This window comes from Miscanthus floridulus, chromosome 10, assembly GCF_019320115.1.
Source record: "Miscanthus floridulus cultivar M001 chromosome 10, ASM1932011v1, whole genome shotgun sequence".
Taxonomy (NCBI): Eukaryota; Viridiplantae; Streptophyta; class Magnoliopsida; order Poales; family Poaceae; genus Miscanthus; species Miscanthus floridulus.
The window spans coordinates 128926733-128998821 of NC_089589.1; the positions used below are offsets into that span (position 1 = coordinate 128926733).

Sequence of the window (72089 nt, forward strand, 5' to 3'; positions counted from 1 at the left end):
ACCAAACAAGACTAGACATGACTCACGAACTAACAACGTTGTAATCTTAAACAAGGCACCTAACACCTATGGGGCGGTGTCAATCATGGTGAACGACCGACGCTTCTTCTTGTAGATCGGTGGCTGCCCAAGTTGAGCGCGTAGTTCATCAACTTGCTTTTGGAGATGTCTCTCGGCCCTCTGTGATGCACGCAGCTCTCCCTTGACTTCTTCATCCACCCCCTGCATGGCATGGACATGCTGCACTGTTGCTTCCAGAGTTGGGTCACTCTCTGGTGGTGCCAGGACCTGCCAATTACCCTCATGATCATTGTGAGGAAGGAACCTGAAACGATCCTCCCTCATGGCCTCAAAACGACGACCATGGTAGTAGATGTAGGCGTCCTGCGCTGCATCTTCCATGCCATCCAATGCATGGGCCCTTCTGGCAGTGGCACGGTGGACAGTCTCCACCTCATGTCCATTCTTTATGTCATTCCAAGCAGTGACAACCAGCTCTACCTTCCAAAAGGTTGCCTCCAAAGGATGCTGGTACTCTGCACAATGGTAGCTGATGGAGGCGTGCAGATCAGGGTAGTAGTCATCCAGCACATGAGTAAGGAGGGTGTGGTAGTAGGCTGTCTCTGGGGCTGGCTTGAAGTAGTACTTGCACTTCCAGCCTATCTCCTCATCCACCATAGGGACAGCTGGGGATGGCACAGGTGTAGGTGAAGTAGCTGATGACTCCGCTGGGGTAGCTACAGTAGGATAGACAGGTGCAGGTGTCGGGGTAGCTATCTCCTCATCGTCGGAGATGATCACAATCTCCTTCTCCGCCTGTGGAGCACGGGGGGTGAACAAGGCACGGTAGCCTGTAGTGCTGAGGCGGGCGGTCTTCGGGTTATGAGACATCTATAGATTTAAAGTGAGATAGAATTAGAATCAACAATTTTATATAATAGATTAAGGTATGTAAAGCATAAATGTTTTAATGAAATAACAAGAATAAGACAGTAAGCATGAAACCAGAGGAGCAAAGATGCTAAAACGACCATTTTTAACTAGGCTTGCGTCCTACAGTCAACATGGCTCCGATACCAATTTGTCACACCCAATTTTAAGGATAAAATTGAATGCACTAAACTCATGTGTGCCCAGGGATCAGTCACACACACAAGTTGACAAATTATAAAAAGTATCTTTACAGTGTATCTTACATCACGATTAATAATATCACATAGTCTTACACAACACAGCGGAAGATAAAATGATAACTCTCTCATGGAACTCCATCACAAGGAAGGTCAACTGGTTGACCACAAGCCTAATAATCCTCAGGAAACTCCTCATACCCGTTGTCATCTGTTACCCATCCTGGATTTTTATCCAAATATAGAAAGTAAACAAGCGTAAGTACTTTCCGTACTTAACAAGATAACATGGGGTTATGAAGCTCAAAAAGGATGACACAGGTTTACTGCAGTTAGCACTTTTAGTAAGTCAAGATTTTATTATCAAGTTTAATCAAGTTATGCTTAAGCTCCCATTTATACCCACATAATCAGATATCAGAATCATTTGCATCATATTATCATCGTATACCATCATAAATGAACCACAATGAGTAACCAATTATTATGTGAGTTTTCCGGGCCACTCGTGACCGTGAGCATGGCTGTTATAACAGTTTGTAACCCTCTACAGAGGTGGTGCACATTCACCGCGAGTCGTGATTTCCATATGCTCGGGTTAATTACTCCCATGTCACTGCCAATGTGAGCGGGCAGGGTACACTATGAAGCCATTTCATAGGTTTCTCTAACAAGTTAGGGCCGCTAGATTTCCTCGATAGGCAGATGTAGGAACCCCCCTTTCCTATGGCACATATCCATCACGGCTATAGACATAGGAACAGAGGCAGCCCTATACCCAACGTGGCAAGTCCCTCGTGCGTCATAAAGGTAACCTCTAACAAGCTAGAAAATGTCCTATTATTGAGCTAAAGTCAGAGCCATATGACTCTCATGGTTGCACTGTCAGTCCCAGCTTTTGCCGACATATAAGTCCTTATGGAGGGCCGGGAGCAACATGATCAAAAGTCATTTGCACCTTCGCCCTATGGATCAGTTGTTATAAATTATGTTATACTTTTAGTTCCATAGAACCATTAACCATTGTATAGATCATGTTCAGTTAGAGCACTAGCAATATACCCATATGCAATTAACCCATAGGAGTCAAGGAAACATGTCATCAATGACTAGAATGTCCATATGGTTATCAAAGTTAGACACATGCACATGAGTAAATGATTAAAGTGAATAGGACATCAAGGTAGGCCCATGCTATACTTGCCTTGGTTCACAAACTCCTGCCGGTCCTGCTGGTCATCGAAGAACTCTTGATCTCCAACGTTCTCCTCACCGTCTGAACACGACCAACACGGCAACACACAACATTCCAGGAACATTCATGCAAAGCAAACAAATCCTATGGTTAGAACAGTACACCAGCAATATAGAAAACAAGATAAAATGTTTATGAAAAGAATCTACGTCTCGCTACGATCACGTCAACGCGAAGTTCACGAAATTCTGAGCTCAAATGCGAAAGTTATGAATTAAATGGGGTTTCCTATAGCACTTTATTTAATTAAACCTAACCATGAAATTTAAAAGTTACAAACTTGATTAACAGTGGTACTAACACGTAGATTATGAAATTATGAAGCTAACGCAATTTGAACGGGTCAATTCGGAGCTAAAACAAAGTTTTTATGAGCAAAACAAATCTAGTGGCATTTGTGTAAATACTGAAAACATATTTTGGACTAAAACAGTATACTTTACGTTTTCAAAACGAGAAAGCGTACTCTAGAAACTGCGCTAGGGACGGCGGGTTCAATTTGTCCGAACCCGAGGGACTCTTTAGCAAATTTACACGCGAAAGGGTATCTTCTAATCATGGCCGCAGATCTGGAGATGGACGGCTGTGGTGACTTGGAGGAAAGTTGGCTGGCCAGAACAGTGCATCCGCGGCGGCACAGCCATTGCCAGCGGCAAGAAGGTCACCGGCGCGCACGGTTAGGGGCCTACGGGCCACGGTTCGAAGAACCGAGGACACCGGGAGAGAGAGAGGGAGCAGGGGAACTCGACAAGGCCGATACGGTGGCCGGAGGGGAGTGCCGAGACGGCGGTCACCATGGCCGGCGATGAGAGCACACGGCCGCACACGAAATAGGCTCTAGAAGCCATGAAATGAGAAATAAATTGCACGGGGAGAGAGAGGGGAGAACGGCGAAGCTCACTGCGGTGACAAACGGGGTCGAAAACGGCTCGGGGACGGCAGTTCGCGCGGAGGGGCGGACGACGGATCCCGACGAGCGCTGCGGCAGTTGTTGTGGCTTCCTCAGCTTGAGCAAATGCGAAAAAGGAGCGGGGATAGGCAGTAGGGGGAGCAAGGAAGGGCTCGGAACCCTTTTGTAGAGGTCGGGGCGCGGGGGGGCGCTCCCACGATGCAAGGTGGGCGAGGCGGTGGTTTCACCTTGACCGAGCGCGTGGCGTGCGGAGGTGGGGGACGGCGCTGACTGGTGGACCCGGGCCGTCAGCGGGGAGAAGGAAGGGGGAGGCGCGGCAACGGTTGCGCCCGAGCTGGGCCAAGGGAGCGGCGGTGTTTGCTGGGTCGGTGCCTTGCGGGCGGGCGGTGCTGGGCCAGCTGGGCTGGGTTGGCACGGAGGAAAAGAAGGGGCCTACGGGGAAATGGCCAGCAGGCCAGAAATGACGAAGGGAGTGGAGGGAAAAGAAGAAATCCTTTTTCTTTTTATTTTTAGAGTTTTTCAAAAGTATTTTTCAAATGGATTTGAATTCTTGCTTTCAAATTTGGTCAAACCAATCATCCCAAGAATGAATATGCAGCAGCATGTATGCATCAAGAGGTTACTAACCTTATAATTGATTTTAATTCCATAAAACTATTATTTCCCTAGGTTCAATGCTCACAAAAATTGATTAAATAAATCAATTTGGCTATTTTAGAAAATGAAAATTTTTCAGGGTGTGACACCGCACCATGGCGGCTGGCGCGTCAGCCTTGCCGCGCATGGCAGCTGGCGCGTTAGCCTAGCCGCGCCGTGGATGGTGGCCTAGCAAACCCATGCTGGGCGCTGGCCAGACTCCCTTCTGAGCGCATCAACAATAGCAAGATTTTGATGCATATAATTTAGGGGGTTTCAAAAGATCGCAATGGTTATTAGTGATTGGTACGGTCTTCTAGATAATGTTTAGACTAGATGGGCACCACACTAAGACCCAAAAGTAATACCCGAATGTGTGACAATGACAAAAATAAAAGCATTATACATCGAGAACGTAACAAATACATGCAAATTGCAGCATTTTAATACCATTTTTTGTGGCAAAAGTTTTATGAGATAACATAATATCCGTTACAAAAATTAAACAGTATTTGTTACATGGGTACAATACATAAATAGTTCAAATGAAACACAATGCAGCATCGAGAAAGTTCTACTACAATACAAATGCCAAATCTAAAGCATTGAACTAGCACACCTATACCAATCCTCTACCACACCTCTACCAATCCTCAGTCTGAAACATACTGAGTAAGCAACTCGTTGTTCGAGTACTATTCCTCTACTACTACCTCATTGCTGTGGCTAGGCTCACCTGTATTGCCCTGATCTGCTTGTCGCCTATAGTAAGCTGCCTCCGCTTCACCTGCGGCCTCTGTGGCCTAAGTCAAGAATGCGTCCTCCATCTGGCTCATGTGGCTAGGCTCACCTACATTGTGTTGATCTGTCCATCGCCTGTAGTAAGCGGACTCCGCTTCATCTGCGGCCTCTGCAGCCTGAGAGAAGAATGCGTCATCATCCTCCTTCGCCAGCAAGCCCACCTCTGCTAGAGCGATGAGCTCGCTCAGTCTGCCAGTGTCGTCCTCAGCCTCCTCCCCCTACAAGCCCATCTTAGCTAGAGCAATGAGATCGCTCAACCTGGCAGTGTCGTCCTCATCCTCGTCCCCCTCATCAGACAACACAATCAGAGATTGAACGGTGCGACCAGCTCGCGTTCTGTGCTCATGTAACTTCTTTTCCTCAAATCTTGCATGGGCCACCTCTGTGGCATGGTCCTCGCTACATCCAATCCCTTCATGTATGAAATGCAACAAGTTAGCAACGCGATTATATTACATTTAAAAGCAGGCAATGAAAATAACAAGGCTTTCAATGACTCACTGGCACACAATGCGACAACATGGTTGTTCAAGACCAGCATCTATACTCTTTCCTCCTCCCTTGGCTCCTTCCTTGTCCTATCCTCTTCTAATGCCTTCTATCTCTCCAACCCCTATTTGTCAAGCCTAACATAGATTGGGTTATGAATACCACGCTATCTAGCAAACTCACGCATCTTCTTTTTGTGATGTTTAACGAATAGGTTGGCATAGTTAGGTCCATATCCCGTCTTCTGTGCAATTACTTGCCTCCCCTTCAATTCATCCAAGAACTTAGCTTGACCATCATAATATTCCAACCTGCATTTCTTAGTGCTCTGTTCAAACAAAAAATTATATCATATATGTCTTAGCAAAAGAAACAAAATACGATTTCAAGTTTATCACAAAAATAACCAACCTCATCATAGTCAACCATATGGCCATAATAATGGCCTATTCCAAGCTCCGAAGGGACTAGACCATAGTTGGATTTAACACCACATTCGCACATGAGTGGAGGTGCTTTGTAAATTAACCTTTCTTTTTTCTTTTCCTTTGCCTTTGGTGGCTCTGGCCATTGATTTTTAAGACCGTAGAGCCACTCATTGAAATGACACTTCGCAAATCCATAATGCTACAAGAGAATACATTAGTACATGCACACATATAGAGATAAACATTTAAACAGATACACTTTCCACTTACTTCGTGCTTGTTCGGACACACAAACTCCAACGTATTCTCAGGGTTTATCACAGCTCGATCTCCGTATTCGCACAGAGGAGGTTCCTCGAGTCGTCTAACTGTAGCTAGGTGCTTCTCCTTAGCCGTCATTGGCGGGGGGTTTAGGGGGCGTGGAACCCACCGCTCGAAGTGCTCACATGGATGTCTCCCTCTACACCAATCGTCGAAAAGGAGGTACCTAGGGTCAAACTTGTCTGCACCGTTGATTCACTGAAAGAAAAAGGACCTCTCATGGGCCTACACAACAAGATTCCAACAAAATATTAGTAGCTTACTTACACAAATGAAGAAATAAAGATAGTGAAAATAATTACTTACATTAAAACGACTGCATGTGTAGAAGCAACGCGCCGCTGTGTCTAGATGTCTCGATTGAAACACGTCGGCCGGGAAACCACAGTCACAGTTAGGGATAGGGAGGTCAGGAGGGACAGGGGCATCTTTGCTAGATGCGTCAGGGTATAATTCTCTAGGATGACCCCATTTTCACCAAAACTCCTCCCGATACATGTCTCGCATCTAACAAAACGGTTGTAATTTAACAAACAAAAATCAAAACATCACAAATTAATATCAATGAGAACCATTTGCATTACAACAAATAAAATATAACCTACACTTTGGTGCAAACTCTATCTTAGATGTAAACATGCAAACTGTATAAAAACTATACTTTGGTCACTAAAAAATAAAATTTGGTACATCAACAGTGTGTCCATATATTTATTCACATATAAAAGTTGAGATGCAAACTCAAACAAGCAAAATTCATATAAAAATTGACCTTAGAATACATGGTAATCATAATTCTAACTAACCAATTAACCTTAATAATGGCAATCCTAATCCTAATCCTTTAATCCAACGTTCTAACGAACTCATATTTTCCTCCATACCCTAACTACTCATTCAAATCCTTCGATCCACCGTGGAGTCGGAGGAGGAGCTTCATTACCTTGACAAGGCCGAGAAGGAGCTCCGGGGAAGGTAGGGAGGGGGCCGGCAAGGGAGGAAAAGTCGGCGGCCGGCCGTGGGGGAGCGGGAGGCAATGGCGCGGCGGCGGGGGCTGGGCGGCGTGGAGGCGGCTGCTATGCGGAGGCTGGGCGGTGCGGAGTGAAATAGAGAGGGGACTGGGATGCGGGCCTCTATTTCACTCTGTCGCGCCCTGACGGGTGGCGCGCCATAGCTACGCCCTGATCGGTGGCGCAGCAAGGCTTGCCACGTTAGCGACCAGTGGGCCGGGACGTTGCCACGTACGCACCCCTACCGCGCCATCATGCATGGCGCAGCGGCGTTGTTTCACCGTGCCCTGGAAATAGGCGTGGTCAAAAGTGTTACTTTTGAAAAAAAACAAACAGTGTTAGAATTAAAATCAGTTTAAAAAAGTGTTAAAAATAAAAAAATTCTGTTTGAGAGAGCTCGAGCAGCTCGACATCTACTTTAGCCAACCACTTTCATATCCATATAGATCCACTATGGAGCATAATATCCATAGATCTGACCAAATCCATTGATTTTGTTGACCTCATCAAGGGGTGCTCTGAAAAATGAAAGTTCATGGAGTTAGAAGAAATTATCCACCACTGCTACCGATTACATAAAACATATTGGTTCGTCTATTTTTCTTTACTCAAAATATGGGTTCGTCTATTTTTCTTTACTCCTTTTCCCATCGCCTTGCTCAGGGTGTTGTCCTGCAGCGCCATCATTTGGGGTTGACGAGCTCCTCGGCATGGTCGCATGTAACGAGAGAAGAGCTGAGCGGCTACGTGCGCCGTCGCCACACACGTCCGGTCCACCACTGCGAGCGTCCGCTTCGCCGCCGCCGGTGTCCACACCGACCCGCTGCACACTCCGCCGCCAGCAGGTGCTCTATCCATGTGGGAGCCGCCCTGCCCGTGAACTCCGGCCGCACAGGAGCCAGCCCACCGCCAGCTACACGTGCCGCTTGTGGCCGCCTGGTCCTCCGACTGTAGGATGGGGAGGAAAGAGATGAAGAGCCGACGCACGGGAAAGGTGGCAGTGAGACAGAGGGGATGTGTTAGAAACAAGGAGCTGACCAGAGAGGGTGAATAGTCATTCTAAAAAGTAATAGCTACGACTAAGTGAAATAAATGCAAAATTACACTAACCGGTCTAGCCTCGACTAGACTCCTCTGTCTATCACAAACACCTTTTTAGGGGTCTAAGGTACAAAAAAATAATACAAGTTATGTCTAAGGTGCCAAGTTAGAGAGAGTTCACCTAAACAAGTCTAGTAGGTAATGTCACACAAACTTTTTTTAATTAAAAATACTTTATGTTATTTTTCATAATATCTTATGTGGTAATCCAGAAGAATATTAGGGGTCTGCTTGAGGTTCCTTTTACATAATGGTAGTGATGATTGATTTTGATCAAGATTCAGAGGTTAATTACTTTAGACTATTTTATAATGGAGAGGTGCACAACTTAAAAAAAAAAGACATAATAGATCTGATGACTACCATCTTACTATTACTAATTGGAGCTCCACGTTAATTCTTACCAGATGTGCTACAAAAAAAGATAAATCATAAAAATTCTCACAATAATTAGAAAGATCTAGCCATCAATTTGATCACCGCTATTTTAGTAGCCATTAGATCTATTGAAAAGGAAAACATAAGTTATATTGTCATCCCATCCTATATCACGTGTTATTAGCCAAGCCCAGTCCGCCGTCGCCGTCGCAGCCGCCGGCCATAGTCACGCAGCTTCAATCAATGAGGAATCGACCTTTCAATCCTGTACTATGCTACGTCAGGCTTCCCTCAATCACGTCGATCATGTGCTAGAAAAAAAGATAAATCATAGAAATTCTCACAATAATTAGAAAGATCTAGACATCAATTTGATCACCGCTAATTTAGTAGCCATAAAATTGTTATATTCTTTAGATCGTCTAGGTGTAGATCCAGTGGGTGAGTTCTTTTCTATTTGGGATAATTAGTGACTTAGAGATTCAGAGGGAGTAGGAGACAGAGAGAGAAAGGGAAATGTAGGAACATCTGACCGTCGGAGGGGTTGGAGGAGCTCCCTGTCTTCGGCTAGTTCGCCGGTGATGATCTGCGCTAGGGCAGCGACGGGCGATGAAGTAGCGATGGAGACCGGCGGTGGTGGTAAAGGCAGTGGCGCTTCCTGCCGCTGGCAGTGCCACCCTCTGGATCGGATTAGGGTTAGGACCGTGGGGCTGTGGCGGCGGTGAACCTCGTTCCCAGAGCCGTTTGCCCCACCTCCTCTTTATAGGCACTGTGCGACGGGAGCCCACTAGCCACTAGATGGCTGGACGTCCCCGATCAGGACGCGGTCAAGGAGTCCGTCTCGACCGTTGGGTCAAGACGGATGAGATCAATTCTAACAAAAATCCCTCAGTCACGTCGATCTTGCCTGGGCTTCCCTCCCAATCATGCCTTGCCGTTTCTTGGAAGCCCCTGTGATCGGCCTTAGAAGGGAGCCTGTGGAAGTGCTTCGACGCGTGCACCAGGGTGCTGCTGGCGTTCCCGCTCTGTGTTCCCGGCACAGCCTTCTACAGATGCATGCAGGTAAACTAATAATCATCTATTATCTGTTACTCTGTTAGATAGATCACTATCTGCCTGGCCTTTGATAAGTGACAATTTTCGAGTTGTTTGATTCATCTCTTCAGGGACGCAAGAGGGTCATGAAGATGCTGAAGGAGCAGCTCGGTGCGTGCAGGAACGGCCTAGAGCGCAAGGCAGTAGATTTTATCGATCTTGTGATCCACGAGCTGGACAAGCCAGACTCTGAACTGAACGAGAACATCGCGCTGGATTTGCTGTTTCTGATGCTCTTTGCTAGCCATGAGACCACGTTTATTGGACTGACCGCGATTCTCAAGTTTCTGACAGATGACCCCAAAGCATTGCAGGAACTAACGGTAAGAAAATTGTTGGGGAGACCACAAATTGAAACTGTTGTCGTCGCATTGATTTTTTCCGTTTTGTGTGCTGTTTTCAGGAAGAGCATGAAAATATCCAGAAAAGAAGGGTAGATTCAGACTCAGAAATCACCTGGGAACAATACAAAAATCTATGAAATTTACATCTCATGTATGGACACAACTGTCAGAGATCGATGTTATTACAATGTATGTGCTCTGTTTAATAGTCACTGTGTCATCATTTAAGCTATAGCTATCGTCTTACATACCTAGGTCCAGAAACTCCATACCATCACATTCTAGCTGGATTGTGTAATCATTAACTTAAAAAAATATCTATTTTCACTTTTCGATTTCCTAATCGATCTCCTATTTGAGCTTGGACATACAGGTTTCATATATAAACCAGTAACCGAGATAGAAGATGTGGCAAGCCGGGTTCTGATGTTTTGGACGAACTGCTGGTGCTAGGCATCCCTGCAGCTAAACCCGGCGTCCTTTGTCAAAGCATGGGTCGAGGTACAGGCATGCTGCTCTTGCTGCACACGTGAGCTTTGGCGAACGGCGAGATCTCTGTCTACATTGTTGGCATGTCACTACTGACCAGCAGGTATGCATCCGTGCCAATCAGTTTTGGTCATACACATATGCTAATTAAAGTAAAGAACAAATACATCCCATGTTTATACATAAATCATCCCATGTTTATTATTAATAAGATTGAAGGAGGGAAATAGATGATAATATGAGACGACCTATATATCTGAAAAAAGATGCGTCAGAAGGAACAGAAAGAACACTAATCTCCATATATTGCTATATTTTGTTTGCACGTAGGAGTAGAGTTTATTATATAAAAACAGATTCTGTAATACTTTCCAACCGATGAGGAAATCATATTTAAATTGCATTGCCAATATGTTATTTAATTATATCCATGTACAATCCACAAATATGTTACTGAAGTATTTTATTAGTATACGAACATAAGTAAATAAATCAAGTCAAATTTACAAAAAATAGTATATAACCATATAAAATATTTGCATTGACCAAAAGTTGAGGGCGCCTCTACGTTAATTCTCACCAGATGTATTAGAAAACGATAAATTTTAGAAATCCTCACAATAATTAGAAACATGTAGCCTTTCATTTGGTAGACTCCAATTATCATCGTCAACAACAAACATTGGATCTATTTGTTTTATAAAAAAATATCCACACCTACCATTTTGAAGAATGCACAAAGTAACTCTCTAATTTTGCTTCTAAACTATCCACATCTGTCATTATGAAAAATGATTTAAAAATAATCAACTAAATTTGTATCTAAATTACCCACTTCCCCCATTATGAAACATAATTCAAAATAACTCCCTCACTTTGCATCTCAACTATACACCTCTGTCATCACAAACGATAATATAAAATAACCATCTAATATTTTATTTGTAAAATTATCCACATGTGGCATTAGGAAAGATAATGCAAAGTAAATCAGACGTTTGCATCCAAACTACCCATGTATGCAATTATGAATTGAAAATGTAAAATATAAATTATCACATTTAATTTGTATCTAAAATAACCCACATCAGCCATCCAACAAAAAATAAAAATACAAAAATATGTCTCAGATCTACATATAAATAATAAAATAAGTTGTCAAGAAAAATAATTTAATATCCATAAAGTATGTGGTATATACTCTAAATTACACACTTCTAGAATTGTTAAATTAAAAGTAAGCATGATTATACGTTCGACCATGTTGACCGCATGAACATATACACATTAGGATAAATAATTATTTTAATTTTAATAGTTTATCATGTGTGTAAAAATGTCTATAAAAAAGGTGTGTAGAAATATTCCCTTAACAAACCACATAGCAAAGCCACTATTAATTAACTTTAAGTTACATTAATATTAATACTCTTTGATATATAATAAATTCCATAAGTTGTTAGTCTCATTAGCTTTAAATTTTTTGGCTAAAACATAATGTCTTATGAATATTGGTAATTTAGTTTTAAGCATTCTGTATTTTATAAAACAATGCTACTACAAACAAAATTATGTCATAGTGCCATGGAGCAAGGTGAAACAACTGTTTATACAATAAGAACCGAGAGAGTAACCTAGGACCTATAATCTTTTACAGTAAAAAAAGATGAAAATTGTTAATAAAGTATAAACTAAGCACTAGAAATTCAACTTAACATACGGATAAAAAGAATTGCAATACATAGACTAAAAGTTGAATTTAAGATATAGGTTCATGATGGAACACAAAGGTATGGAATAATAACACATATAACATAATCTTAGGTTTCCACTAAATAATAAAATTTGTAAATTGTAAATAGAGGTGTCCAATGAAGCTTCTATGTTAATCCTTACGAGGACCGCTACAAAACAGATAATATCGAGAAATTCTCACAAAAAATTAGAAGCATCCGGCTACGCATTGTGTAGTAATAACGATAGGATCTATGCTATTTTCTAAATAGTTACCCATGTCTATGAATAGGTAAATCAATGTAAGGTAACCCAGGAATCTTTATTTAAAATAACCACTTATGCCATTAGATACATAATATATGCAACCCCTTAAATTTACATCTAAATTACCACTTCTGACATTATTAAATCTACATAAAAATTATCAATATATTCTATTGCAAAAAATATCTAAATAAAGCATATATATGTTCAACATTCTGCACATCTATAAATGGCAATATAATACAATTTTATTAATGTACGTGCACGTCAAATACTTATGCATACGTGAGAGATAAATATATATGTTAGGTTTCAGCAATCATGGAAAAAGATTTCCTACACTATGATACTAATAAATTATTTTGAATTATTAATAACCATGACATATAATTTATATAAATTATTATTTACATATATATACACTTTAACTAAAACATTTCACATATATTTATTAATAGTATAACCATTACTACATAAATAACTCTTTGGCAATAAAATTCAAATGTTGTGACAAGTGGGGAGGATAGTGTAGACTACAAGTAGCTATATCTTCCTATTCTTTGAGATTTCTTTGGTGCAAATAGTCATTATTAGGCTTAAACATTAATATCCTCTTGATGTTAGCACAACTATCCATCCTAGATCTCGCATCAAGCTCTAAACTGATCTTAAGCAATGTGTGGTGTAGGTTTAAAGTGACTATTTAGGCTATATATCATTGTACTTAAGAGTGTAGTCTACGACCTAAAATCCTTATGTAGCAGTCAATAAGGCTAATAATTGAAAAATCAAAACTTAGATTCATGATATCTGGTGTGCCTATGGTGTTAGAAAAGGAACAATGAGAAAAAAGTATAATTTAATATAAGTACTATTTATCATCCAGAGACATTAAACAATAGCTAATTCCTATATCTCTTATCTCTTTTAAGATTCTAGCCCGTGCGAGAGCACGGGTTGATGGACAAGTTGTCAATAATGACTCTAGATGACCAAATAGATGGCTGTATAAATAATTTAAAAAACACACAATTGTATTATTTTATTTGACAACATTAATCCACTAGTTAATACATAAACTAAGTGATGGGTACTGCCGATGATATCTTATTAATATACATTAATAACTAAGTGGCCTCACGTGATATTTTATTAATTAACCAATTAAACCTCGCTACATCTTTACCGTGGATCGATTTTCTCTGTATGACAGAAGTTGTTACTGAAGTTTTTTTTTCTCCTGAATAATTAGATTTAACTAGTCCATCAACCCGTGCTCTCGCACGGGTTAGAAGATTACGAGACACTAACTAATAAAAATTACCTATATTAATTTTTTTTCTCTTCGCTAATGTTCTAAAATAATAGCCATAATAGGTACTCTATAGTCTATATTCAGTTTTGATAATCTATCAATTATTGATTTTTATGTTTTTTCATCCACATCCATCAGTTTTTTTCTTTATATAGCACCTCTGTTTATCTCCAATATACATTTAGTTCAAACATTTATTTAAACTATGATGGCTTTATCTGCATTTATGTTTTGACGGCATGATCCTAAACATTGATTCTTTTTCCAAAATATCCATCGACTATTATTGACAATAGTGATTATAGTATACCAATATGATGGCAAAATATTTTAGTTTTTTCTAAGAATTTTGGGATCTATCTTTTTTATTTCTATCCGTTTCATGAGTAATAATTTCTAGGATTAATTTTTTTTAGCACCATATTGTTTAGTTGAAACATAAACTTAAAGTATATAGACTGTTATCACCTTTTTTCGAGATAACAACTTGCAAAATTAATTATCATGACTATTAATATTACTTAAAGTGAAGTGTAAGTATCATTACTATATGATTTGCTAAGGATTTTTTCCACGCTTGATAAGCTTATAAATAAATATTTATCCAAATGTATACATATTCCTTGTCTACACAGTGGAACACATATAGCTTTGTGCATAGTTCAACTCAGTATTGGCCGAAGTCTGTATTTCCAATAGCTTTGTGCATATATTGTACTTATGGATGTTGAATTATTTCGTAATTGCATATATTACCATTTATATGTAGATTTGAGAGATTTTTGTTAAATTTTTTTTGTAACGGTTGAGATAGATAATTTAGATAGAAATCATATAGGTATATATTACATGACATTATCTTTCATAATGCCAGGTACTGTTAATTTGAAAATGCAAACTTAGGGGTCAATGCATTATCTTTCGTAATGATAGAGGTGGATAATTTATAAAAAGAAATATTATGGGATCAGTTAGTTATCTTTTACAATTGTGGAGGTTTGAGTTTTTTCATATAGGCTTTATTGATAACTCCATGGATCATGGTCCCCTAATTTTTCAGCATCATTAACATGTAAACTCAAAGTAATCTAATGAAGTTATAATTAAAGTGAAAAAAGAAAAATTATAAGTCATGGTCAATAATGTAACACCCTAAAAATTGCAATATTTTAAAATAGGAGAAAATAATTTAATTATGCATTTTGTGAGTATTTAAATTTAGAAAAAATAATAACTTTGTTAAAAATAAAATCAAATATAGGTCTACATACATGTATGTGCATACATGCTGCTGCATATATATTTTGTGATGCTTTGGTTTGAGTGAAATTTGCAAAAGAATTGAATTTGAGTTTAAATTGGTTTTGAAAATGTGTTAAGAAAAATAGGAAAAAGGATTTTATTTCCTTCTTCTTCCTTTCCTGGATTTCGGCCCGGGCAGCCCAGCTCCCGCTCGGCCCTCTCTTTCAGCTAGCCCAGCTCGGTTAGGCTCCTCACGTGGCCCGCTTTCCCACGCGGCCTGCTCTCTCTTCCGCAGCGGCCCAGGAAGCCGTGCTACCCGCGCTCCCTCTCCCATCTCCCCTGTCGCTGACGACCCGGGCCCGCGTGTCAGCCATGCCGACGTCTCCTTCCTCCAACTCGTGTCCGAGCAGGACACCACGCCACCGAGTCCGCCTCCGCCACGACCGCGTCTTGGCGTGGTGCCCACGCTGCTCCGACCTCATAAATAACGCCCATGCCGTGTCGCTCTCCTACCTAATCTTAGAGCCAGCACCGCCCTCGCTTTTGCTCCAGGCCGACGCCAAACCCTAGAAGCTCGAGTCACCGCCGTCGCCGTTCGCCTCACCGAGTGACTCGCCGCCACAGTCCTGCCCTCGCCAACGAAAACTCCCTTGGTGAGTTCGCCTTGATCTCCTCTCTCTCCCCGTGCCCTTGTTTCGCTCAGTGGTGGTCCGTAGGACCTAAACCGCGAACACCGACGAGCTCCTCGCCGCCGCCCATGGAGGTCCGCCTCGCCCAGCCCTGTTCCGATGACCGCGCTCTCTCTCCCCCTCCCGATCTAATTCCATCCGTCCGATCTGGATCGGACAATCCCAAATAGAACTTACCCTTTCGCCTGTCGTTTTTGCAAAAAGGCCATTATAATTATTTGGATCTCAACCCGCCATCCCCGCATTTATTCTAAAGAGCCCCTGCCTTTTCTTTAAATCGTATCCATAGTCCTTAGGCAGATTTAAAATCAGATTTTAATTCGAAAATTAAGTTTCACCTATTTACAGTTTTGTTACTAGTTTTCTATAGGACATAACTTTCACGTTTTAGCTCCGTTTTGACCCGTTCAACTTGCGTTAGGTTCGTAATTCCATAATCTACATGTTCATACTACTGTTAGATATGTTTTCAACTTTTAAAATTTGAGGTTAGATTTAATCTATTATTTTATTAAAGGAAATCTTGTTTAATTCATAACTTCTTCGTTTTAGCTTCGAAATTTGTGATCTTCGCGTCTGTGTGATCGTAGCGAGACGTAGATTCGTTTTACAAACTTTTTATCTGAATTTTATGCTAATTGGTGTACTGTTCTAATCTATAGCTTTTGTTTGCTATGCATGATTGCTTTTGGATGCTTGTATGTTGCTGTGGTTATCGAGGATAGACGATGAGTAATTCGTGGGTGACCAAGAGTACTACTTTGATGAGCAGGATCAGCAGGAGCACTTCATTGAAGGCAAGTATAGCATGGGATCATCATGGTTTCCTATTCACCTTAATACATTTAATTCATGATTGCATGTGTCACCTTGATTAGGATTTCCTAGAATTGGACTTATACCTTGTCTCCAATGGGCTATGCATTGGGTAGCTTTGCTAGTGCTCAACTAAACCATGATCTTGTAACTTAACTAATGGTATATGCAATAAACATTAAAACATGACTTCTTAGCAACTTGGAAATAGGGGCTGGGGTATTTAGCTACTTTCTAAATGCTTCAGATTCCTCTCCCTAAGAACTTATCTTTAAGTGATCATCTGGGACTTACAGTTTAGCTATGAGGGCTACATGGCTCTGGCTTTAGCTCAGTATGAGGACCGTTTCTAGCTTGTTAGAGGTTACCTTTATTGGCGTAAGAATGGCTTGAGGAATCGGGTATAGTGCGGCCTCTGTCTCCTTGAGTATAGGCTACGTGTCATTGTGCCATCGGAAAAGAGGGCTCTACATCTGTTTGCCGAGTGAATCTAATGGCCCTAACTTTTAGACAAACCTTTGAAAGGCTTTATAGTGAACCCTGCCTACTCACCTTAGAAGTGTTTTGGGAGTTATAAACCCGGGCATATGGGTATCATGACTCACAGTGAAAGTGAACAACCTCTGCAGAGTGTAAAATTGGTATATCAGCCGTGCTCACGGTCACGAGTGGTCTTAGAACATTTACGGAATAGATGATCACTAAGAATTATCCGTTTATGCTATTCATTATTCAAGTTTACTTTGATCATGTGTTTTACTTTGGAATTGAAACAACTTGTTGCTACTCTCATGCTAAAATTGTGACAATTAAAAGTTGAAAGTTGTTAAACCTGTGTCAAGCCTTTTGAGCCTCATGAACTCCATGTTACACTTGTTGAGTACGACACGTACTTACGCTTGTTTATTTTCATTATTTAGATAAAAATCCTAGATGGGTAACAGATGGCTATGACGACTTTCCTGAGGATTACTAGACTTGTGGTCAACCAGTTGACGTCCCTGTGATATGGAGCTTCCGCGAGAGATTTTTCTTTATACTTCCGCTACATTTATGTGAAGACTCTGTCTTATTATTCGTGATATAATAAACACTTGTGATGATACTATTTATAATTTCTTGGCTTATGTGTGTGACTGATCTCTAGGTGCACATAAGATTATGCATCCCATTTTATCTTTAAAATCGGGTGTGACAAATAAGGATTATGTCATACGCCCAATGGAGGCCCCCCAACCTAGAGCTAACGGGCCAAGAGGGGCCCAAGGAGGGGCGCCGGGTGCCTCCACCAGTGCGACCTAGGGGCCGCGCGCACTCAGGGGGAGGGCGCTGTCGCTCCCACCGTCGTTACCCAAGTTACCATATTGAGTCTATTAGAATTTGGATAGAGTTTGGTTAGTCATGGAATTGGCGTTTGTTAGTATGGAAGGGAGAATCCAATTCTATAAGGATCTCCCATAGGTTGCTTGGAGTCTAAGTCCTACAGGGATTATAAATACAAGGGGATGTAATCAATCAAACTAAGTAACAGACGAGCGATTGCTCCTTCCTATCTCCTCTCTCCCTCTCCTGCGCCGGCCACCTCCCCTCTCCCTGCGCTGCCCCCTCCCCCACGCCGCCCTCCAACCCTAGCCGCCACCTCCACTGCCGCTGCCAGCCCCCTCCCCCGGCATGACTCTTACAGATTATATGAAGACTTATTAGTTAAAAGTAATTCAAGACTATTGCTTTCATTTTTCACAATTCTTTACCTCGTCTAATCTCACCCAAAGTTTTACTGAACATAGCGAAATAGTACAAAATAAGTACTCGAAGAAGACAAATTAAATTGTAATTACGGGATCTAGCAAGATGGCAACACCTTTAGTCTGCAGGTGTGGCTGATGCTAGCGTTGATGTAGATGTCGTGGACGCACGTCGTGGCACTGGCGGCCAACGTTCGTTGTTTCTTTTTTTGTTACTTTTTGTGACTTATTTGTGAGTTTTTAAGGAATCTATCATCGTGGAAATATTATGGTAACACTTTTTGAGAGAATTATCTATTTGGCACTGAAACAAATCGCTCTTCCATATAAGGCCCTAAAAATTTTGAACTTCCTTATCTGGCACCAAATTAAAAAAAAATTCCGTAGATGGCACTGTCGTCCATTTCAACCATCCATCCATTAGTTAACTCCCTTAACCATGTAAATTTTTAATTAGAGGTACCAAAATGCCCATATGTTTTATCTGGTTGCACGCAGCTGTTCTGCTCGCCATGGGTGGAACTCATGCCCAGGAAATTATGGCAGCCTCTCGCGGCGGGCTTGGTGTCAGCACGCCCCATGGTGGCAGATCGAGGCGCGAGTCCAGCGGGGGACGCAGCGGTGGGGCAGGCTCGCCGGCCGGCATTGGGGGCGCGGGGGGCGGCCTCGCCCACCGGCGTTGGCGCAGGTGCCAGGCCGCGGCGGGGCAAGCTCACCCGCCAGAACTTTGGCCAGGCCACCGTGTGGCGGACGGGGCGGGGCGGCATCACTCGCTCCTCGAAATGGCATCGGCATCCCCTGCGGCAGGCGCACGACCTGTGGGTACGAAACCGGCTGGGCGGATAGATTGAGCATGGGCGGCCATGAGATCTAGGGCTACATCATGGCGGGGCGGGTCCACCATTGACCGAAGGAATTTTCAAATTGGTGTTAGACAAGGAAGTTCAAAAATTTCAGTGCTTACAGAAAGAATTTTCAAGTTGATGCTAGATAAGGAAGTTCAAAATTTTTAGTACCTCGTACGAAAGAGATTTGTTTTAATGGCAAATAGATAATTCTCACATATTTTTTTGTGCCTTTTTTTCCTTTGGTCTTTTGTTTCTTTTTTCATTTCGGACGATCTTCCGTTGTTTTTATGTTTTCTTTGTATCCGCTCGGCGTTTTTGGCTTTTTATTTTTTTTTTCTATTTTCTTATCTATACTATAAAAGACTGAAAACAAATAATAACTATAATATTAGGTTTCAAATAAATAAGTATCCTCGTCCCTAAATTGTTAACGTAAATTTGATTAGAAACAAATTTTATTTTTTTGTTAGAACTTAGATCAGGCGCTAGTCAACTATTTTTTTCGCAATCAGGTAATATAGCCCGTTTTTTATTAAGAGGAGTAAATTATACGACGCAGCTATGAGCGAATCCTCATAGCACATATTACAAACCACTAAGCTAGTGGTGAGTGACCTAAAATAAACACAGGAAAAAGAAAAATAAGGAAGAATGAGCGACTGCCCTCTGACACCCAAGACCTACAACTGAGCCTGCAATAAAACTAATCAACGCAAAGTTGCCTGCAATATAGACAAAGCCGTAGTGCCAAAGCATCCACCGAGAGAAAAGCACAGGAGCATCCCGCAGCAACGGTGGCAAAACATCCGCCAGTGAAGACCAAGCGACCACGGCGGCTAAGCATCCGCCAAGAAGTGGGCCCACATGCTCTCGGCATGCAGAGAGCATTTACCAAAGAGGGGACCAAATAGCCAATGGCAACAAAGTATCCACCAAGGATTCTGCCAATGGCCAAGTATCTACCGGGGAAGAGGCAAAGACGCCCCCTTCGGCAAAGTATCCGCATGGGGAACGGCCATCACACTCTCGGCAGCAACGCATATGCCAGAGAGAAGACCAACGACAATGGCGAAAAAGTATGCGCCAAAGAATGATAGCGGCAGAACATCCACTAAGAAAGCAAGATGACAACGGCAATGTCAATAGCTGCAGGACAGACCAAAACGAGTAGAATCGAGGCACACAAAGGCACAGCGAGGAACTTAACCAGGAGCGACAGCACGACAGGAACCATGGAAGTCGTAGGAGATTCTTCAGCGACGCTTTCAGAAAGGGGTAACATCAAAGGGTACCACCTTAGACGCCATCGCCGCTGGCCTTAGAGGCATCTAAGGCGGGGCTTACACCCATAATCCGGCGATGCCAGCGCAGAAGCATGGGGTTCAACAACGACGCCTCTAAGGAGGTAATGTGGCATCCAAGATGTCACCGTCGTCCGCCTGGCCAAAACTGGTAACCACTGCTGCTTTATCATGAGACCCGCGAGCATCCTATATGATGAGGATATGGAGGATTAAGTTTAGGAGCTAAGGGATCATGAATATAAGGAGATGTAGGGCCAGGTTAATCATAGTTGGATTATTATAATCTAGATTACAAGCAGATGACCCCGTGCTTCGCGTGGGTGAAGTTACAATCTTTTTGGCATGCAAAATCAAAGAAAGTTTGCCTTATAAATTATTTTACCATAGAGGCAGCATGTGGTATATATGCGAAAAAATGATTTGTTACCTAACAGGTGACCAAAAAAACGGGGTTGAACAGTGTTGTATAGTGTTCGGTAGCGAGCGACGTGGGATCATGAAGGAGTAGAAATGGTATACAAAAAGAAGGTATATGGTAGATACATAAGATTATGCTGTAATTCGTATTACGGATTATAATGATGAGACAGTTTGGGTCCCTAGGTTGTTGCGGTGGATTATTGTTGGTTAAAGTGACAAATACACCACATAACCTCCAAAAAACAGGTCTCCCATAGATTGTAGGATTATTGTCAATATGGTGGTATCATTATAATAATCCATCCATAATCTAGCCATCTGGATCTGAATTAGATTATTTTAGCTAATTATTATTATCACAATGGATCCAAACAAACCTTATCCTATTGTAATATTAGTGGTGTAAGGAAAATGGACCCTATGCCCATTTACTTTGGATTTTGATGTTTGATGAACAACACAACCAAATTGGACTAATAAATTTACAAGTGCTTGTTTTGTAGTTCAATATGGTGCAAGATGTGACTTGGACGAAGGTGACATGGTGATCCCATGATCAACACCATAAGCAAGACCCTAGAAGCACAAGAGAAGATCCAAGATATCAAGCAAAGTCCAAGCACAAAGATAGGAACCAAGCCGGACGCAAGATCGTGAAGAAACGAGCTTCACAGCACTGACCAGAAGCTGGCGGCATAGCGACCGGACGCTCCGATCAAGAGGCTCAGCAACAACAGGCGTCAGCAGCAGCGACCGGACGCTGAAAACTGAAAGTGACCGGATGCACCGATGGCACTGTTCATCATCCCGGCAACACAATCAACATTGACCGCACGCTGGCGTCAAATCGACTGGACGTAGGAACTGCAGCGTTCGATCGAGTACATAGAGGTTCCAGAGCGGCGAAATTGCGATCGGACGCGTCCTATGGCATGTGACCGGACGCCATCAGCGTCCGATCAGTTGATCACGCGATCTAACGGTTGGGACGACCGGACGCATCCGGTCAGGACAAAAGTAGTGTCCAGTCAGTAGCAGAAAAGTGGGTTTCGTTCCCAACGGCTATTTTCTCGGTGGAGCTTATAAATAGACCCCCAACCGGCCATTTGAGGTGAGTGGAGCTGAGGAAACATACCAAGGGTGTTGATACACCATTTTAGTGATCTCCACTTGCATAGTGATTAGTGATTCATTAGGTGATTAGCGTAGGTGCTTTGCGAAGTGCTTAGGTTGATTAGACCACCGCTGATGCGCTTGCTCTAGGTTTAGGCCTAGTGTTTAGTGAGGTTTGCATAGCTCTTATCACTCGGTGCTTGCGCGCACCATTGTTGTACATCAGAGGGGGTTGTAATCTTGCGAGATCACACCAACCGCGTTTGTGGTGTGGCCACCACCGTGTAATCGACGCGTTCCCGTTCGAAATATTCCGTTCCCGATATCCCGTAATACCGGATTCGTTTTTCCGTCCGGCCTTTCCGTTCCCGTTCCCGGCCAAAAAATACAGGAGCAGGAATGGTTAAGACATTTTCCCAACCGTTCCCGACCGTTTTCATCCCTAATGGTCATGTTCTACAAGCCGGATATGCTAGAACGGGACAGAAGTCCGATATCGGTGGCTGAACAATATGACAATTTATCTGTGATGAGACAGATGGTATTAGCACAATTGCAGAACATCCAGTTACAGTTATAGGAGAAAAGGATGATATAACGGAGGCTATGAGAGAACTGGGAAAGTTAAAGCATTCCCACATCATTAATCTCAAAGCATTTCTCAATATCAAGCTTGGAAAGTAGCCTGCACGCCATCGCAATTTCTGAGAGCCCAATGGATGAAACCCTGGGGCAGCCACGAATCTCCAGATTATTCAGCTTTGCGCATTTTGAGAGTGAAATCGGTGAACGATCTGTTATTTCTGTACAGTAGGATAGACTGATAGACTCTAGCATCAGACAACCCTGAGCAATTTGAATAATTCCATCATCACTTTTCACTAAGGCCTCCACACCTGAATCAGAAAATATAAGTTAGCTTACTGACAAAGAACCAAACAAAGAAAACAACCACGAGGCATGTCTAATAATGACCTGTACAAATTCAATGCCGCGGAGTTTTGGGCAGGACCTTCCAATGTGGGTAAGACCTTCATCAATTATCTTCAAGCAAATGACAATTTTTAGACTTCAAAGTTTGCTGCATCTGGAAAGAGCTTTCAATCCTGCACAAAAGAATATTCAAAGTCAACTTTATGTCCATTTGGCAAAGAACAATTCAGTAGCCAGTTCAGTATTAAGTAGCTTTGTCATCCAAGTCGCTGTCAGTAAGGTCCAACTCTTCCAAGTGAGAACAGTGTTTCCCGACCAGTCGGAGTGCTCCAATGGAAACGTGGCTACAAGACTCCATCCTCAGAGAGATGAGGGAAGTGCATGAACTAATTATGGCCGCTAGTGAAACATCAGTGATATTGCGACAAGTAATGTTCATCTTCAGCAGGTTCTTTAGTCTTGACACAGCAAAAGAGAGTTCTGTATCCGTCACTCCAGAGGACTTGCTCAGACTTAATAACTCCCTTAAAGACACACAAGAGGTTCCATTGGATTTTAGTCCATCGGTCATGAATTTGCAGCCTTCCAACTTCAGGGTCCGCAATTTAGGAATCTTCTGGAAGCTTCTCACCAATTTAGGAATCTTTTGGAAGCTTCTCACCATAGGAGTAACCTGACACATGAAGGATATTAATTAAGCTGCAAAGGGGCTCAAGTTATGCCAAGGTGATACAATAATACAACCAGATGATTAACTACTTACAGGACAGCAGTATGAAAGATCCGGTTCCAATAGATTGGGTATTGACTTCAGTATGGATGAAACTCCCACATCAGTGATATTCTGACACTGAGACAGATCAAGCACCTGCAACGGTTGCATGCGAATTCAGTAATAAGCGGAGCTTTGTGCTTCTATCAAACACTTTTTTTTGGTGAATTATCAAAAATACATATTTTAGCAGATAAGGCATCTACAGAGTTCCTAACAGTGTAAGATCAAATAGAAAATACTACCATAGCGTTTCAAATGAATGTGATGTGTGATTGCTCGTAACAAGCAAATCAATAAAAATGGCAAATTATCGTGAGTACCTCACCTGTATTAGTTCTGAAGACTGCCAAGAGCATCGTCATCAATTCCAATACACCCCACCAGTGTCAACTCTCCACGGAGGCGGCGTCGGCGGGAGCGCGGAAGGAGCGACGCCGCTGCTGCCATCGGCAGAGCGTTGGTGGTCGTCGCCTCCTCGTCCTCGTGGATCTTGGCCGCGGCCGGGGATGGGGCGGCCACTGGCTAGGACCCGACACCGAGGCGGCCTCCCAGGAGCAGGAGCCGCTCCTCCAGCCGGCGGCGGTTGGGTACTGGCGTGAAGGAGAAGGCCCTGGCCTAGGGCCTCAGCTTTGGCGGCGCAGGGTGGATGGTGATGGATGTGCGACGGGGATTATAGGGTAGGTCGGGTAGGACATCAACGCGAGGTCTATAGGAGCGGGCGGAAATTGCGGGTGGGTACAGAGGGTGGGTATGCTATGGCGTGGGTGAAAAAAAAAACGCCAGAAGCTTTCGATACTTCGTCAAGAACCCATAAACGTAAACATTGGTGATGTAAGACGGCAGGTGGCCCACCGGTAAATTGATATGGAGCGTTAGATTTAAAGATACTTGGTTATCTAAGGGTTTACATTAAAGGTGGGTACGAATATATGATTGTTTTTTTCTACCGTTGAAATGGACGGGCATATTTACTAGTAGTAAGATAAGATAAGATGTGGAAAGTTTTAGTATTTATCTTTTTTAGTGTATCTAGTGAGGATTAACAGGGAGACTTTATTAAGGCCTGCCTTGTGAATGCTCAAGAGTTTTTTTTTCTTTTTGGATGGAGCTCGTGCCATTGCCGGTGGGCTGGGCACTGGAGACAATACACCAGGGGGGCCGGGGGGGGGGGGGGGGGGGGGGGGGGGGGGCGCGGGGGGTTGTATGACTCCTTGTTCGACGTCCACTCTGCCTTGTGTCGTTAAAAGAGGGAGAGAGAGCGTCCGATGCACTCCCAATCTCCCATCGATCTAAGCATAATCAATAGTCCAGCAACCAGAGCCGCACGCTGAGGTTAATCGATTCCTACCCGGCATGGATGTGGCAACGGGGGCGCTGGGCAACGTCATCTCCAAGCTGTCGCAGCTGCTGCATGATGAGTACAAGATGCAGAAGGGCGTGAGGCATCAAGTAGAATCTCTGTTAGATGAGCTGAAGAGCATCTACTTCCCCCTCCGCGATGTCGCCGAGGTGCCACCCGATATGCTCAACGAGCAGGTCAAGAATTGGGCACGCGAGATCAGGGAGGCCTCCTACAACATAGAGGATCGCATCGACACCTTTCTTGTGAGCGTCGATGGCTGCCGCGAGCCCATCGAGGAGACTTGCTGCTGGTGGCTCAAACGCGCGAAGAAGAAGATGGGTGATCTACCCACCAAGCGAAGGGCCGCCATGGAAGACATAATGAAGCAACTCCAGGAAGTTAGTGAACGGTGTGCGAGGTTCACAGCTGAGGATTTTGTGTTCAGGCCACTCACATCGACATCAATTACTGTAGATCCTCGCCTCCCAGCTCTGTACAGAAACGAGCGAGAGCTCGTAGGCATTGAAGAGGCAAGGGAGGAGCTGGTTAGATTGTTAACACAAGGGGATGCGGAGGATGATAAGAAGCGGGAGCTCAAGGTAGTATCTATCCTTGGGTTAGCAGGAGTGGGCAAAACAACTCTTGCCAAAGCTGTGTACAACAGGCTTCAAGCGCAGTTCGATTGCAGCGCCTTTGTTTCAGTGTCACGGCAGCCACATTTGAAGAAAGTTTTGATGGACATCCTCCTTGAGCTTGATGAGCCAAAGTACCATACGAGCATCACCTCCAAACGAGATATGGATGAGCGTCAGCTCATGGGCCAAATCCGAGAATTCCTTCAAAGTAAGAGGTACGTGCGCATCACCGGCTCAATGCTTATACTCACCATTTGCGTCCTGTAGGATAATATAATCAAGTCGTTCACTCGTTTCTTGCTCTCCCCACGTTGATCACATCGCTGGTGGCTAGCTAGTACATTTTCCGATTCTAGAGTTTGCCATACTCTGCTTTCATCTTTCTTTTATCGAAAGAAAGTTGTGCTTCATGCCGTCTTGTTTATGTAGCTGCTCTGCACAATTTTCTGATCCATGCCTCCCTATCTGTGATGTTGATAGGTACTTGATTGTTATTGACGATATATGGCATGTGAAGGATTGGGAAATAATTGCACATGCTCTTCTACAGAATGGCAATAATAATGGGAGTCGAATAATCACTACTTCTCGTATATCTGATGTTGCTGCTCGACTGGGTCGTGGGGCCAGTTATAGACTGAAACCTCTTTCTCATGCTAACTCTGAAAAGCTTTTCTACAAAAGAATATTTGGTGGCGAAGGAATTGTTCCAGATAGTCAATATGCTGAGGTATCTGACAGAATATTGAAGAAATGCGGTGGCCTACCTCTTGCTATCGTTACAGTAGCAAGTGTATTGGCCAGTAAACCAAGGGTGGAGTGGTCTGAGGTGTACAATTCTATAGCATCGAGGCATCAAAGTAACCGATATGTAGATAACATGAGAAAGGTGTTGTCATTTAGTTTTTATGATCTACCTACTCATGTACGGGCATGCTTATTTCATCTTAGTATATTTCCAGAAAATTGCTTCATTGAAAAGGATTTCTTGATATGGAAGTGGGTGGCTGAAGGTATTGTCGATAACAAAGAAGAGTGGAGGTCCTTATTTGAGATTGGAGAGTTTTGCTTTTATGAGCTGGTAAACAGAAGCACGATAGAAATAGCAGAGGAGTGTCCTAATAATGGTTGTGTATACGGTTGCCGTGTTCATCCTGTGCTGCTTAGTCAAATACGTGCCATTTCAAGCGAAGAAAACTTTTGCACTGTATTGGAGGATGATCACCACACATCACCAGGTAACAATAATTCCCGTAGAATAGCCATGCACGGTATTAGAAATGTGGAGCACAACATAGTACCAGCTGAAGCTAACATCAGCATGGAAAAAGTGAGGTCTTTCAATGCCAGCCTGTGTTTTGTTGACGGGATGCCCCAACTTTCGAGATTTCAAGTATTACGCGTGCTAGCTCTAGAGTATTGTCCTGGTATGAATAATCAACATCGTCTGAAGCAGATAGGGAGGTTAGTTCACCTGAGGTACCTAGGGCTAGTAGGCGCTGGTGTGCTGGAGCTCCCAGAAGAAACACTAGAAGACCTGAGATTTCTGCAGACATTGGACCTGAGGGAAACTGACATTGAGCGATGGCCCGGGACCATCTCTAGGCTAGTGCAATTGATGTGCCTTTGTGTTCGCTGGACTAGGACAGTGCCGGAGGGCATGATGGGGAGCCGGAGTCGCCTGGAAGATCTGCGGTTGCACCTTGTCAGCAGCAACTCTTTGAAGTTAGCGGCAGAGCTGATCAGGATGAAAAGACTGAGGGTGCTCGTGCTTGGTTTCCAGGAAATGGATGTGGAGTTGGAGAAAGCTTTGGTGGAGTCCCTTGGCAAGCTCCCTGAGATCCAGCGTCTAGAAATAATATACTACTGCAAACCGTCCACGAGGGCTGTCACGTGGGAAGAAAGCCGCTGGGTGTCCCCTCGACATCTTCGCCAGCTGGTCCTTGGAGGCCTGTTGTTCTCTAGGCTGCCGTCGTGGATCAATCGGTCGTCTCTTCCCAAGCTCTCCCATTTGCACCTAGGAGTGGAGGTCCTGGAAGATGGGGATCTGGAAACACTTGCCAGATTTCGAAAGCTCCGCTCCCTCGTGCTGATGGCTGCTGCAAGCGACGAACAACACCATATCACTACCGTTGTTGGTTCTTCTGATGATGCATTCAATGTATTGAATTTCTTCTCGACCAACATGGCCGTGAGGTTCGAGACTGGACTTGGTGGACCTCCGATGCCAAACCTTGAGCATGTTGAGCTCCGTGTGCGGGTTGCACAGTGTGCTGACTCCTGGCTCAGTAGCCTGGCAAACCTGCCGTCACTTGACAAAGTGACGGTTCTCCTCGATTGCCAAGGCGCGTCCGCGGTGGAGACGGTGGAAGCCGAGGAGACGCTGAGACGTGTGACCGGCATCCATCCCAACCGTCTCAATCCTGAAGTCACCAAGCACAATGGAAACGACGAGGTACTATTTATTTGTACTGATTTTAACATTGGTTCCATAATTCTTACTGGATTTTACTTACTCCATTTATTTGTAGTCAACATGAGTTTTCTGTAGTTTGCCCATTCATATTAACTTATTGTGCCTCTTCGAATGGATGCTGAAGCAGCTACCACTCATTGAGCAATTCCGCTTCAAAGATCCACGATTTGAGGCTCTGCGGTCTGAGATGGAGAAAATACAGGCTGATCAACACCGACAAGATCAGCGTGATAATGACAGCGACGAAGAAATCACACTGGCCAAGGCGGCGAGTGAATAATGAGCCAATTCAATCTCTCTGCTTCATTGTTCAAGGGCTGCCTAGCTGTAGGTAATGCAGTTTTCTACATGCCCTTCCATTCTGCATAAACACGTAATATCGTATTTGATATTCGATTTGTATCCATTACTCACCAGCTAATTTCTTCAACTAGAATGTATTTATTTTTAATAGTTTCCAGATCAAATAATTTAATAGTCATTAATGTTTCTAGGGTTTATTAAGGGTTGACAAACTGTCCTAACCGATGTCAGCTCTTGTTGCATCTTTGTACATCATAATTCTATATTCTGGTTTTCACTTTTCATCCTATTAGTTATTACAATTATTTTGTCCACATGTTATGCAGAAATTCTAGAGCTTCTGGTATATTTTATAAAAGTAATAACATGCAAAAAGTATTGTAATGGAGTATTCATATATAATTTAAAGTGAACAGCTAGTACTATTGGTATGTGGTTTGCTAAGGGAACAATTTTCCACTATTGGCATGCTTACCTAGTGACACATGACATTTATGATTACTTTTGATCTAACATTGGTAGAAGTCTGTAATCTAATAAAAAATACATAGCATGCTTTGGCTTATTTTCAATAATAGCTTACATTGATATTCAGATGTAATTTGGGAATACATTAATTTATTTTTTGTAATGGCATGCGTGGATAATTTAGTTAGATATTAAATGGGTTAATGTATATTATATGTGATAATTACATATGTGGTTAATTTAGAAGTATGTTAAGGGAATAGTTTACACTAATTTTCATAACGATAGAGATTGGTAATTTACATGCAAATTTAGTGGGTTGCTTTTATGTGTCTTTGTTAATGGCAGAGATAGATAGTTTCTTGGAAATAGAATAAATCCAATGGTTATTGTTGGCTATGATACCTATCGTTTAAAAAGTTAAAGGCCTAATGTTTCTTACTATTGTGAGAATTTCTAAGATTTATGTTTATTTTCTCTAGCACCTCTCGTGAGGATTAACATATAGGCTTTATTTAAGACCTACAATAAGTAATTAATATATTAATATGTATTCTTTTACATATGTAGCTACCGCCGGTACTTTCCCTTGGAAATTTTCATATAAACTTCCTACGTATAAAGTTTTTATATATACAAACTATGAAGGGAAAGTATGAAAGATTAAAAAATTTTACTACAACTGTTGTTTTATATAAAATTAAACCACCATTGTTTCTTATATACGTCTTTTGCTCTTGCAGTTTCTTCAGGAGGACCTCGTTATCCTATCCTACAACTGCTGTGGTGGCCTTGGAGAGCACTTGATCATCCATGTCAAATGATTAGGAATGGTGGAAGAGAGGAAGGCATTGGTCATACTGCGGCCCCTTATAAACAGTTGACGATGAACCCAGTTTCTTAGATTTTTCATTATACATAGTTGTTGTGACAAAAATTTGATGTTGGTAAATTGGTATTCAAATACTTATAACTACTTATTACTATGATTTTGTATTACTTATTACTATGATTTTGTATCACTTATTAAATGATTTTAATTCCACTAGTCGTCAAAATCTTTACTACTTGTCGACGAAATCTAGTCGGCAGTCTACCGAGGGGTATACCCACGGTAGTAGATGATTGGTGGAGGTGCGCGTAATAGGAACCGGATGGTGACACAAGGCGTAGAGACAACGATTTAGACATGTTCGGGCCGTCTGATCGACGTAATACCCTACGTCCCGTGTCTTTGTTGGATTGTATTGAATATCAGATGAATTCGACGGGGTCCCTACCCGTCTTATATAGTCTGGGGGAAGGATTACAAGTCGGTTTAGGCCTAGATCTATCCGGCTATATGGTAAGTATTTACAAGGAATACGATATCTATCATATCCGAATAGATCTTCCTTCATCGCCAAGATGTCTTCTGATTGCCTTGCGGTGCACGCCGACCAGAGCCGAGCACCGTAGGCCTTGATCTTATGGGCTGGACCTCCCCTAGCGGTGCGGCCCATGTCCATTGCCGTCGGACTTAGCCAAGTAAGGCTTGCCAGAAGGATGTAAGGGGCTCAAGATAAAAATTTGAAAATTCTCCACCTTAGGCGAAGTGTAGCCACTTAGACTGCGTTTGCGAGGAATCATCCATGATTTAGTCAATAAGGAGGGTAAATCAAGAAAAGAGCACTACATTTACCGTCAGGTGAAGTGTAGTCACTTAGTCTCCAAGCCTACTGGAAGATAAATAATGAATCTTGTAGCAGGCTCAAAGATAATAAGTCTAAAAGCTTGCCAACGCCATCTGACATGTGCGTATCAAGACCCAGATGTGCTGCCGAAGATCAGCACCCTGATCCGAATAGTCATGGAGCAACTTGATAGCACACCTATGAGACGTAGCGAGATCCGACCGCCAAGGGAGTCCCCAGCTTAGTCGGCGACTCTTGCACGAAGAATCCGAACACCGAGGAGTCTCCAGCTTAGCTGGCGACTAAGCTGGAGATGCTTGCACGAAGAATCCAAACGCCGAGGAGTCCCCAGCTTAGCTAGCGATGCTTGCACAAAGAATCCGAATGCCGAGGAGTCCCCAGCTTAGCTGGCGATGCTTGCACGAAGAATCCGAACACCGAGGAGTCCCCAGCTTAGCTGGCGAGCCCCCAGCGTGGCTAATGATGAAATGACAGACAATCCGACTAGTTGGTTGGCAAAGAATCGAGCACCGAGCAGCCCAACCAACTAGTCGGCGACGAAGTGAGCGTCGAGTAGAAGTAAACGCCGAGCCGTCCGACCAACGGGTCGACGACAAAGTCCATTCACCTAGCGGTCCGACCAGCTGATCGGCGGAGCTTGCCGGAGACATCGACCTTAGGTGAAGTGTACACACTTAGGCTTCGTTGGTGAAGTCAGATGATCATCATGCATGACTTAGTCAAAGAGGATGTTAGTATTGATACATGCGCCGCGAGGTGCAATGTATATATTATAGTCCCCGAGCCTGACAGTAGGTGAAGAATACACCTGGTGTCAGGATCAAAGAATTACAACGATCACTTAGTCAGGATAACCAACTTCCACCTTAGCCGGGAGCACAGCTAGTCCCCAGCTTAGCTGAAAACCAGTAAGAAGAAAAAAGAGTACATTCACCGTAAGGTGAAGTGTACACACTTAGTCCCCGAGCCTGCTATAAGATAGAGAAACGTCTTATAGCAGGATCAAAGAATTAAGTGCAAAGGACGAAGTCCGCGAGCTTAGCACTGGGTACGTGGAGTAAAGTTCAATAATACCGAGCAGTAAAACATGGAGAAAACAGAAAGTACTTAGCACTGGATTGTTGTGATAGATGCACTTATCAAGGCCCCTGACGTGCCGCCTAGGATCAGCACCCTGATCTGGACAGCATAGAACACCTTGATATCACACATGACATGCAGCGTCGGCAAAACATAGTAAGCCAACAGGCGAATCGGCAAACGAAGTCCCCAGCTTAGCTGGCGATGAAGCGACAGACAATCCGACCAGTTGGTTGGTGAAGAATCAAGTATTGAGCAGCCCAACCAAATGGTCGGCGGCGAAGTGAGCGCCGAGTAGAAGTGGATGTCGAACGGTCCGACCAACTGGTCGGCGATGAAGTCATGAACCTAGTGGTCTGACCAGTTGATCGACGGAGAAATCCGAAGGCCATACGATGATCCTATAATACAAATATGTAGGACGAGTAGTACATGATTTAAAAATAAAATATATGAACTCGATGACGAAGAAAACAGAGCCGAGTTTATCAAGAGCAATATATCGGTGAATTGTGTATACTGCAGAGCAGTTTATGTTTATTTGGAGTTTATTCATATTTGTAAAAAGAATAAAATCCTTAAAATTTGGAGAGTGCTGAGCACTTAAAAATGGAGAAAAATTGGAGAGCACGGAGAGCATTGGAGAACCGTGGCGAAAATGGAGAACATAGCGAAAAAGGAGAACCGTGGCGAAAATTGGAGACCATGGAGAAATTTGGAGAGTGTGGAGAAATTTAGAGACCATGGCGAAATTTAGAGACCATGGCGAAATTTGGAGACCGTGGCGAAATTTAGAGACCATGGAGAAATTGGAGAACATGGAGAGATTTGGAGACCGTGGAGAAATTTGGAGACCGTAGCGAAATTTGGAGACCGTGGCGAAAATGGAGACCGTGGCGAAATTTGAAGACCGTGGAGAAATATGGAGACCGTGATGAAATTTGGAGACCGTGGAGAAATTGGAGAACATGGAGAAATTTGAAGACCGTGCCTAAATTTGGATACCGTGGAGAAATTGGAGAACATGGAGAATGCTTAGCACTATACCGTGGCGAACATTGGAGAAAATGGCGAGTGCTTACGACTCAGGCGGATCGCTTAGCAGCTCGCTTGGTGGCTCGGCGGCACAGTGGATCGGCGGCTCGACGGCACGGCGGCTCGGCATCTCGGCGGCTCGAGGGGCTCGGCGGCTCGAGCGGCTCAGTAGCTACGCAGAGTCGTATGCAAACGGGCGTAATCGAAGCTTGGCGGAGTCAATTCGCGTGGGAAGGCGAAGCCCTTGAGCGTGTCCGACTAAGGGGATGGCACAGTTCGATTTGAATGGTGATAGTATGCGTCATCTTAAAGATGTTTAGCATAGAGGAAAAATAAAAGATAATTGGAGGAAAATTATGGAGAAAACAACAAATGAAGAAAACATCATGGAGAAAATCATTATTGAAATGCATAAATACATAAGGGGTACATATCTTAGCGAGACGTCTCGAGGATAGAAATGCCTAAGGTGTTCAATGTGCCATGAACTAGGGGTGTCGATGCCATCTTGATCGCAAAGCCTATATGACACTGGTCGGATCATAGCTTTTATATGTATGGACCTTCTTAGAGTCGGCGATGCAAGCCTCCATTCTGGTCGAGAGGTCCATCGCTTCGGCGATGGCGAGTCCTTCTCTTTCGCATTCGTAGGCGGTGGAGACGTTGGGGCTCAGGGTGAGGACGCCCTGCTCCGTTGGAATCTTCAACACCAGATAGACATAGTGGGGCACAGCCATGAACTTGGCGAGAGCAGGTCGGCCAAGGATGGCGTGGTAGGCGGTGTCGAAGTCTGCCACAAAGAAATTCACGTACTCAGTACGAAAGTGGTCGGCGCTGCCAAACTGGACTAGCAAGGTGACCTGCCCCAAAAGTTGGGACGGTCTGCCAAGTATAATGTCCCAGAATGGAGAATCAACAGGAACAAGATCGTCCTTCGTGAGTCCTAACTCAGTTAGGGCTCCGACAAAGACGACGTTGGGGGCACTCCCGCCATCAATGAGGACCTTCTTGAACCGCACGTTGTGGATGGTTGGTTCCAGTACGAGTGGGAAACGCCCAGGGTATGGGATATTGGCCCACTGGTCGGCCCTACTAAATGTGATAGGATGCTCCGACCAGTCCAGATATTTGGGATCGGTGACCGTGTCATACTTGGTGATCGACATGACCTACTGAGCGGTGTGCTCCTGCTGGCGTTTGCTCTCGGAGGCGGCGCATCCTCCAAAGATTGTGGCGACCGTCTTGTTGGCATCTTGGAAAGCAAGTCGTGCATCCTTAGGATGCTCCTCCTCCTTGCAGTCATCTGATTCGTCGTCCTTGCGCGTCCGCCATTTCTTCTCCTCATCGTGGAAAGCTTTGGCCATGCCATGGCATTGCCGCATGGTGTGCTTGCTGTTCTTGTGAATTAAGCATGGACCATCAAGGAGTTCTTTGTAGGCAGCATTGAAATTTCACTTAGCGCATGGCTGCTCTACGTTGTTGATGAAGTTTTTCGGTCGGCGGCGACATGGCGATGCGGCAGTCGATCCCTCTGGCCGATCATTATGATGCGTTCGCGATCGTTGTAGCGCCTGTCGCGATCTTCATAACGCCGTTCTTCGCGCCAATCATCATGATGACGTGGGTGGCGATTCGAGCGGGAAGCACAAGCAACATCATCCTTAAACTGCCGATCGGCATCTTTGGAGTTTGCGTATGATTTTACCACCTTGAGGAGTTCGCCAATGGTCTAAGGCCTCTTGCGGTAATGTTTGGAGCGTAGCTCCTGATGGTGATGGAGTCCTCTGGTGAAAGCAGAGATGGCCTCGCTGTCCCCGATGTTGGGGATGGTGTTCCTTGTTTCGGAGAAACGCCTGATGTAGCTTCGTAGAGGTTCCCCAGAGGTCTGATGGAGTTTCTCCAGATCGTATTTCGTGCCAGGCTGCTGGCACATTGCCATGTAATTCTCGATGAAGACTTTCTTGAGATCATCCCAAGATTCGATGGAGTCCTCCCTTAAGCCCATAAGCCAATTGTTTGTAGATTGGGAGAGCATGACATGCAAATAATTTGCCATTACGTCGTTGTTTCCCCCGGTGGCACGTACGACGATCTCGTAGAGCTGCATCCACTGCTTCAGACTAGCCTTGCCATCATAGGGATCAACCCCAAAGATCTTAAAATCGGCAGGCCACTGTATAGCTCATAGCCTTGCTGTGAAGGGGCGAGGTCCCGTTGGCTCGATAGTAGGGAGTGGTCGGAGGCCGACGGGGTCGCTGTGTTGGTCGTCGTACTCCTGTCGGCGTTGGAGTTCTGCCTGATGTCGCTGGGCATGACTGTTCTCGATGCGATTGCGGACATCGAGATTGGCATTGATGCGGTCACGAGCGTCACCGCGCAGGGTTTGATTAACCTCCTGGTTGGCGTTACGAGCTAGTCGGCCATGTTGATTTCACGGTCCTTGTGATCCAGGATTGATGGCGACATTGCCCCTGGATCCCCCTTGGACGATCTGGCCGCTGTGGTAACAACTCGCCCCATCACGGCGAAAACTGTGGGGGTTACAACTGCGTGCGATCGTTGTCGAATAAGACAAAGTTGGGTTCTGGATGTCGTTGACTTGGACCTGAGCTGCTTTAAGCAGCGCTTGAATCTTGAGTACCTCTAGCGTTGGCGGGAGTCGAGCCAACTTGTGGGTAGCCACAGCCAGATTGGCGCTCAGCGTCTACTCCACTTGCTGGTTGTCCACCATGAGGAACTCCTGTTAGAGATTACGAGCAAGAGACGACGGGTCACCTCCGGCAGCTTGGACGGCGTCTTCTGCTTCTACATTATGACGCCGTTGGCGATCGGCATTCCTGGTTTCACGTTCACAGTGCTGGACACTAGTCTCTCCATCGATAGCAACGCTATCGTAGCTAACCATGAAGAGCTCTCTCCCAAAGCCTGGAGGGAAAGGTGGGCAGGTGCCGGTAGAGCCCTCGGAGTATGGCTCGGGGCTTTCCTCCAGGATTGTACGGAGCGTGTCATCCGGAAGATCTGTTCAGATTGGCACCATATTTATCATTAGCACAGGATGATTGGCATGGTAGAGGTCGTTGACGTGGCTGCGCTCGGTGTGGTCGGCGAAAAGATGGTGAACGGCGTCCTGACAGATCGGATCTGCACCTACTAGCCCAAAAGGATAGGGCGTCGGCATGCTCTCCGTTGGGGCGGGGAGTGGTCGGCATTGAACGGTACGCCCTTCCGGAGTTGCCGTGATCACCAAATCTTCATCTTGCCACCTCGGACGACGTGCACGAGCGGGGCGCTCGGCATTAGTGGCATGGTGAGCTTAGAGTGCAGGAGGTTCGTCGCTCGCTCTAGATCGATCTAAGACCAAATCCACGAGGAGCTGACATTCCGCTAAGCGGTCCGTGACCCGATCGATAGCTTCGATCAGATCGTCATTGTTGATGGATCTCCTAACCCAGCGGTGAGGCATCGGGATCGGAGATGTCATTGTAGATGTTGGCACGATCGGTGTAGGGTGATCCTGCACTGCCTCCATGATTTCCCCGCTGCCGTCGGGGCTGATGACCCAACTCATGGATCCGACCGTGAAGATCTAGCCCGGCTCGAGAAAGGCCATGGAGCTCGAAAAAGTGATCTTCTGGTTGGTTATGGAATCAGCACACACACTCCCTACCTGGCGCGTCACTGTCGACGAAATCTAGTCGGCAGTCTACCGAGGGGTATACCCACGGTAGTAGATGATCGGTGGAGGTGCGCGTAATAGGAACCGGATGGTGACACAAGGCGTAGAGACAACGATTTAGACAGGTTCGGGCCATCTGATCGACGTAATACCCTACGTCATGTGTCTTTGTTGGATTGTATTGAATATCAGATGAATTCGAGGGGGTTCCTACCCGCCTTATATAGTCTGGGGGGTAGGATTATAAGTCGGTTTATGCCTAGATCTATTCCGCTATATGGTAAGTATTTACAAGAAATATGATATCTATCATATCCGAACATATCTTCCTTCATTGTCAAGATGTCTTCTGATTGCCTTGCGGTGCACGCCGACTAGAGCCGGACACCGTAGGCCTTGATCTTATGGGCTGGACCTCCGCTGGTGGTGCGGCCCATGTTCATTGCCATGGGTACCTAGAGTTATACCCCCACACTACTACAAAATCGATTTTCAGCAACGTAGCTTATTTTCAGCAGAGGCAACTCAAGTATAGAGCCGCCTCTATAGTTTTCGACGAAAAAATCTGCCTTCTGGAGATGCATCTTCAAAAGTGGCTCCAAAGCTAGCCGCCTCTACAGATGATTCTTTAGAGGCGGCTAGCATTACCAATTGTCTCAAAAAATGTTTGTACTTCCAGAGGCAGCTTTAAAGAATCATTTGTAGAGGCGGTTGGATTTGGAGACACCCCAGGTACTCCCTCCATTTTTTTCTAAGTGTATTTGGGTTTGGTACAGAGACCAAGGTGAGATTAAATCTGAGATAAGGCTTGCCGTTTCTGTGCTAAACTCCGTTGATGCTGCTTCGTACTCAGCGCTAAGCGATTATCCGCAGCTCTCCCTGCATGGCTCCATGCAAATCACGCTCGCACGCATAATATTCGCAGCCCTTGCCAACGTCCCGCCTGGCACTTGCTCCTGCATGGCTGCATGCATTTAATCGCTGGAGGAAGGAACGAGCCGTTTGTTACTCGCGACTCTAGAATGAAGCAACCAGACCAAAATATGACATATATTAGGGGCCATTTGGATCTCTTCATTTTGGAGGAATTGAAATTCAAATAATGAATTAGGCTATGTGTCTTGGAATTTGACATTCCATAACTTTCTTAAGTTCATAAATAAGCCTATCTCAATTCATAGGGTGGGAGATGGAAATAGATTCTAAAGATCAATACGCTATAATTTTATTCTCCAACTTATAGCACACTCTTCAACTCACTTCCCTACAATAGAAATGCAACATATAAGTATGTCTCTTGTATGCCTAACAATAAATATACAAATATATTCCATATACAACTATATTAGCCTAATTAATCAATGTTTAAATTGTAATTATTAGAATGAATTTAATTCAAGGATCCAAACGGGGCCTTAGCGACTTTTCCTCAAAACCAAATACGACACTTAAAAAAAACGGAGAGAGTATGAATAGATATAATCTCTGTCCCGCACTCAGGGACAGCCCAACCCACACTCCACCTCCTCTCCCAAACCCCATCACCTCCTCCTCTCCCAAACCCCATCGCCTCTATCCCTAGCAGTGTGCACGGCAATTTACGTAATCCATGCTGCATGCATGTGCTCAACATATGTACATGTCCAACATATGTGCCTAACGTACAAGTTCAACCACTACACCAGATCTGATAATCACTGTCAGGTCGGAAGCGCTCATCACTGCCGGACTTGTCCATGCAGGCAGAGGTCAATCGGTAGTGATGGGGTGACCTATCACTGCCGAGTGGGCGACCCGGTTGTGATAAAAGGCACAACACGGCCGGTTCAGATCAGAAAGGGGATATGATATTCATGACTATCACAGCTAGACTGGATCATCAACTGGCAGTGATATGGTGAGTGCCACTACCAGTTTGGACCATGACCTGACAGTGGCACTATTGACATCGTTGCCGGATCAGTGCACACCTAGCAGTAAATTGTTGAATACCACACACCCGACAATTCTCATTTATATGGATCAACCATTCTTATGGATGGGGCAGAAAAGGATCTTTTTCCAAATAAGCAATCACATCCCACTACGGCACAACTGTCAAGACCTCACCGCATGGGACCACCACAAGAATTTTGAATTTCAAAATATGAGGATTTAAAAAGAACTTTTCATGCTTAATTTTCAATCAAAAACTTGTCAACTCAAAAGTTGTAGATCTCACTGAGCGCTACAATTTTTATATAATGCTCTTCTTCATCCAATTTTATATGCAAAATGCAAAAAGTTATGATTTTTTTAGATAACTATTAAAGGTTCTATTATAATAGTCAAGGGCATTTTGGTCACTTTTCTCTCACATGTAGTCTTCACAAATATTATTTAACTAGATAAATGCCCGTGCGTTGCACGAAAACATAACAATGATATGGTACTTTTAAAAAAATAGTATGAACATGTTACAAAAAAGCAATTTTTTAACGTGATGTTCGGAACATCAATATTACAAACTTCTTAATAGAATCCTAGGGTTATTGACTCGGGAAGCATAACAGTCAAGTAGTCCTTGCAATTCTCCTTGATTTGTTGGTAGTATCCTGCATATAAACTTTTTATTAATATTAGTGTTGTTGGCATGATGTAAATCATTCATATGCAACATATTTTGCTTGTTTGACGCATCCTCAACATCTACATATTGTAAGACATCACATATAATAAATATAAGAAATAACAATATTTATCCATCTATTATTAATTACCCAAATTTCTCATAAATTACCATTGTTAGTTTCGATTTTTAAACGTTGCTCCTTTCCTTTGTGATATATGCTTCTCGGCGCTTTTTATTTTTTTTCATCCTTTTTCTCCTTAGCCATTGCTTGCCGTTTTGCTCTGTCCCTTTCCCTCTTGCGTCCTGTAGCATCGTCTCCTAGCGGGCATGGATATGTTTTGTTACGTCAAATATACATAAAATGCATGTACTAAAATATAGTCCACTAAAATAGTAAAAAGGTGTGTTGTTTTATACCTGCATTGGCAGTTTTTTCTTCCAATGATGCAAGAGAACTATTATTTTCCATTTGATTAACCAGTAATATCCTGGGATCATAGTATTATTATTTATGGAGGAGGCATAAGCGACGTTGAAAAAAGAACCAAATAATAAAAATAAAGTACCTGTGAAGTTGATGAAAGCGAATGGTGTTCGCTGATCGAGCGTAAAGGTAGCACCCACGTTGCCTGGATGAAATGAACTGAATTCGTACGTGATTGTTTTGTTTTGGAATTAGCTAATAGGCGAGAGGTGGCTGCGTCCGTTTAGGGCCTCTTTGGCATGGCTTATGCTGGCTTTGGCTTTATCTATTTTGCGTAAATCGAGATACTATAGCGTAAAGTCGTTTTGTAAGTCGAGGTTAAAATGAACTAGAAGCCGAAAAAAGCTAGTTTTTCTGGCTTCATCGGCTTTGGCTTCACCGATGAAGCCGTTTTAGATGAGCCGTATCAAAAAGGCTTTAGTTAAACTCAGGCACACCCGTACGTGACTGAGGTGGCTTCGTCCTTTCCTTTAGTTGGCGAGGTGGCTGCGTGAATTAAATAATATAATATATATAGCTGTGTCTCTTCGCAGCTGCGTTCCGAGCGGACTCTGCCCGACGCAAGATGCAGGGGAGCGAGGCGCTGCGTCCGACGTGGGCAGTGGGCTTACTAGGGCAGTCCCAATGATGTTTATCTTTATTAAATGACTTACCACGTAGGTAAAATGTTGACATGGCAATATACACCACGTTCAGAGGGTATGAACTGGCACTGTAGCATAGCTGATTTTGGATGATTGAATAGTATTCTGTGAGAGAGAATAAACTGAAACAAGCTGGGACATGACCAGCCGAACGCGGTGGTAATTAATGAAGAAAGAGAACAAAAATTCTAGAAATGGTTTCCTCATTAAGAAATCAGGTCTTCTCTTGACCTAATGAAAAAAAACCATGAAATCGCCATTGGGGAGAAACCATCGATTTTCAGGGGGCTTGTGCCACACTCCCATTAGAGAAAAAAGATAGAGCTGAAAGAGAGAAAGAGAAAATAATTATTACATAAAGACACCTCTACTGTGGAAGATAGTTTCTACCGATAATTTCTTATGCTATGGAAACCACGTCAGTTTGTTCCATTGGACTACACTTAGCGCACCGCACGACGATGGAGCGAAGCGCTGCGTCCGACGCGGACTCTGCCAGGCGACGCAAGACGCAGGGAGCGAGGTGATTGATTATTAGCGCATGACGATGACCATAATGATTTTTAGGTGTAGAAGAGATTTTATAAGGGAAAATAGTCACTGTGATGTCACAATGACATCACATGTGGTCACATCCATGTGGCCACGTAGTGCGCGTTGAAGAGAGTATAAATTCGAATACCGGGATGCGCTTGTCGCAGAAGCCCAGCTGTTGCAGCAGGTTGCACTGGTTCACACGTCACAGCAGCAGAAGCTCCACGCAGAGCGCGCGCTCTACAGCGAAGTGATACCACCGGCGGCCAACCAATGCCGCTGCGCTCTGCCTGCTTGATGGCCACCTCGTACCTGTAGGGGAGCTTGGCGCGGTACACCGATCCGATGCTGCCGCTCCTGAGAGCCCGTTGGTGAGGCGCGACAGTTCCCGCAAGGCATAGAACTAGAGAGAATTCGGAAAACAAGGAGTCGAATAGAGCGGGGAAAAGCCACGAATTTTTGACCATATCTACAGCGAGATGATAATAATCTTAGATCTATATCTGTGTGTTGCGCCGAGAGTAAGAAATTTCAACATAACAAGAGAAGCACTTAGAAAAATATTGAGTCATTGAATTTCAGGAGCCTATCTTTTTTATTGTTGTTCAGAATAATGCATTTTTTTATGGATAAGAAGATGTAAAATTATATAATAATATGCAAACTTATAGCCCAAACTCCATCCGGCCCACTGCAAGTAATGTGTGTACGTCGTTTAGGAGTGTACGTCGTTTAGGACTTGAGCGTCGGCGTTTTGCGTTAGGAAAAGTTTATTTTATGTCCCTGAACTATCCTGGAAGTCTAGTTTTTTTCCTCGAACTTTAAAACCGGGTAAACGACCTCCCTCAACTTTTAAAACCGTTCATTTTACCTCCCTGACCCAATTATAAGTGGTTTTCAAAGGCGGTTTTGTTTTTTTTTCTTTTTTATTTATTTTGGCTGAATATTTGAAAAATCACAATAAATCACAGAAAAATCATAACATGATAATCTAATTTTCTTGGACTCCAAATGAGTAGATCTACACAGTGAAAATATAATATGCTATGCTTTAGTACAAACGTTTATGCTGTAGCTTTAGATATATGATTTTCTATAATTAATTCAAAGCTTGAGTTTCTATGGTCCAATTGTGATGAAATTTTTATGGTGAACTAATTATTATATTATTGAATTGTAGTAAAAATTTCATGCTCATTGGATCATATATAACCGAGTTATAGATTTATTTAATTTTATGCTTGTTAAATAGTTTTAAAATAGTTAAAAGTGTGTAAAAATAGAAACGAGTATGAAATTTTTACTACAGTTCAAACATACAATAATTAGACCACTATAAATTTTTTACCACAATTAGACATAGAAACTGCAGCTATGAATTAATTATAGAAAAACATAGATCTAAAGCTACCGCAAAAACTTTATACTAAAACATATTATATTATATAAGTTACTGTCTAGATCTACTCATGTGAAGTCCAACAAAATTAGATTTTCCATTTAATGATTTTTTTGTAATTTACTATGATTTTTCAAATATTCTGCCAAGATAAATGAAAAAGAAAAAGACAAAACCACCTATAACAGGGTCACGGAGGTAAAATGAACGATTTTAAAAGTTGAGGAAGGTGGTTTATCTGATTTTCGAGTTCAGGGAGGAAAACTAAACTTCGAGGATAGTTTAGGGAGCTAAAATGGACTTTTTCCTTTTGCGTTTATGACGTTGAACGTCATTTTGGACTTGGTTTCTGACAAGTATTTTCCCACTTCGAGCAGGGACTGGACGATGCGGTTTTCACGCGCAGGGCGGAAGCGGGGGCGCAGATGATAACATAACGATAATTATTTTTTTTAGGTGTAGAAGATAGCTACGTTGTATAGAAACCGATTATTACAATTAAAAAGTGTCTTCTAGCAAAGACAATATTAAATAATGTCCATTAGTAAATACTAATATTAAAGAGTGTCCTATAGTAAAAATTTACGGGTCCATGTACAAGGTGTAACCACCTTTTTCTGTAGTCCGAGCACTTAAGGCGGAGGAGTCCTAGGATCATTCACGTGCATGCAACATTTAGGTCCTGTTTCGAATGCGCTTGAATTTTATAGGAACCACGCATAAATTTCACAAAACTAGTTCAATTTTACTGAAAAGCACAGGAACTGTAAATTTTTACCGCGTCACAGAGAAGCCCTTAGTGTTGTCTGCTACAGTAGTCTCCTAGGCTTACCAACTGAGCATGCATGTTCTCTGTCTTGGGCATGAAGTGAATGAGTTGGTCATTCCAAAGTGCTCTCCTAGGAACACACAAAAGTTAAATCGTTTATTGGTCTTGGTGCTAGAGGAGCTGTGCCATCTATTCACGGACTAAGAGCAAGTTTAACAAGCTTGGCTTTAAGCCAAGCCAAATCACCAGTAGACTAACATAAGAGTCAAGCCATACGACAATATGATCTCTTCTCATATTCCAAATATTATTTTTTATTATGTGTGGGGCCCACCAGTCTTCTCTTCCCTTCCTTCACTCCCCCCGCACGGCCGCACAGTTCGCGTTCAATCTCGCTGCCGCCGCCCACCGTCCTTGCTCCTTGCTTTTCTGTGCTCGCTGGGGCAGCAGCTTCTCCATCCAGGCACGGACAACGGCTTGCGGCTGCGGCGACGACGACCACAGCCGCGAAGCGCGGACGGCGGCCGGTGCACGGACGAGCTACGCGCGGACCCTGCAGCGATGGCCCTGCCGGCGTCGCTAAGCCAACCATGCTGAGGGGCGGCGAGGACAGCGAAGCCGGCGAGGGGCGGGCGAGCGACGGTCTGCGCCTGTGTAACACACTAAATTTTTACCTAATTTAAAAATCACTAAAAATTTAAACTTTTTAAAACTTTGCATAATAACCCACACACATAGTTAATTAACCTAGGAATTAGTATAAATAGGCCAACATAGAAATAAAACCATAGATGTAGAATTGTGTGCTTGAGTGTTAGCTTGCTTGCTTGAACATATGGTTGTACACCTTGCATGCATTCATATTTAAATTCAAATTCAAATTGCATTTAAACTTAATGTAGTCTGGGAAAAAGAAAAAGGAAAGGAAATGAAGAAATGAGCCATCCTCCCTCGGCCCACGGCAGCAGCAGCAGCCCACTTTGCTCTTCCCTTCTCCTCCCTCCCTCTCCCGCGACTGGGCCGGCCCGGCGCCGCGCCCCGGCCCAACTCGCGCCCGCCTCCTCCTCTCTCCCTCTCTCTCACTGGCGCATGGGACCCAGCCGTCAGTCCCGTCGTCTATCTCGGGCCAACGACGCGAATACCGCGTCGCCGCCCGAGTGGCCTGGCCCCGCCGCCACCGCCTCGCCCCGGCAAAGTTATGGACACTGGGACGCCCTCGCAAGATCTTTTCTTGACCCCACCTTCACCTCTCCCCTCTTCTCTCTCTCCCTCACTGCTCCTCCCTCGACACGCGGCGGCGAACCCACCTCGCCGTACCACCATGGGCGAGCCCGAGCTCCCTCGGCCGCATGCGTGGGCAAGCCCGCACTGTGCCGAACCAACCTAACACATCAGGCACGTGTGTTTTCCCCGGGTGAGCTCGGCGGGCGAGAAATATCTCACAGCCGGAACCGACATGGCCGGCCTATAAATAGGCCTGGCCATTGCCGCGCCGACCCCGCGCTCTCCACCACCAGCTCAGCCACGAACTGGAACATCCCATCACACCCTCCTTTTCCCCTTTCCTCTTCTTCTCCTTGCTCTGCTTCGGTTTTCCCCAAATCGGGAGCTGCCGGCGCCATTGAAGCCGACTCCTTCCTCCTTCTCTGCTGCGCCATTGGTCGATTGGGCTAGTAGGTGAGTTCCTGAGCTCCTCTTCCTTTTGATGTAGCTAGTTAGTAGTTTAAGCCTCTGTGTCACGCTGCCGCCGAGCACGGTGCCCGCCGTGCCACCATGGCTGACGGCCACCGTCGACAAAGGTCCGACTGGGCACTACACTGCCACCACTACACTCACCACTCACCCACATACACGCTCACGTAGGTAGTTGATAGGTTTAGGGCCTCTAGGGCCATTTTCGTCGCACGGTGCTGCCGCGTTCCCTCTGGCGAGCCGCCGCCACCGCCATGGGCGCTCAGTGCAGTCGGTGACCCCACCACCGGCCGCGGCATGACCCCACGGACACCTTCCACCCCTTTTTGTCACTTCTGAGGCCCAACGCCGCCGGCGAGCTCCCCTCCGGTGAGCTCGGTGCCTCCTCCCCTATTTCATCACCGGCGTGGCCGTTCCGTCCATCACCAACCCCCGTCTTCCCCTCTTTTCTCTCGCTGACGCGTGGGACCAGAAGGCAACGGCGTTGCCGTCACCATTTCGTCCCCGTCCGTCCTTCCCCTCCCCCACTTCTCTCTCTGTCGCGTGGGCCCGAGGCCATAACGTCGCTACCGCCGTCAGCTACTGACTGGTCGGCTGGTCCCACCTATCATACACACACGCATGCCACACACAGCACTAGGTACACCCGGTTAGTGTATACAGAAGGCTATAAATTCACTTTCCTAGCTTAGAAAAATTCCTAGAAAATCTATAAATAAACTAGATGCATTAGGGAATTTAATCATATAGTTTACACCAATTTTCATGCACGAGAAAAATACATGTAAAATTCTATCTAGCTAATAAGCTATAGGATAAACTTATAAAATGCATAACGTTTGCATCCTAGCTCCTTTTAGGTGAAACCACTTCTAAAATTAATCTAAAATCTAGCTCTATGCATTCATCCTAGTACCACCATATTGTTCTATGTTTGCTTTTCCTTTTTTATTTTGTGTCCGACGGCAGTCTTATTCAATAGCTACGCCGACAGACGACGGTGATTACCAGGAGAGCGAAGACCCCAATTACGAGAACGTGCCGGAAGTAGCCAACAGTGAAGGCAAGTCCTAGCTCCCCCTCCCTCTACCATCTTGCTTAATCACCTACAAATGAATAACTTGCTTAATTATTATCCTGGATTATGAGCTCGGTTATTGTGAAATGATTAAAGTTGAATTAAGATAAATGGTTATCTTGTTGAATTATGAGTTCCATGATATAGATGAACTTAGGGATAATAATTGATGAAACTTAAAACTTGGTAAACCTGAAACTAAACACTGATAGGGGGCGAGCGGGGATAGCTTATGCGGGATAAGTTATCTTGGCGAGAATGCCTGGATAGGGTTCCCGGGGAGATGCTCACTTCAGTCACATAAGGATCGGTTCGTAGTCCCTCTCACCTAGTGTTATGTTACGTACAGCCACATGTCTATATGGGTAGACTTGATCTCACACCCCGTTAGATAGAAGTATGATTTCTACTAGGAGGCCAGTGTTGGTAGCAGAATATCAGGAGAAGACACGGTTGCGGATCATCCGTGGTCCGGTTGGCGTGGTTGCTATGTGGTATTCAATGTTAAGCCCTTGATTTTAGGCCGTGTTCGAGCCCATGACTATTATGATTATTTTGATGATTTGGTATCATCGGCACTGTTGTTTTGGGATGATGTGGTATCGTCCAAGATTGTATGAAAGGATGATGTGGTATCATCCGGGATTATGAGATGGGACGATAAGGTATCCTTCCGAGATTTAGTGTGTTTTTCCAACCCCTGAGAAGGCGCGGTAGAGTTATATGGAAGTCTAGGGTAGCCCCCAAGCGGGTACGGGGTCTCGTTAGGCCTTTTTCAACCACTAATTTTGGTAGGGATTGTGCCTATCATGTGGAGAAATGTGTACACCTTTGCAGAGTTACTTAAATCTATTCGAATAGCCACGTTCTTGGAATGGGCAGATGCTAGGATGGAATACTATGATTAGCTTTAATTTTATGTGTAATGAAACTGGTAAAAATATGACTTGACACTAACCTAGGAACTAGCTGGAATGGTAATGCTCCACTAGGACCCAACCCTTCATTATAACCACCACCACACCTCTATTTCCACCCTATGGTTAGGGCTTGCTGAGTATGTAAGTACTCACATGTTGTTGACTCACAGACTTCGGCACTGAGGAAGACCAAGACTACAACGAGGAAGCGCACCACGAAGATTAGGAGTTATGCGAAGAATCCAAACGTAGGAAATGACATCGAAGCTAGGCTTTCAACCGCACTCAGGCTTGCCTATGTATTAGGTTATCGCTACGTTGTAGAATACCATCGTATTAGAGACCACCATGAATAAGTGATATCCCGTGGCAATAGTTTCTACCAGCTCTATAAGCCTATGACTATGCCCTTAGGGCTACTGTTATAGAACCCTTTTTACATATCAATAAAGCTCAGAACCTTTCTTTTTAGCCGTGTACCAATTTTGTTGATTTTGTGCGTACTTATGCGTGATCCTGACGTAAGTACAGATGCACCGAGGACTTAAAAAATGTGCAGCCTACATCCTGCGCAATGGATGGATCATGGCTGTACGATAGCCTAGGTGGTAGCTAGCCCACAAGCCACCGGGACTTGTGCAAGCGGTCGGCGCTGCATCTCTCGACAAGCAGCTTGGCTCTTCCTTTTTTTTCTCTCTTCCACACCTAGACATTTGCTGATGTGGCTTGGTTATAAGACAAGCTGATGTGTATTATTGTACCTGTTCTAATGGAGTAGTAGCTTATGGCTAGTGGCTAGAGCTATTTGTTAATTGTTAATTGTTACACGGCTGTGAAAGGGCATGTAGCCTAGTGGTTACAAGAGCCTCAGTAGCAAATGAGATCTGGGGTTCAACTTCCTGTGGTAGCGAATATTCCATGGTTTTTGTGCTTTAGTGGTAGACGACGTTTCCGTCATCAGCGAGGTGCCTTTGATGACTTTGTTAATCTCGAAGAAGTGCCAGCCCAATCTTCTAAGGTGCCCATAAGGTTAGGTTTTTATGCGTGCATTCATATGGGTGAGTGTGCGTGCATTGTGAATGTCTACGTTGGGCTATGTAATTTTAAAAATAAAAATTATTAGACGGCTAAAATGTGCTAGGTGCTAGATGGTGACATGGTATATATAAAAGTTGTAGTTATCGATATGATCTAAAACTTTGTAGTTGATAAATTATTAATTCTTATATAAAATTATTTGGATTACTAAATATCCATATTTTCTTAGATCACAAAATTCAAAATTTATAAATTTCAAATAACTTCGAACGTTGACAAGATCTATATTGCAAACATTTGAAAATTTCAAATTTGAAAATATAAAATACTAAAATGAAAATTCAGGATTCTAAATGACTTCATATATTCTAAATCTTGAATGTAAAAATATCAGGTTTTGAAAACAATTTTTCATACTCTTTGTAACACCCTAAAATTTGCATCAATTTAAAATAGGTGGATTTGATTTAATTATGCATTTTGTGAGCATGTAAACTTAGAAAAATAATAACTTTTGTTAAATTAAAATCAACTATAAGGTCTAGTTACGTGCTTGTGCATACATGATGTTGCATATTTATTTTGTGATGATTGGGTTTGATCAAAACTTCAAAAGGATTTAAATTTGAATTGAATTTAGATTTGAAAATTGTGTTTAAGAAAAAAAGGAATTTCATTTCCTCTCCTCTCCCTTCCCGGTCATTCGGCCCACTCTTTCTTCTTCTCCCACAGCAGCCCACTTCTTCCCTTCTCCTCCGCAGCCAAGCAAGTCACAGTTTCCCTTCAGTTCTACCGCGCCTCCGCTCATGGGCCGGCCCAGCAAGCCAGCCGAAAGCAGGCCACCCTCTCCTCTCTCTCCTATCGCTGATGACCTGGGCCTACGAGTTAGCCGCGCCATTGTCTTCCTCCTCCCGTCTCCATGCCGGACTCTGCTTGGGAGTCCGCCTCCGCGCGCGATTTCTCGTGGATTGGCGTGCGCCCCATGTCGCTGTCCCATAAATATTGGGCCCCCGCATCATGCCGCCTCCCTACCAAGCCCTAGAGCAAGCCACATTGCCTCCACCCGAGTCGTCACGTCGTTTGAGTCTCGCCGTAAATATGTCATCGCCGCCGCGCTTGTCTAGTCGCCCTGCCACCACCATACGCTGCTACCGAGCTTCGTGTCAAGCTTTCAAATCTGCCGAGCCCCTTCTTCCTCCTTTTCTCGCTCTAGCTCGCTCATGTCGTGTCGCCGAACCTTCATCGGAGCTCACCGTCCGCCCTGCCGCGCTGCTGAAGCCGTAGACCCGCCGTCGACCACGAGAAAGCCCTAGGTGAGTTCGCCGTCTTCTCCTCTTGCTCCCTGTGCTCTCGGCTCGTCAAACCGCTGAGCTTCTCGTCGCCGATGATGGACGATCGCTGCGCTGGTGTTCAAATACAGTCGTCGGCATCTCTCTCTTATCCTCCCATGTAATCCAAGCAGTCCAACTCAGATCCAACAGTCTAGATCTTACCGTACCCCTTCGCCTGGTTTATTTGCAAAAGAGCCCCTATAATTTTTTTATGTATAAACCCGCAGTCCACAGTGTTATTCTTGAATATGTTTTCTTATTCAGAAAGCGTAGTTTCTTTTTAGTAGATTCAAACTATGTTTTCTCTATTTATAGATTTGCCACTGATTTTGTTTTGCTCATAAAAACTTTGTTTTAACTCCGATTTGATCCGTTCAAGTTGTGTTAGATTCGTAATTGCGTAATCTACATGTTCATCCTACTGTTAAATATGTTTTTAACTTTTGAAATTCAAGGTTGGATTTAATCTATTATTTTATGAAAGGAAATCTTGTTTAATGCATAACTTCTTCGTTATAGCTCCGATTTTCGTGATCTTTGCGTCTGTGTGTTCGTAGTGAGACGTAGATTTGTTTTACAAACTTTTCATCTTGATTTTATGCTGTTGGTATACTGTTCTAATCGATAGCCTTTGTTTGCTATGCATGATTGCCTCTGGATGCTTGTATGTTGCTATGTTGATTGAGTATAGACAGTGAGTGATTCATGGATGATCAATAATACTACTTTGACAACCAAGATCAGCAGGAATACTTTGATCAAGGCAAGTATAGCATGGGATCATCCTTGTTACCTATTCACTTTAACAATCAATCCATATTTGCATGTGTCACCTTGATAAGGATTTCCTAGAATTGTACTTATGCCTTGACTCCTATAGGATATGCATTGGGTAGCTTTGCTAGTGCTCAACTACACCATGATCTTGTAACTTGACTAATGGTATATGCAATAAACATTAAAACATGACTTTTTAGCAACTTGGAAAAAGGGGGCTGGAGTGTTTAGCTACTTTCTAAATGCTTCAGATTTCTCTCCCTAAGGACTTATCTGTAAGTGATCATCCGAGACTTTTAATACAGCTGTGAGGGACACATGGCTCTGGCTTTAGTCAAGTATGAGGACATTTTCTAGCTTGTTAGTGGTTACCTTTATGGCGCAAGAGGGGCTTGTCGAGACAGGTATAGGACAACCTCTACTCTTATGTGTATAGCCATGAAGGAATTGTGCCATTCGACAGGGGGGTTCCTATATCTCCTTGCCAATTGGAAACCTAGTGGCCCTAACTTGTTAGACAAACCTTTGAAAGGCTTCATAGTGAACCATGTCTGCTCACCTTGGAAGTGTTTTGGGAGTTATAAACCCATGCATATGGGTATCACGACTCACAGTGAAAGTGTACAACCTCTGTAGAGTGTAAAACTATTATAATAGCCGTGCTCACGGTCACGAGCGGCCTTAGAACCCTTATAGAATAGATGATCACTATTAAGTAATTGTGTTTGCTATATATTACTCATGTTTACATTGATCATGTGTTTACTTTGGGATTAAAACACCTTGTTACTACTCTTATGGTAAAATTATGACAACTAAAAGCTAAATGCTGTTAAACCTGTGTCAAGCCTTTGAGCCTCATGAACCCCATGTTACACTTGTTGAGTACGAGATGTACTTACACTTGTTTATTTTCATTATTTGGATAAAAATCCCGGATGGGTAATAGATTGTGATGGTAATGACAACTTTCCTGAGGATTACTAGACTTGTGGTCAACCAGTTGACATCCCTGTGCTATGGAGCTTCAGCGAGAGAGTTATCTTTATACTTCCGCTGTATTTATATTAAGACTATGTCATATTATTCGTGATGTAATAAACACTTGTGATGATACTATATATAATTTGTTGGCTTATGTGTGTGACTGATCTCTGGACGCACATAAGATTATACATCCCATTTTATCCTTAAAATCAGGTGTGATAGATTGGTATCAAAGCCGTGTTTGACTGTAGGACGCTAGCCTAGTTAGTAATGGTCATTTTAGTCTCTTTTGCTTCACTCATTTCATGCTTACTACTCCACTCTTGTTAATTGCTAAATTTTATGCTTCTTTTGCCTCACTCTGTTATGAAAATTATTGCTTCTACTCTAACTAAATCTAACTCTGTAGATGCCTTGTGACAATAAGACCACCTGCATCAGCACCAGAGGCTACTACCTACCTCGTGGATTGTATGAGCCCATGGAGCCACGTGAGGAGGAACCTCAGGAGCAGGAAGTCGACTCGCCAGCACCTACACCTGCACCTACGCCTGAGCCACTCTAGGAAGAGCCCGAAGTTGAGGAAGATGTGGAGGTCATTGAATTGGAGGATGAGGAGGGGGACGCCGTTCAAGAAGATGAGCCAGCCCCTGCCATGGGATGGACTACAAAGTTCTATTACAAGTCAGGGTGTGAATCCTCCATTTCGCATCACCAACTTAAGGGGATCCTTCAGACCTACTACGCTGATTGGGACACAGCTGTGGAGTATGTCTGCAACGAGCATACGCACCCTCTGGAGGACACTTATTGGAAGACTAGGGTTTGCATCTACATCAAGGATGAAGAGATGGAAGCATACCTGCTGGATTCAAACTATGTACATCATGCTCATCGTGCCACCATGGAAGATAGCATAGAAGACGCAACCGCTGAAGCATGCATGGGTCTCCATGGCTGCCGCTTTGACAATATGAAGGAGGATCAATATCAATTCCTCCCTTGCCAACATGCTAAATTGGAGTGGGTAATAATGGACCCTGAAGGCATGGATCCAACTACTCAAGTGATGGTACACTTTGCCTGTGAATTAGTAGAGAAGAATCGGTGACTAGAAGATCAGTTGAAGGCACAAGAGGAGTGTCTTAAGAGGTACCAATAAGTGATAGATGACCAAAGGGAGTGCCTCAACCTGTCCAGGATGAGTGGGTAATAATGGACCCTGAAGGCATGGATCCAACTACTCAAGTGATGGTACACTTTGCCTGTGAATTAGTAGAGAAGAATCGGCGACTAGAAGATCAGTTGAAGACATAAGAGGAGTCTCTTAAGAGGTACCAATAAGTGATAGATGACCAAAGGGAGTGCCTCAACCTGTCAAGGATGTATGAGAAGCTTCCCCATAAACATCGCCCATAGGTGTTGGAGTACCTTTCTATGTAATAAGACGTTAGTAGCGTGGGTCAAGTTGAGTCAAGTCGAGTCTAGTAGTGTGGTGTGAACTTTGGTGTGCCTAGTTGATTATTATTATGTTTATGTGTGAGTTGAATTTTTGTAATGCGTGCTGGAACCTTGTAGGCATGTCCGCAAGTTCCATAATTAACAATATTAAGTTCGAGTTAATAAATGAATAGTTTGGTTGGTATATCTTGTTCTTCGGCTCTATTTTTCGGAGCAGTCTGCTTTTATCTCAATGCCCATTTAAATTTACTTGACCAAAAATTATAAATTTTTTATGGGAATAACTAGACTTAAGTATCTTTCTAATGCCGCTGGAATCACCCCTATACTGTTTTGGTTTGAGAGATATAGCTGATTCAAGTTAAAGTTTCTGTGCAGTCTAGAATCTAGAACAGTTCGGTTGTGTCCTATTTTGATTAACATAATGATAGAATCTGGGAATATGATCTGAATAAAAGTTGTAGATAATTTCTTAATTTTTCCAACCATATAAAGAACGCCTATTTTGGATGTCTAGAACTTGAGATATGACTGTTTTACCGAGCTGCTGATGTTGAAACTCGTCCAGAAAATTTTCAGAATGTATTCTCTATCTCTATAAGTGTCTATAACTTGGAAATCTCTAAATTTTGAATATCTATGTTGGATGTCAGATGTCCAGAAGAGTAAGAGGCAAAGGTTGTGGAGGTGTTCCACCGCATCCACCACCACCACCGCCACCTACTATTGAGCAGCTTTTGGTAGTGCAGACACAACTTATGCAAGCTTTGGTGTAGAATCAACAGAATCATCCAATTGGTGGGGCACCGCATGACAAGCGTAGTGAATTCTTGAAGGGCTGCCCCTCGGTGTTTTCTCATGCCACTGATCTACTGGAAGCAAATGATTGGCTTCATGTAATGGATAAGCAACTCAATATAGCGCAGTGCGACGACCAGCAGAAGGTGTTGTACGCGTCAGGACAACTCTAGGGAGAAGCTTAGGACTGGTGGGAGGCATTCGAGTATGGACATCCCAATAATTCTCCTCCTATCACCTGGTAGGAATTTAGAGAGAATTTTAGATCCTACCACATACCTGAAGGATTGATAGAGGTGAAGCAGGAGGAATTTAGAGCTTTGAAACAGGGGTCTATGCCTATAGCTGAGTATCGTGACAAATTCGCTCAGTTGTCATGCTATGCTCCGAATAAGGTGGCTGATGATGCTAATAAGCAGCGCCTCTTTGTCAAGCATCTGTATGATGGTCTGCAACTCCAGCTTATGCCCAATATATACCCCAATTTCCAGAAGCTGGTGAACCGCGCTATTGTTATTAACAATAAGCGCAAAGAGATGGAGACTAAGAAGAGGAGGCTTCAAGGACAGGCCTCTAGGAGTAATACTCATCCGTGCACCAATCCACAGCAAAGCTTCCAACAAAGGCACCCGGGGCCACCTAATTAGTGGAATCGCAACCTGAACCAGCAACATCCACCGTACCAATAGCAGAATGGCAATCAATGCCCCCAACAGTAGAGTGTCCAGTAGACACCACGACAGGGAGTACCTAACAACACTCCCATGAAGACCAGTGCACCTAGCACCCCCAACGTATGCTATTGTTGTGGAGAAGTTGGGCATTATGCTAACCATTGTCCTAGGAACAAGAATCAGCTAACACCCTAGGGTCAGCATAGTAATCAGAAAGGAACACCTCAGAAGCTAGCACCCATCATAGGAAAGGTGAATCATGTGTCTACAGAGACAGCGTTTGCGGAACCAAAAGTCATGTTCGGTACGTTTGATGTCAATTCCACTTCTGCCACCGTTCTTTTTTATTCTAGAGCTTCGCATTCTTTCATATCACAAGCATTTGTTAGAACGCATATCATACCCTTAAGGGCCATGAAAAATCCTATACTAGTAAACTCACCAGAAGGTAGTATGCAAGCTTCTTATCGTTGTCTTCCAACTAGTCTATCTTTAAGGGGGGTAGAGTTCAAAGTGAGCCCCATTGTGTTGAGAACAACTGGCATTGATATGATTCTGGGTATGGATTGGATGAAGCAAAACCAGGAAGTAATTCAGTGTCAGGAGAAGGTAGATGTGGTGACCACACCGAATAGGGATAGAATCAATGGCGATGTTGTAGTGCAGAAGCAGCCGACAGCCACAGTGAACCAGCTTGATGATAGCGCCAACAAGGAGGACCCAGTAGTGGGTGAGTTTCTAGATGTGTTTCCTGAAGACTTTCTAGGTATGCCACCTGACCGTGACATTGAGTTTATTATTAAATTATTGCCTGGAACTGCACCTATAGCTAAGCGTTCATATAGAATGGGGGTTAATGAACTAGAGGAACTTAAGAAACAAATAAAGGAGTTGCAGGAGAAAGGTTTCATTCATCCTAGCTCGTCACCTTGGGGGGCACTGATTATATTTGTTGACAAGAAGGACGGTACCTAGAGGATGTGTGTTAATTATTGGTCACTAAATGAGGTTACTATCAAGAACATGTACCCACTACCTAGAATTGATGACTTGTTTGATCAGTTGAGAGGTATTTGTGTTTTCTCTAAGATTGATCTTCGTTCTGGTTATCATCAGCTAAAGATTCGTGCAACTAATATACCCAAGACACCTTTTACTGTGAGGTATGGTTTGTATGAGTACACCATTATGTCCTTTGTATTGACCAATGCACTTGCATACTTTATGTACTTGATGAGCAAGGTGTTCATGGAGTTTTTGGATAAGTTTGTGGTGGTATTTATCGATGATATATTGGTATTCTCCCAAACAAAAGAAGAGCACGCTGAACATCTAAGGTTGGTCTTGCAAAAGCTTAGGGAACACAAGTTATATGCTAAGCAAAGCAAGTGTGAGTTTTGGTTGAAGGAAGTTTCTTTCCTAGGCCATGTTGTCTCTAATGGTGGAATAGCAGTAGATCCAAGCAAGGTGAGAGATATGTTGAACTGAAAACCACCGATCGATGTGGGAGAGATTTGTAGTTTCTTGGAATTGGCTGGATACTACAGAAGGTTCATAGAAGGCTTTTCTAAACTTGCCAAGCCTATGATAGCTCTGTTGGAGAAGAATGCTAAGTTTGTGTGGTCTAAGAAGTGCCAGGCTAACTTTGAGGAATTGAAGAAGAGGTTGACTACAGCCCCAGTATTGGTTTTGCCAAATTTGAGCAAGAACTTTTCTATCTATTGTGATGCATCTTGTCAAGGTCTCGGATGTGTTCTTATGCAAGAAGGAAGAGTAGTGGCCTATGCACCCCGATAGTTGAGAAAGCATGAGCTAAACTATCCTACTCATGATTTGGAATTAGTAGCAGTGGTTCATGCTTTAAAAATATGGAGGCATTATCTTATGGGACATAAGAGTGATGTCTATACTGATCACAAGAGTTTAAAGTACATTTTCACTTAGACAGATCTAAACTTGAGACAGCATCGATAGTTGGAGTTGATTAAGGATTACGATCGAGAAGTACACTATCATCCTGGAAAGGCGAACGTTGTTGCCGATGCTCTTAGTAGGAAGACTTATGCCATTGAGGTGCAAGTGGCATCTAGGTCAAGTGAGTTATGCACTGAATTTGAGCAACTAAACTTGGGTTTCATCACTAATGCGGTAGAGTTGGTGATAGAGCCTACATTGAAGCTAAAGAGGGATGTTGCTGAATATGTTGCTATATCTGATACATGTCAAAGAGTTAAAGCTAAGCACCAAAGACCTGCGGGATTATTGCAACCAATGAAGATACCTAAGTGGAAGTGGGAAGAAGTTGGTATGGATTTCATTGTTGGGTTACCACGCACTCAGGAGAGGTTATGAACCAATATGGGTGATAGTGGATCGGTTAACTAAAGTTGCTCACTTTATACCGGCCAAGACTACTTATAATGGACCGAAGTTGGCCGAATTATATATGGAGAAGATAGTGTGCCTGCATGGAGTTCCCAAGAAGATCATGTCTGACAGAGGTACTCAGTTCACGTCTCATTTTTGGCAGCAAGTATATACTTCATTGGAAACAAAGTTGAATTTTAGTACAGCATATCACCCTTAGATGGACGGACAAACTGAACGGACGAATCAGATTTTTGAGGACATGTTGAGAGCTTGTGCATTGCAGTATGGTACAAGTTGGGACAAGAGTTTGCCTTATGCAGAGTTCTCATATAACAACAGTTATCAAAAGAGTCTCAATATGGCACCTTTAGAAGCTTTGTATGGACGAAAGTGTAGAACCCCGTTATTTTGGAATCAAACGGGAGAAACTCAAGTATTAGGACCGGATATTTTAAGAGACGCAGAGGAGCAAGTAAGGATGATTAGAGATAACTTGAGAGTGGCGCAGTCTTGACAGAAGAGTTATGCTGACACTCGGAGAAGAGAATTGATTTTTGAAATAGGGGATTATGTTTACCTAAAAGTGTCACCAATGAGAAGTGTGAGAAGGTTTAACATGAATGGAAAGCTAGCACCAAGGTATATTGGGCCTTTCAAAATTATAGAGAGACGTGGAGAAGTGGCTTATCAGTTGGAATTGCCTGAGAGTTTGTCAGGTGTACATGATGTGTTTCATGTGTCTCAATTAAAGAAGTGTTTGCGTGTACCAAAGGAGCAGATACCGTTAGAGGAGCTTACAGTTAAGGAAGATCTCACCTATGAGGAATTTCCGGTAAAGATTTTGGAGACGATAGAAAGGGTTACGAGGAGCCAAGTTATAAAGATGTGTAAGGTTCAGCGAAATCGGTATACAGAAGATGAGGCTACTTGGGAAAGAATAAGTGGATCTGGGGAAAACATACTCCCAACTTTTTGAGTAAGCATCAGCCGAATCTCGAGGGCGAGATTCATTTTAAGGGGGGTAGAATTGTAACACCCTAAAATTTGCATCATTTTAAAATAGGTGAATTTGATTTAATTATGCATTTTGTGAGGGATTCCTTGCGAGGGGCTCCAACGAGCACTAGGGGGAAGCTTGCGCGCTTCTCGATACCTCAGTAAAAATAATGGAGTCATCGACGGGAGTTTGCATATCTCTACCTTGCTCTTTAGCTTCCGCATTTACATTAATTACATTACTCCTTTTGCGGTAGAGATAGTAATACACTAGCAAAACCGTAGTTGCACATTTAGATAGTTTATCTTTTACATAGGTTTTGCTAGGGATAGAAAAAGGGGTCATAGTTAGAGTTAGAATTTTAAGTTGCCTAATTAACCCCCCCTCTTAGGCGTCATGGTCCCCTACACCTATTATTGGGATCGTGGTTCCCACCAACCTGGATGGCCTCTGAGTCAAGGCCCTCATCATGGTTCCCATCCCATAGTGGGCAGGATCGTACTCTTGTCTCGTCGGGCCATATCTGGTCGGTGGTCATCGTACCCGTCATCACCGCATTAGGCGATGTTATCTTCTCAGTACGGCATGGCATAGGAAGGGCGTCTGACCGGACCGAGGTGACTATTGTCCCCTTGGTCCTTGTGGGGTCAATGCGGCGTGCCTATTCTTGTTAGAATAGACATGCTTGGCTAGGCTCAACCTCTCCCCGTTCCTTCCAGGGGTCGTGATGGGGGAGAGGTCATGCGCCTTTCTAGCGCCGTGTGGCTGAGGCATGAAGGAGGGGGTCGTGGCCGACCATGGCATTATTGTCTGGCCTGGCTTGCTTGGCTTAGCTGGGCCTTGGTCATTTAGTCTTTTGCTAGCTGATGTGTTGTGGGCCGTGTGGCCTTCTGATTAATTGGTGCCTTGAGACACCCCGAGGTTATGACCCCGACAGTAGCCCCTGAGTGTTTTTGCATTCATGAAGTGATCGTGAAGGCTCTAATCTGTGTACATTAGGGTTATGACCCCCCACAATATCTCATTAACATGCACATGAGCCACTCTGGGCCAAATTCTAAACTGGGCCAAATGTGACATACACCCCCTTCAAAGGAACCGACGTCCTCGTCGGCCTAACACACCCACAATTGGGCAAACGTTTACCAGGAACGTTCCCTCTTAGCACACACAACCGTGCATCCAGTGTCGGCACATGTACCATGCCGTGCACCCCGTAGGTCCTACACGCACAATCAACCCCATGTTCGTGCCCCTGACCCACACACGCCCGTGGCCGCGAAGGTTGGCTCTGATAACATTTGTAAGGCCCTAGAGTCCAAATGGCTCAGATTTACTCAACACGCTGAGTGAACCACACCTACCACCATCCCACTTACGCTTTCGACCTCACTTTGTGTAAAAGGATTAACTCGGGGATTGTGGGATGGACTCTAGAAGCCTTATATGTTGGTCTAACCCACCTTTAACAACCAAGGTGGGACTAAACCTGCCACAATATCTCATTAACATGCACATAGGCCACTCTAGGCCAAACTCTAAACTGGGTCGAATGTGATAGAGCCCCCGAGTGCATCTTCTTTGTGTCCAGCCCACTGCAGCTTCTGGCTAGGAGGGCCCATGCGTTCCGGTGTTTGAGTCCTCATGGCGCGACGATGTCGTGATCGTCGCATCCCCACCTTTGGGTGCGATTACTGCCCTCGATGAAGAGCTGGCATGACTTGTTGCTACGGAAGAGGGTTCGGAGCGCAATGCGGTTTGGTCCGCTCATCGCGGCGCACGGTGCGTTTAGAGGGCCCACTTCCTCAGATGCACGCACTTCCGTGTGATAGTTGACAGTTCAAGCAGAGTTGTTGTATGGCTTGCTCGTCATGGAGGGGTGGATCCTAGTGCTGGGTTTGGTCCTGTGTGGCTTGGTGCAACCCAGCCACCAGGTCGCCAGCTGCGACGTCGTGTGGCGGTGGGTAGTTCCATCATTCATGTGTGCCCTAGCTCATTGAGTTCCACTGGCAGCGGTGATGCTGTCCGAGGTGTGGCTCTGCTGTAGGGCACAGTTCTCCCGCACGGCGAGTCTAGACTGGGTAGCAGCCAGTGACGGACATTGATCCATTGGTTTGAGCGATCTCGTGGTTCCCTAGAAGGATGTGGGCATCGCGGGCCATTCCTCGGGTGAGGTCGCCATGGGTCACAGGCCTCTGGCTTCCTGGGTGGAAGTTTTGACCATGGCCAATGATGAGAGAAGGTTCTAGTCCCCCTACGTAGGTGAACTCTAGGATGCAGCCCCGAGGGGAGTTTCAAGACTGCGTTCGCCATGGATCATGGGATCCAGACCTCCAGGGCAAAGGTCCAGGCCACAACTGAAGGTGAACGTGGGTGCTAGTCCTTTGGTGTGGTTAACTACGTGGTTTCCCAAAAGGATGTGGTCGATCGAGGCCATTCCCCGGTTTAGTTCGTTACGAGCCGGGGACCTCTGTTTTCCTGAATGAAAGACCTGGCCCTGGCCGGTGATGAGTGAGGGTACAGGCCCCCTTATGTAGGTGAACTCCAGGATGTAGCCCCTGAGGGCAGCTCTAGGAGTGCATCCGCCGTGGATCACGGGATCCAGACCTCTAGGGTGGAGGTCCAGGCTGCAACTGAAGGTGGACGCGGGCGCTAGCCCTTTGAAGCCGATGAACTTGTAGTTTGCATGGTGGATGTAGCCACCGTGGGCTATTCCGCCAGCGAGTCCACCAGTGGTGCGAGGAGCCAACACTTCCTTCTCAACAATTGAGAGTGTGCGACTATCCCCTACCTAGCGCGCCAATTGTTAGTGTTTCATAAACCGGACTATTAAACTTAGTCGATTGCCGCGCTGCTCTAGGAAGACGATGGTAGCATCCAAAAGACACGAGGATTTATACTGGTTCAGGACTAAGCCCTATGTCCAGTCTCAGAGATGATCGAGTACGTGTTCCTCGCTTGAATGCTCTGAAGTTCTTACAATGGGGGTTGCAAGAATGGTGGAAGAGGAAGAAGAGCTAGAGCTAGGAGACAAGCAGCTCGAAGGGAAGCTTTAGGAGCCCTGCTATGATGGTGAATGAGTGAATGAGTAGAGGACTCATAATATGATCTCAAGAGGGGTGCCCTGGCTGCCCTTATATAGAGTTTGAGGCCAAGGCTTATACAAAGAGGAGGTTCTCCCGACCAAGGGTTGTGAGCCTAAGGGAGGTCCTAGCTAACTTAGCTTACAAGCTATGCTATCTTGCAGAGTATGTCCAAGCGTGGCTGTCGTCATGGTCTTGTGGCCACATCGCAGCATGGTGTGGCATGGTGCTACTATGCCGGCCGTGGTGGCTGTACCGGAGTTGGTGGCTGCCCTTGGGTCATGGATTGCCTTGTTGTCTTGAAGAGCGGGGGAGCATGATCCTTATCGTTGGGATCATGGTTTCCGCTAGCCTGGATGGCCTCTGAGTCAAGGCCCTCATCGTGATTCACATCCTAAGTGGGTAGGATCGTACTCTTGTCTCGTCGGGCCGTATCTAGCCGGTGGTCATCGTACCTGTCGTCACCGCTTTGGGCAATGTTGTCTTGTCTGTGCGGCATGGCACAGGAATGGCGTCTGACCGAACCGAGGTGACTGCTATCCCCTTGGTCCTTGTGGGGTCAGTGCGGCATGCCTATTCTTGTCAGAATAGACATGCTTGGCTAGGCTCGACCTCTCCCCGTTCCTTGTAGGGGTCGTGATAGGGGAAAGATCGTGTGCCTTTCCAGCGCCGTGTGGCTAAGGCACGAAGGAGGGGGTTGTGGTTGACCTTGGCCTTATCATCCGACCTGGCTTGCTTGGCTTAGCTGGGCCTCGATCTTTTGGGCTTTCTCTAGCTGATGTGTTGTGCGCCGTGTGCCTTTCTAATTAATCGGTGCCTTGAGACTTACCGGGGTTATGACCTCGACATGTTGATACACATCTTTTGCTAGTTCCTTATGACCCTATGAGCAATAAATGAAGCCAGATTCTTAAAAACTGAGGGATCCAAACACCCCAACTAGTTTTTTCTCATAATCCAGATTTTAGAAACTAGAGGCAAAAACTGGGTTTTAAGAATCTGAAACTCATCCAAACAGGCCCTTAGGTTTGTTTCGTACCTAGGGATGCACTTATTTTGGGACAAATTTTAAACTCTAGAAATACATTTATTATGGGACGGAGGGAGCATATGCTTATTGACACTCGTCTTAGAACTTTATGACAAGAGAAAGTACTGGCAATTGCTCCACCTTGCTTGCTTAGGCCAGTCTCAGTGAAGAGTTTCATAGCATTGTTTCCAAGACTGACATATCATATAGAATAAAATAAAACATAAATGAAACACGTACTCTCAATAGAGAGTTTCATTCCATAGTTTTATAGACATTTAATTTGATGACTCATAAAGAGCTAGTAATGTGTCAACAGAGTTTTATCCCCATGAAACTCACTTCTTCTCTCTTCTTAAAAACATTGCCACATCATCAAAAGCACTTTTGTGGTAGCTTATTAAATGTGAAACTCTGATAAAACTTCCACTGAGACTGGCTTAGAGCAAGTTCAATAATAATCTTATAGTTAAGCTAATTAATAATTTTGATGATGTGGAGGAGAGAAGAGAGGAAAACTTGGCTCTCATACAAGCAGCAAGCTAGGCATATGAGTCTATGCAGTAGTAGGCCCAAATAGGAAGTTGATGTGAGGAGAAATAGGAAAAAGGATGTAGAACATGTGTAAAATGTTATACCACATAATAATAAGAGAATCTTTTTGTGGACAAATAAAAGACAATTATTATATAGCTAGGCTCTTACGACTTAATTTATAACTAAGCACTTGACTTTATTATTGAACTTTCTCATATATTTTAACTAGACATTTAATGCATTGTCACATATGATGAAATGTAATATGGAAATTTATAAAAGTAAGAAGTAAAAGTTATACTTGAAACCCAAGACATAAGAAACAATAATATATGAGTTCGAGTAAAAGAAATGCCCTCCATATATGTTATTACAAATTCCCTACTGTTCATGTCTTTATGTACAAATTTTAGACATTTTGCCTTGTTATTTCTTAGCTTGTGTTTTTCACATCTTTATTTCACATTCTCATAGTCTAACTTCTTTTAACAAAGTCAAATAATGTAGCACCCCAAAGGCCAAAACCAGGCTCACTGCGCCCAAAATCTGCTTATATAGCCTAGCTCCGCACGTGGAACAGGCTAAGCTGGTCATCACCCTCCTAAACTTCCAAGGTGATACTAAACCCATCAACTACAACTCCACATGTGCCACATGGACCAACTTCACAACTACTACAGACTATTAATGAGTTGGGGTGTTACATTCACCCCGTTAGGGATGATGCCCTCGACAGCTTACCACATGCGCAGCAGATGCTCAGAACCACCTCTTGGTACATCCCTTCACAGGCAAATGCAGCAAGGGTTAATGCTCTGAATACGTTAGTTATTCCTAATTTAACAACCTCGATCAAGTTGTACAAGTAGGGAGACAAATGGTAGTTTTTAAATACTACATCCGTTCCAAATTACAAGTCGCTTTGATTTTTTTCAGTACATCTATTTTACTATACATCTAGACATATATTATATCTAGATACATAGCAAATTAATATACTAAATAAGTCAAAGCGATTTATAATTTACAACAGACGGAGTACAAGTTATGGTTGGCATACTCGATACCACCTTCTTGTGCAGTGAGCCCTAATCCAACTGTAAATTAATGTATGTCAGGGCGAAGCACAAGTTGATCAATCTTTTTGGCACAAGATCAAAGAACTAATCTCCTTTTTTTATTTAAAATTATGCACGCCTGGCGCATCTCGATGCAAGTCAAGTCTTCCCCAACAAAGCCAACTTCATTATTACTACGACTGTTGTATACTCATAAACGAGATCTCGATGCAAGCCAAGCCTTCCTCAACAAACCAAATTCATTATTTCTCTCATGGTTAGATTCCCCCACAGAAAAGAACACACATCTTAGGAGGTGTCACATCGGATACCACATCAGATATTACATCGGGTGTTCGCATACTAATAATAAAACTAATTACAGAAACTGTGACTAATTCGTGAGATGAATCTATTAAGGCTAATTAATCCATCATTAGCATATGTTTAGTGTAGCACCACATTGTCAAATCATAGACTAATTAGGCTTAATAGATCCGTCTTACAAATTAGTCTCGATCTACACAATTAGTTTTCTAATTAGTCTATGTTTAATACTTCAAATTAGTATCAAAGATTTGATATGATATGGACTAAACTATAGTAGGTGGAACTAAAACACCCCATGACTACCACATATCTATACTGCAGATCTGTAGACAACATAGGGGACCACGAGTCCACGACGTCTATACTGCAGATCTGATTTATGAGTAGGCTCTGCAACAAACTTTTACTGCTGTATATACGTTGCCACCAGGTTCGTTCATGCGAGCATTAAGCTGCTCTCCCAGTTTTTGTGGGGCCCATTACGGCCCATCAAGTATGGGAAAGCCATGGGCCTTGGCAGGTTACGTAGTTTTGTTTATAATAACAACTATATAATAGTCTTCTTGCAAGCCTCTGTATTCGTTCGATTTTTCTTTCTTCTTTTTTACCTATTATCAAATATGTAATCCTTCAATTAGGTGTTTCAGAAAAGTCAATCTCCCAAGGAAAGAGTTTCCTAAATTGTTGAACACATCTTGCAACATTATTGCAGGATTTACTTCGATATTGACAAACAAAAAATCTTGAAAAAATTCAAATATATTTGTGGCTGCAAACCTTTAGATTAAAATAAAATCACATAAAAGGCCAAAACAATAGATACTCACAGAAGGCTAAAAACATATTCAAATGCAAAAGCCAAAGATTATCAATATACAAAACTGGAACGAAAGAAATGTAGCACAAAAATAGTAATAATTTTTTTGTAGACAAATAAAAAGACAACTAATGTATAGCTTGACTGTTATAAATTGACTTATAGACAAGCACTAGACTCTATTGTTGGGCTTGCTCTTATGTGTCTTAGACATTAAATGCATAGTCACATAGGATGAAATGTAATAAGGAAATTTATAAAATTAGGAAAGAAAAGTTATACTTGAAATCCAAGACACTAGAAACAACAATATACGAGTTCAAGTAAAAGAAATTCCCTCCATATATGTGTTATTGCAGTTTTCCTTATTGTTCATGTCTTTATATACAAATTTTAGACATTTTGCATTGGTAGTGTTGTTTCTTAGCTTGTGGCTTTTGACATCTCTATTTAACAATCTCGGTGTAACTTCTTATAACAATGCCAAACAATATAGGACCCCAAAGGTGTCATAGTGTCAGTTATTCCTAATTTAATAACCTCGATCAAGTTGTACATGTGGCAGACAAATCATAATTTTTAGATACAAGTTAAAGTGGTTGGCATAATCGATACCACCTTCTTGTGCAGTGAGCCCTAATCGAACCTTAAATTATTATGTCAGGGCCTTATTCCAAGCACAAGTTGATAAAATTTTTTGGCACATGTTCAGAGATCCAATCTACTTTTTTTGTAAATTAAATCATGCACGCCTGGCGCATCTCGATGCAAGTCAAGGCCCTGTTTAGATTCCAAAAATTTTCATCCCAAAGTATCACATCGAATCTTGAGGCACATGCATGGAGTACTAAATATAGACGAAAAAAAAACTAATTGCACAGTTGGGTGAGAAATCGCGAGACGAAACTTTCGAACCTAATTATTCCATAATTAGATACTAATTACCAAATACAAACGAAAGTGCTACAGTAGCCAAACAGTAGCCAAACCCAAAAAAATTTGGGAACTAAACGCGCCCCAAGTCTTCCTCAACAAAGCCAACTTCATTACTACTACTGTTGTACTCCCTCCGTACTAAAAAATAAAGCCGTTTTGGATAAGGCTTGAGTCAAACATTGGAAATATAAATCATGAATAATTTTTAAGTTGTTGAGTTTGAAAATGTGAAAGCCATATAAATAGATTTGTCTTGAAAAATACTTTCATAAAAATATACATGTATCACTTTTTGATAAATATTTTTATAAAAACAAGGAGTCAAAGTAATACTTTGGAGACTGTGTCGCCGCCCAAAAAAACTTTATTTTTGAGTATGGAGGGAGTACACTCCTAAGGCCGTCCTCAATGGCCAAAAAGAAATCGCTTGCGACATGGATGCCAAAGGAGTATAAAAAGAAAAAAAAAATACAAGTGGTTACTCTCTCTCGTCCAACAGTCGCTAGCGACTTTGTATTTTGCCTTCTCTGTCATCCACGTGGTATAAAATAGATTAAGTGCTGATGATTTAGCCCGCCGTTGGGCACGCCCTAAACCAGATCTCGATGCAAGTCATGTCTTCCTCAACAAACCAAATTCATTATTTCTGACTAGACACACATGGCCTCATGGTTAGATTCCCCGACAGAGAACAAGAAAAAAAAACACACATCTTACATGAAAAAGTCCTTGTAAACAACATAGGACCACGAGTCCATGGCTTGATGTCTACTGTAGATCTACTGCTGTATACGTTAGGGAACCTTCTTGTGCAGTGAGCCCTAATCGAACCGTAAATTAATATGTCAGGGCCTTATTCCCCGGCCCGACAGAGGACCAGAAAAAAAACGCACGCATCTTACATCAAAAAGGCCTTGTAAACAACATAGGACCACGAGTCCACGACTTGATGTCCACTGTAGATCTAGTTTTGGAGTAGGCTCTGCAACAAACTTCTACGTTAGCGAACCTGCTGGGGTTCGTTCTGCGAGCATTAAGGTGCTCTCGCAGTTTTTGTGCGGCCCATTACGGCCCATCAAGTGAGGGATTGGTACTTGGAAACCATGGGCCATGGCTGGGTTACTTAGTTTTGTTTATAATTAACTATATAATAATAGTGGTTCTAACTTCCACTAAAAAAAATAGTGGTTCTAACTTGTAAGCCTCAGTATTCGTTCGATTTTCTTTCGTCTTTTTAGCTAATCAAATACTCCGTATGTAATCCCTTCAATTACGGATTTCAGAAAAGTTAAATCTGTCTAGCAATGAGTTTCCTAAATTGTGGAACATATCTTATAAAATTATTGCATGTTTTTTTCAATATTGACAAACAATTCTTGAAAACAATTCCAATATATTTGAGTCTTCGAACCTTTAGATTAAAATAAAATCACATAAAAGGACAAAACAATAGATACTCGGAAGGCTAAAAAAAATATCCAAATACAAAAGCCAAAGAATATCAATATACAAAACTCGAACAAAAGAAATATAGCACAAAAAATAATAATAAATTATTTATAGACAAATAAAAAGACAACTAATGACTGTTACAATTTGACTTATATAGGCAAGCACTTAACTCTACTATTGGGTTTGCCTTTATATGTTTTAGACGTTAAATGCATAGTCACATAGGATGAAATGTAATATGGAAATTTATAAAATTACAAAAGAGAAGCTATACTTGAAATCCAAGACACTAAAAACAACAATATATGAGTTCGAGTAAAAGAAATTCCCTCCATATATGTTATTGCAGTTTTGCTTACTGTTCATATCTTTATAGACAATTTTTAAACATTTTGCGTCGGTAGTGTTGTTTCTTAGCTTGTGTCTTTCCATTAACAAACTTAGTCTAACTACTTTTAACATTGTCAAAAAATATAGGTCCCCAAGGCCTCATAGTGTCGGTTATTCCTAATTGAATGACCTTGATCATGTTGTACAAGTGGGCAGACAAGCTGTAGTTTTTAGATACAAGCTTTGGTGGTTGGCATATTTGATACTACCTCCTTGTGCAGTGAGCCCTAATCAAATTGTAAATTAATGTATCCCAGGACCTTATTCCAAGCACAAGTTGATCAATCTTTTTTTTTTTGGCACAAGTTCAGAGCTCCAATCTCCTTCATTTGTAAATTTAATTATGCACGCTTGGCACATCTCGATGCAAATCAAGTCTTCCTCGACAAAACCAACTTCATTAGTACCCCATTACTCCTAAACAAGATCTCGATGCAAGTCTGCTAAACAAAACTAACTTCATTAATTCTGACTATGCCTCGCATGGTCTCATGGGTAGATTCCCCGACAGAGCGCCAGAAAAAATACACATCTTACGTGAAAAAGTCCTTGTAAACAACATAGGGCTACGAGACCACGACTAGTTGTCTAGTCTAGATCTGATTTTGGAGTAAGCTTTACAACAAACTTCTACTGCTGTATACGTTGGGGAACCTGTGGCTCGTTCATGCGAGCATAGCTGTTTTTGCAGTTGTTGAGCAGCCCATTACAGCCCGTTGATGTGAAGGATCGGTCGGGAAAACCATGGGCCATGGCGGTCCGTTTCATCTTGGGCTTGTGAAAGGACAAAACTGGCTTCTCCTGCTCGCACCGGCTCTATGAGAGGAGGAGAGAGGAGAGAGAAAAAGAGATCCTATTAACATTGCATGAATAGTGAATGCGTCAGAAAAGCTGGAGCCGGTTGGAGCTCTACCAAACGGGGCCAAAAGAAATCCCTTTCCATTTCAAAAAGTACTCCTATATAGTGGTGGTTGTAAGCCTTTGTATCCGTTCAATTTTTCTTCGTTTTTTAAGCTAATCGAACATGTAATTCTTTTAATTAGTTAATCAAAAAGTTAAGTATGCCAATCAAATAGTTGCCTAAATTGTTGAACATCTCTTACAAAATTAATGCAGGATTTATTTCAATATTCAAAAAATTCATTTTTTCTTGAAAAAAAATCCAATTTATTTGTTGCTCGATAATTTTGGGTACTCGATAATTTGTGTTCGGGTTCAGATATACCCGAATTCATAGAAAACAAGCAACCTGAATAGAATTTTAGTAGCAATTGCATATAATTTCAGTAGGAATATGCAAAGAAGTTGAGCAGCAATTCACAAATAATATATCACAGGTACCGGGGGATATTACCCGAACTATCCAAACAAATTTCGGGTAATCAGAATCGCTATCCGAATTTAGGATCAGTACCTCGAGTTTGGGTGTTTCATGCACGGGTTCGAGTAATTCGGCTTCAGGTAACACGTAGAGGGTATTTTGCCCAGGACTATTGTGTATGATAAGGAAGCACTACCCAATATGGCACACTTGTGAGGGCCTTATTGCTTGCTCCACTAGCAGATCTACCGTCCAAGCTTTTTCTTCGTTTTCCCTTGAAAAATGGCATCTTTCTTTTTATCCTTATGTACAGGTAACCTTTGTGACATATAGTCAGTAGCAAACATATCCTGGTATTGTAATGGAGCATACAGCTTGTCTCACATTGAGCTAGACAATTTGTGGCTCGGAGATTTATTAAAGTATCGTGTCATGTGTAACAATTCATCTTGGACTTGGACGTTGTATTGTGCCTAGATGCATGATGCTCTAACTTGTATGGGCATGGGTCATTGTCGTGGGTTAGATTCCACGGTAGTAATCGGATTGTTCGATGATGGTCGATGCATGTGCCTCCGGTGACTTAAGGACTCGAACCACAAGGGATCTATCCTTATTTAGGCATCTAAAACCTACATCCAGCAGTGATGTTCTTCATGTTAGGAATGCTCAATCGAGTTCTATGCTTCACATAGACAAAGAGATGTAGGGGGAGCACTATGCAATAGTACTTCCTAATTGCACCCATATTCTAAACCGGTGCAATACCACCTACATATTATATCAAAAATCAATTCTAACGCAACAAAAATTGTCCGATGCAATAATTTCTCCCTATTGCATCTTGGGTACGAAATCGGTGCGATAGGCCATACGTATTGCATCGACATGAATTACTATCGCATCAAATTCATTCCCGATGCAATAATTCCCACCTATTGCATCAGATTTGCGTTTGATGCAAGGCGAAGCAATGCGATAGGGTCAAAAATTAGTAGTGGTTACTAAGGTTTACACACGAGAGAGCTACTGCTGGACCAGTGGAGAGAAGATGGTTGTTTGTCTTATTATGTCATGTTGGGCGCTACTGATTCTGCAACTGGATGTCTATCTAATTGTGGGCACACATTCACTACTAAACAAAGTATTTTTTTTAATGGTATTGCACCGGTTTTTGGATTCTTCATCTTTGGATTCTTCTTTACTTCCTCGTGCAGTTCCATTGTCTTGATAAGGATCTCACTTTACCTTGCATACCTGTTAACCTTACTCCAAGTAATTTGCCAAATTGATTCCAAGATTCTGACAAATACTTCAAACCATACTCTGGTAACTCCAATCACCAGGCCACCATTCCTTTTTAGTCCATACTTATTAGACCTCTTTCTTCATATGTTCACCTTCCAACAGAGTCTTCTCACTTTCTTGGTCCGAAGTAGGCTCTGTCACCAACTTTAAAACTTTAATGACTATATATGCTCAGGTTAAGCTGCTCAACTCTCTAGCACAATTCTAAGTCCATGGTGTTATCCAAATCTTCTTATCTAATCTCTCCTTTACTAAGGGCATCGGCAACGACTTTTTCTTCCCTAGGTGATAGCACTTTTCCAAGTCATAATCTTGATCAATACCAAACCAACGATGATGTCATATGCTCAAAACCAACTTTGTGAAGATGTTCCTTAGATTCTTATGATCCTCATAGATGTCACTTATCATGCCTAAGTAGATACTACCTCCATGCTCCACAATGGATATCTCCAGATCATACGTTAGATGTTCCATCTCATGTTTTCTTGCTTAAACCTCTATTTTTTCTTCTTACATAAGGACACATCCCACACCTTTGCTAGGGTGCATCATAATGGATATACAACTCTTGTCCGGATCTGGTAAAGCTAATACTTAGGTTTTACTTCAACCTCTCTCTCTCTCTCTCTCTTTTTTACTCCTTCAAATACTTAACTGAGGTCTCTTGATCCGAACTTAAACTTTCTCTAGTAACACTATCAATATCTTGATGGTCTTGGATAAACTTCCCTTGAACCTCTAATCAAACCTCATTATTAAAGACTCTGGGTTTCTCTCACATCTTTGAGTGGGTTCCTATCACATCATTAACTTTCTTCAATCCAAACCTTCTTGTCATGCTTAGTATATCATTGGGATTTCTTGAGACTCCATAGAACCATCTGTAGTTATCAGATATCTCATTCCTATGTCATCAACGCCTACTTGTCCTAGGTAAGTTGAAGATTGGACTCCCAGCTGAGGATAGCTCGAATTGCAAAGCCATATTGACGAATGCATCAATTCCTCGTACATGATCCAATAACTTATCAACCGAGCAAAGAGTACATACTCTAGATGATAAAGCCCTTAAGTGATATACATCCTCTGGGTACCACCTTTCTTATCAGATTAACCGATTCTTCCAAGTGAGAGCTAGAATCTTCAAAACCACCTTCACTTTGGCTACCCCCTTAAGAAAAGATAGAGTAGGGGACACCAAAGTATAGCTTGCACCTCCTTCTAGATGAGCTAATTAGTATCAAGACGTTCTGACATCCCAATGATACTCTCGTGTATGAGCAAGAATAAGAAATCTGAAATTCCTCGAGAGCAAAAAAACAACAGCGCAGTAAAATAGTTGTAACTCTTAGTCTGTAAATCCAATAGAGCTACAGTTTATATTGTTGGAAAGCTTATCAAACTCTCCACAACTTCCTTATAAAATACTATTCCAAATTCTATAGTTTAGGTAGTCTAAAGTAGTGCACAACAGAAACTATTCTAGGCTTCAGACAGCATCGATGTATCGTCTTGTGATTTTCATAACTCCATAACCAAAATAGATATGAGGGCGGTTCTTGCGGTCACAGAAAGATATCGAAGTTTACTGTTGTCCATAATTTTTTCTATGATTTTTGGTGTTCGAAAAACAAAGATAAAAGCTGAAGAGTGCAGGCTGCTCCGAAAAGACAGGATAGAGGAAATAGGAGATAACCAAAATCCTACTATTTATTTCATTAATCCTTATACCTTATGCCTATGAACTAAATGAAATTGTGGGAACACCCAACAAGATCATTGCAATCATTACAAAGATTCAAAACAAGCAGAAGCATAATGACAATTCAACAAAGCACTAAAGGTGCACAATTCAATCATTAACTCGACTTGCGATACTAACGTCCTCATTGTACTAGGGGTAACAATCCTAAGACTCGTCTTTAGATTACACAAGAAGGTGATGAGAGACAGTTCTAAAAGCATATCAAACCAAGGAGTGAAGATGAGAACAAAGACTTCAAAATAAGCACCAAGATAGAGATGAATAACAAGGGTAGAGATATAGTAGAGAAGAAAATATCAAGGTTCATAGAGCAAGGGTTTTTGTAGCAACTTCTATACCTTAAAATAACCAGTTTCTACTAGGCTTGCGTCCTACAGTCAGCATTGCTTTGATACCACTTTGTAGCTTCTGGTTTTAAGAACAAAACCAGATACACACCATATGTGAGCCCAGGAAGTTAAATCTCACATATAGCTACAAATAAAGGTAATATCAATAGACAATGCTTAATATATAACATACTTAGTATAAATGATATAACCTTAGACAACAAACAGCGGAAAGATAACTCCGATCTTCGGGTGAAGACTCCAATGCCACAGGGACAACTGACTGGTTGATCACAAGCCTAATTCCTCCAAACTCTAGCAATCTGGTATCCATCTGGGATTTTTATCCAAATAATTGAAAAATAAAGCAAGCGTAAGTACATGTCGTACTCAACAAATATAACATAGGGTTCATGATGCTCAAAAGGCTAACACTGGTTTAACTACGATTAGCTTTTAATTGTTACAATTTTAGCAATTGAGTAGCAACAAGTTTATCACCAGCCCATGTAAACACATGATCAGGTAAACATGAATAATGAATAGCATAAACAATTAACCATTAGTGAGCATCTTTATCATCCGTATCATCAGTGTTCATCATCTATTCCGTAAGAGTCCAATGCCGCGCATGACCGTGAGCAGGACTGATATACCAGTTTTACACTCTATAGAGGTTGTACACTTTCACTATGAGTCATGATTTACCCTTTCGTCCGAGGCGGCCAACCTCTTGATCCACTACCAAGGAAGGTTTGCAGGGTTTACTATGAAGCCTTTCAAAGATTCGTTTAACAAGTTAGGGCCACTACGGTTTCCCCATCAATAAGCATGAACCCCCTCTAAGGAGTGACTAACAAAATACCAAA

General features: G+C 43.1%; 4 protein-coding genes across 4 annotated transcripts; 3 read left to right on the top strand and 1 right to left on the bottom strand.

The window, feature by feature from the left end:
• The first annotated feature begins 7006 nt into the window (after positions 1–7006).
• Positions 7007–10035, top strand: LOC136489596 (cytochrome P450 87A3-like). The gene is made up of 4 exons (XM_066486177.1): positions 7007–7064; positions 9427–9521; positions 9626–9877; positions 9958–10035. Exons 1-4 carry the CDS (start codon positions 7007–7009, stop codon positions 10033–10035), a joined length of 483 nt encoding a protein of 160 aa, XP_066342274.1.
• Positions 10036–22413: 12378 nt separating this feature from the next.
• On the bottom strand, positions 22414–24274 carry LOC136485680 (F-box/LRR-repeat protein 3-like). The gene is made up of 4 exons (XM_066482529.1): positions 23909–24274; positions 23577–23681; positions 22856–23486; positions 22414–22776 (listed from the first exon to the last, which is right to left on the bottom strand). The coding sequence occupies exons 1-3, from the start codon at positions 23948–23950 to the stop codon at positions 23058–23060; spliced, it is 576 nt and encodes a 191-aa protein (XP_066338626.1). The 5' UTR covers positions 23951–24274; the 3' UTR covers positions 22414–22776; positions 22856–23057.
• Positions 24275–24941: 667 nt separating this feature from the next.
• On the top strand, positions 24942–25681 carry LOC136489597 (putative disease resistance protein At1g50180). Its single transcript, XM_066486178.1, has 2 exons — positions 24942–25529; positions 25595–25681. Exons 1-2 carry the CDS (start codon positions 24942–24944, stop codon positions 25679–25681), a joined length of 675 nt encoding a protein of 224 aa, XP_066342275.1.
• A 1148-nt stretch (positions 25682–26829) lies between these two features.
• Positions 26830–28105, top strand: LOC136489598 (disease resistance protein RGA5-like). The gene is made up of 2 exons (XM_066486179.1): positions 26830–28020; positions 28097–28105. The coding sequence occupies exons 1-2, from the start codon at positions 26830–26832 to the stop codon at positions 28103–28105; spliced, it is 1200 nt and encodes a 399-aa protein (XP_066342276.1).
• The last annotated feature ends 43984 nt before the right edge of the window (positions 28106–72089 follow it).

Excerpts from the sequence above, each read along its gene's own strand:
- LOC136489596 (XM_066486177.1), top strand. The coding sequence starts at position 7,007 with ATGGCGCGGCGGCGGGGGCTGGGCGGCGTGGAGGCGGCTGCTATGCGG. Across the intron at positions 7,065-9,426 it reads TGCTATGCGGAGGCTGGGCG|AAGGGAGCCTGTGGAAGTGC; the intron begins GTGCGGAGTGAA and ends GATCGGCCTTAG. Across the intron at positions 9,878-9,957 it reads AAGCATTGCAGGAACTAACG|GAAGAGCATGAAAATATCCA; the intron begins GTAAGAAAATTG and ends TGCTGTTTTCAG.
- LOC136485680 (XM_066482529.1), bottom strand. The coding sequence starts at position 23,950 with ATGACGATGCTCTTGGCAGTCTTCAGAACTAATACAGGTGAG. Across the intron at positions 23,682-23,908 it reads TCAGAACTAATACAGGTGAG|GTGCTTGATCTGTCTCAGTG; the intron begins GTACTCACGATA and ends CAACCGTTGCAG. Across the intron at positions 23,487-23,576 it reads ATCTTTCATACTGCTGTCCT|GTTACTCCTATGGTGAGAAG; the intron begins GTAAGTAGTTAA and ends TTCATGTGTCAG.
- LOC136489597 (XM_066486178.1), top strand. The coding sequence starts at position 24,942 with ATGGATGTGGCAACGGGGGCGCTGGGCAACGTCATCTCCAAGCTGTCG. Across the intron at positions 25,530-25,594 it reads ATAAGAAGCGGGAGCTCAAG|GCTTCAAGCGCAGTTCGATT; the intron begins GTAGTATCTATC and ends TGTGTACAACAG.
- LOC136489598 (XM_066486179.1), top strand. The coding sequence starts at position 26,830 with ATGCACGGTATTAGAAATGTGGAGCACAACATAGTACCAGCTGAAGCT.